Source organism: Solanum pennellii, chromosome 4 (assembly GCF_001406875.1).
Source record: "Solanum pennellii chromosome 4, SPENNV200".
Classification (NCBI taxonomy): domain Eukaryota; kingdom Viridiplantae; phylum Streptophyta; class Magnoliopsida; order Solanales; family Solanaceae; genus Solanum; species Solanum pennellii.
The window spans coordinates 76,523,377-76,576,990 of NC_028640.1; the positions used below are offsets into that span (position 1 = coordinate 76,523,377).

The 53,614-nt window shown below is 30.6% G+C and overlaps 5 protein-coding genes across 6 annotated transcripts; 3 read left to right on the plus strand and 2 right to left on the minus strand.

Annotated features, from left to right (window-relative positions):
- Positions 1–5,219: 5,219 nt before the first annotated feature.
- Positions 5,220–10,142, plus strand: LOC107018020 (mechanosensitive ion channel protein 8-like). The gene is made up of 5 exons (XM_015218356.2): positions 5,220–7,294; positions 7,901–8,024; positions 8,481–8,774; positions 8,862–9,064; positions 9,592–10,142. The coding sequence occupies exons 1-5, from the start codon at positions 5,571–5,573 to the stop codon at positions 9,875–9,877; spliced, it is 2,631 nt and encodes an 876-aa protein (XP_015073842.1). The 5' UTR covers positions 5,220–5,570; the 3' UTR covers positions 9,878–10,142.
- Positions 10,143–13,101: 2,959 nt separating this feature from the next.
- On the plus strand, positions 13,102–14,798 carry LOC107015528 (ganglioside-induced differentiation-associated protein 2-like). The gene is made up of 3 exons (XM_015215838.2): positions 13,102–13,392; positions 13,630–13,894; positions 14,293–14,798. The coding sequence occupies exons 1-3, from the start codon at positions 13,254–13,256 to the stop codon at positions 14,513–14,515; spliced, it is 627 nt and encodes a 208-aa protein (XP_015071324.1). The 5' UTR covers positions 13,102–13,253; the 3' UTR covers positions 14,516–14,798.
- An 808-nt stretch (positions 14,799–15,606) lies between these two features.
- Positions 15,607–18,115, minus strand: LOC107015864 (F-box protein SKIP23-like). The gene is made up of 2 exons (XM_015216283.2): positions 16,834–18,115; positions 15,607–15,872 (listed from the first exon to the last, which is right to left on the minus strand). Exon 1 carries the CDS (start codon positions 18,044–18,046, stop codon positions 16,838–16,840), a length of 1,209 nt encoding a protein of 402 aa, XP_015071769.1. The 5' UTR covers positions 18,047–18,115; the 3' UTR covers positions 15,607–15,872; positions 16,834–16,837.
- A 297-nt stretch (positions 18,116–18,412) lies between these two features.
- Positions 18,413–20,658, minus strand: LOC107018249 (tRNA pseudouridine synthase A). The gene is made up of 2 exons (XM_015218676.2): positions 19,505–20,658; positions 18,413–19,424 (listed from the first exon to the last, which is right to left on the minus strand). The coding sequence occupies exons 1-2, from the start codon at positions 20,656–20,658 to the stop codon at positions 18,761–18,763; spliced, it is 1,818 nt and encodes a 605-aa protein (XP_015074162.1). The 3' UTR covers positions 18,413–18,760.
- A 14,277-nt stretch (positions 20,659–34,935) lies between these two features.
- LOC107015618 (probable alpha-amylase 2) lies at positions 34,936–45,329 on the plus strand. Of its 2 annotated transcripts, XM_015215945.2 has the most exons (12): positions 34,936–35,210; positions 35,440–35,573; positions 35,858–35,895; positions 36,063–36,189; positions 36,293–36,519; positions 37,300–37,445; positions 37,577–37,689; positions 43,676–43,764; positions 44,032–44,154; positions 44,412–44,447; positions 44,624–44,722; positions 44,808–45,329. In XM_015215945.2, the coding sequence occupies exons 2-12, from the start codon at positions 35,540–35,542 to the stop codon at positions 44,997–44,999; spliced, it is 1,224 nt and encodes a 407-aa protein (XP_015071431.1). In that variant the 5' UTR covers positions 34,936–35,210; positions 35,440–35,539; the 3' UTR covers positions 45,000–45,329. The 2 variants fall into 2 exon arrangements, with proteins under 2 accessions (XP_015071431.1, XP_015071432.1); XM_015215946.2 differs by having other exon boundaries at positions 34,936–35,573.
- The last annotated feature ends 8,285 nt before the right edge of the window (positions 45,330–53,614 follow it).

Consider the following 53,614-nt stretch of genomic DNA (forward strand, 5'->3'; position numbering starts at 1 on the left):
ATATGTGAGAGTTCCCTTTATTATTGTCGCAAAAAGTTTCACAATATACTAAGCCATTAACATATGAGTTTTTCTATAATGAAGTCATGGGCTATAATACAGCCCAAATACCGCAATGGGCTAAACCTATTTGGGCCTGAAAGAAATATAGCCCAAATTTGTGTAAAGATCCATGATATCATTTTAGTAGTTACACGAAGGTCCAATTATATTAGGAAAAATAACTTAAATACACAACTATAAATTTTATATTCTCTAATTTTCCCTTCTTTTTTTAAATATTACATAATTCCCTTCTTTTTTAATTTTAGTGTAAGTTTTAGATACATTACATTCTCTCTCCTATAATACACAATTACCCATTTTAATGCCTATTTTTTCTCCATTAAAACACTCAACCTTTTAAATCAGTTTTTGGATTTTGAATTTTCTCCATTTAAACACTCAACCAAATCAGTTTTTTTATTTTGAATTATTAATTTTAAATAAAAGAACTAATTTTGAAATTTTGAATTTCAAAATTCAAAAAATTTCAAATTTCAAAAATCAGGACAACTCTTAACTTCTCCCGTTTTTCTTACTCCATCAAGTTTCACTTCCTTTTTTTCCATAATCATCTTCCTTCTTCTTAACCCACCAGAATTTATTGGTTTCTTCTTTTTATTCTTAATCCATCATCTTTTTCTTCTTAATCTGTAATCGTCTTAACCCAGCATCTTTTTATTATTAATCCATCATCAGTTCGTCTTTTCTTCTTTTTTTTGTTTTTGTTAATTGTTCTATTACATCATAGTCTATATGTATCATCAACTGTGCTTGATGATACATATAGAATCAGTGTGTACAGTGTTTTAGTCAATTCACTGATACATGTAGTAGATATGTATCACATGTTTTGCATATAGTATGAATTTCTGAAAACTGATATCATGTATCAGTAAGGTATTAGTTGTTTAGTTGATGTACTGATACATGTTTTGAAAATTGTTATAATGTATCATTCACTAAGTTTAATAAATGCGTCATCAACTGTACTTGATGATACATATAGAATCAGTGTGTATATTGCTGCTTTGAGATTAGAAAACGAAATTGAATCTCCAACAACGATTCCGTCGATTTTGTAACTTTCATACTGCAATTCGTTCACCCAAAATTTCGGAATGTCTCATCAAAATCGAAGTATTCATCTTGAAAAATCCACTTTAACAACAATAAAATTACTGTAGTTCGAAATTTAACAGATTGTTCAAAAAAATTGTTTTCAAATTAGATGATATAATCTTTGTTTTTCAAAATTTGAAATTAATATCCAATTAAGTGCTGATTTTATGTTGATTAATGATATGTTACCGTAAATTTAGCTGTTTTATTAACAACATTAACTGTACCATTTTTTCCCCTTTTTTTTTCAACAGTTTAAAATTACCATGTATCATTTACCATGTATCACTAGAGTCTAAAGTATCACGGCTCAACAAATTTAAGGGATTTTTTGTAAATACTAAATTTGTCGGGACAGAATGTAATTATTGAATTACACTATGAGATTTCTTAAATTTTTACATTATATTATTAAGCTTTACAAGCAATCATAATACATGATGGACAAATAAAGCCTCTATTCTTCGGTAATCGAAGCCCAAATGATCTATAGATAAGCCCATGCTTGACGATGAACATAATTCTTGAGAGAAGTGAACAAATATCCACTTTGGACTTAGGAATAACTTTAAAGTATGGAAAAATACATGAATTAATACAGTTTAAAAAATAATTACTGATTTTAGTGATACTTTTTATTTATTATCATTTATAGTAATATATGTAATATGTATTAAAAGTGAATTATTTATGCAATATATTTGAATTATAATTGTTTTTGAAATATATTATGTTTGTTTGGTAAAAAATGGTCATATTTGTATTACAAGTATATTAAAATGTGTGATAAATGTATTATCTATCATTAAAACTTGTATTATATGTGAATAATAAATTGTTCTTTGTAATATGTATTAAACTTGTATTATAAATGAATTCAAACATATTAATTTGAAGCTAAATTTTACTCTCAGAATATCTTTCAATGATTTTAACAAATCTAATGATTTATTAGATTACTCAAAAATTTTATTCATAGGAAGAGTCTTAAATTTTATTTATGCAAGAATTTAAAGTTCTATAACTAATGATTTTTTTCCAAAAAAAAAAAAAAAAGAATCAATCATAATTTCAATCTTCTTGTTGCAACATCTATTCACAAAATAAATAAAAAACCATTTTTTTCTGAAAAAGAATAAAAATAAAACAAAATTCTCTTAGTATTTAATTCAACATTCAAATCTAACACCTACCATTTACCACAAAGCAAGAACACCACCCAACCTACTAAACCAAAATCTAAAAGTAAAATAAAACAAAATTACATTTAATCGATACACCTTTTTAAAGATAAGTTACACATCAATAATCCAATGCATTATTAATTTCTAAAACGACAAGATGCAGTGCACATGGCCGAAATTATCATGGAGATTGACGTAGTATTATTGCCTTTCCAAAGTAATAAGATCAAAAGATTGATTTAAAATTTGAATTTTATGAAGATTATTTTCAATATTTTTAATTTTAGATCTATAATTATTTAGTTTTGTAAGATCGGGGATATTGAATCTTGGTAAACCCAATACTATATTGCTCCATTCTCCAATAATTTTATGCCATCTCTTTGAATTATTAAAATACTTATAAATATTTAGGTTGTTGACAAATGTTTGTATGTACACGTAGGTCTCACTTGTCTTTTTTTTTTATTATTTGATGCACAATAATTCAATACATACTTTGTTAGTTAGTAAATGTTGCTTGTACGAAATAGGTATTACCACGTTTTTTTTATATAATTAAATCTCATTATGGAGTAGTTAATTAAGCAATGACATGAGTCACGACAATAGGTTTAATCTGTTCCACTAATCACTAATCTCATTTACTACGTCTCTTAGCACCAACAAGTAAAGTATCCTTAAATTATTTAAAACGTACATTGTAATTTAGTTAGGTCTAGTATCATCTCAAAAAAGATTTATGATTAGTTTGAATATGTGATATGAGTAAATCATAATTCATAAATATAATATCAAAATATTCCGAGGAATTACATTAATAAATTCTACATCTTTATGTTTATTTTTAAAATACATAATTTTATGTGTAGATATGTTTAAGATATATAAATAACAGGGGAGTTATATATTTGAGCGTGTCAATGAATACTCCTTTGTTAAAACATTACACCATATAGCTAGGATAAGAAACATATATCATATATTTCATATTGATACTAAACTGTGAAAAATAAATTGATACTATATGATTTCTACATGATTTATATTCAACCTTCCTTAATCGAAATTCTGAATCCACCACCGAATATTAACACAACTCATCTATATAATGTTAGTTGTTATCATGACTTTCAAAAAGATAACATATTTTATATTATAACATGTTATAACTAGTTTAACTTCATTAAAAAGAAAATCTTTATATTATATAAATAATTTTATTAGATTATATTCTTCCATGAATACATTAAAAAGATAGAAAACATGCAGCAATGTTCAAATAGAAATTTACGAAAACCGATTAACTCAATATACTATTGTTAATTTGGTCTGGGGATTTCCTTTTTCCCATTTTCATCCTTGGATTTTTAAATCTTTCATAAAATAAGATGCTAATAATTATATGATATCATTTTTTGCGTTCTAAAAGAATGAGTTTTAGATTTAAATACTCGATATATTTTTAATTATTATAAATTTGATGACAGAATAATAATGTACTTATATCAAATTATTAATGAAAAATAATAAATATTCAATAAAATAATTATAATGCATATAAATTATGATATATTAAATCGAGAAAAAAAAGTAGGTAAAAAATTAACTTAAAAAAAAACCTTTTACCTTTGCTTACAAACTGTCGTTTAGCTGTTTTCCCCCCTAAGGTAAGAGTATATGATTTCGATGGTATAATAGAGGTTAGTATATCAATTTTCAAAAGATTAAGGAAAAAAAATAATATTAAAGTTTGTTCATTTACTATTTCAACTTGAGCAATTTTATTCTTAGTTAAATTTTTATTGAATATATTTTTATTGTTAGATAATAATTTTGTTTATGTGATTTATAACGAAATTTGAATTTGAGAGTATTATAAAATAATATTTCAAAAAAATTGAACCATTTTTCTTGATGAATTTGGATACTTGAAGTTTATTTTTTTCAAAACTGAAGCTCCGTTAATAACAAATAGAATACAAGCTAATTTAAATGGATGACCAAGTTATTCAATTGAAAATATAAACCTTTCAGAGTAACTCAAAGAAAAATAAATAATCCCTAAATGCTCCAAGTTACTAATGTATTTCGCTTTTCAAAAGTAAATTTAACTAATTTTTAATTTAATCAAATTAACTCAATATTTTATAATTAAATATAAAAAACTTGAACTATAATTTTTTCATATCAATGTAAATAAATATTTATATTTCAAAATATTAATTAAAATTCACGTAATTTTACTTTCTCTCGAAAATGTGAACATGATTGTGATACATGTCGATAGTTGAAATATATTTTTCGTTCGAATTAGTGCGACTAATGTTATAAAAAAGAATATTACATGTTCTTTTTATTTATAGTAGCAAAGGACCACACGGACGAGTCTCCGAGTAAAGGATTTTTGTCCATATAATTAACAACTCAACATTGAGCTGATAAATATTTTTATTTATCCTCAATTAGAAATATTAAATTCTAATTTTAAGTAAGAAATTACAAATTAGATTTTTTTTTACCATTTTCGGATTTTGTATACGCAAATACTATAAACTTTCTTATTAAAAAAATCATCAATTTTTACAAGGAGTATTTAAATTTAAGTAAAGGACCTCTTAATATAATAAAATTTAATTGAGTTCTTATCTCAGTATATGTGATATTTTTCGAATTTTTATATTTAAACATGTTATTTTTTCCTTAATTGTGTTATATATTTCTAAAATATTTTTAATTATTAATTATTATATTTGATAATATTTTTTTATATAATTATATATATATATATATAAATATTATTTGATAAAAACTTAAAAATTTCATATCCTAAGGGATGCAAATATTTTACGTTATGATATTTTTATGGCTCGAAATCAGATCACGGAACATAATAAAAAACTCAAATAGTATGCATCCTCACGCATCCCTATTGACGCAACTGTACGGTCTTGATTTACCGGTCTGATTCCTCCATTAATGGAACACAAGCTCAATTACCCTTTCCCCTTTCAGTTTCGTTCCAATTTTCAAAGTTGCTAACTTTTTCTCTCTTGTATCTACCAAAAAGCTCACTTTTTTATTCACACACTAAAAAAGAATTCAACTGTGTTAATCTCTCTCTGTCGCTCTGTTAATCTCACCGCCATTGCCGTATTAAAATATTCATTTGTTTCAGACTTTGTTTAGTGTTGACCCTTTTTCTTTTTTTCCTCTGTTTTAATGGAAAAGTTGAGGTCTTTCAAATCTCTGTCTCCAGTTCATCATCTTCATCGTGCTAACTCTCCTTCACATCCAATAGAAGAACGTCAAAATTTATTGAAAGAAACCTCAGTACCCAGTGTTTCTACTTTGGGTTCTCAAGCTATGGATGGAACTGAGGGTAAAGAAGTAGTTGTCAAACCGAATATCAGAGAAACCTCCAAAACCCATAAAGAAACAGAGCTCTCTTCTTCGTCATCTTCTTCGAAAACCCAGTTGAGTAACAATGCCAGTACCGATGAGAGTACACTGAATAAGATATATAGAGATTCCAGTTACGATTTCTCTAACGATGCAGCAATGAAACGCATGAGGGATAACAGCAAAGATTTCGATTTTGTAACGGAATCGCCATTTTCACAGCCGTCTCCGTTATCTAGGGTGGAAGAAAGCCCCAACCACGGCGTCCTTACACCGAGGGAAGTTCGGGTTTCTTTCAATGAGAAACTTGCCGGTAACGGATCGGTTCGCCGGCGGTCCAATTTGAGTACTGGACCGGGTTTACAAGATGAGGTTGTGCTCAGTACCAGCTCTTCGTTTAGGAGAAAATCGAATCTTTTAGCTGCTACTAGAACAAAATCGAGGTTAATGGACCCACCTGAGCAAGATCAAAGGTCACAGAAGATTACTATGAAATCTGGGATTTTGGGGAGAAGTACTGAATTTGAAGATGATGACCCTTTTTCAGATGAGGATTTACCAGAAGAGTATAAGAAAATGAAGTTTAATTTATTCTCTGTTCTTCAGATGGTGAGTTTGATTTTGATAATTGCAGCTTTTGTTTGTAGTCTTACTATTAGAAAATTTAAGGGGAGGAGTATATTTGGGCTTGCATTGTGGAAATGGGAGTTAATGGTTTTAGTGTTGATTTGTGGGAGATTGGTTTCCGGATGGGGGATTAGATTGGCTGTGTTCTTTATTGAGAGGAATTTCGTGTTGCGTAAAAGGGTGTTGTATTTTGTGTATGGATTGAGGAACTCAGTGCAGAATTGCATTTGGTTGAGTCTTGTTTTGATTGCTTGGCAATGTATTTTTGATAAGAAAGTTGAGAGTATTACGAATACGAAGGTATTAAGGTATGTGTCTCGGATTTGGGTGTGTCTTTTGTTGGGAACATTCATTTGGTTGCTGAAGACACTGTTGGTGAAGGTTTTGGCTACATCATTTCATGTTACTGCGTTCTTTGATCGGATTCAAGAAGCTTTGTTTACACAGTATGTGATTGAGACGTTGTCTGGACCGCCGTTGGTTGAGATTAAGATGGAGTTAGAGGAAGAGGAGAGGGTTATTGCTGAAGTGCAGAAGCTTCAGAGTGCTGGGGCTACATTGCCTCCTGATCTCAAGGCCAGTATATTTCCGAAGAGACCGATTGGGACTCCACGGAAGTCCACTGCTGCTGCTACTCCTAGGAGTCCTGTATTTTCGAGAGCTGCTTCAAGAAAGGAAAAAGAAGAACAGGGAGGCATAACTATAGATCATCTACATAGACTGAATCAGAAGAACATTTCAGCTTGGAATATGAAAAGGTTGATAAATATTGTTCGTAAAGGTGTGCTGTCAACTTTGGATGAGAAACTTGAACAGTCAAATGGCGATGATGAAGCTGCAGTCCAAATCACAAGTGAGAAACAGGCAAAAATTGCTGCCAAGAAGGTTTTTATTAATGTGGCGAAGCCTGACTCAAAGTAAGTATCCTGTTAAGGGGTGATTTGGTTGACGGTTAGAAAGTGATTGATTCACGTATTAATAACAGTACAACTAATATCATGTTTAGTAGCATTTTAGTTGCTATATATAAAATATAGCACACCAAGAATGGTGTTTAGTTACCAATTTACGTTCTCGCATAACTAATACATAAGTTATAAGAGAATCTCTATATTATTTTATGCAAGTTAGATGATGGAATAACAGATAACTATACATGAATAACTAGACCATGCATTACTAATACTTGCATAACTCTAGCTTCAACCAAACGACCCCTTAAGATGTATGAGTTAAGTTCCTTATTGTAACTTATTTAGCATTTTGTTTGCTGATTAAACAAGGTAAATCACATTGCTTTATTGATAATCTTCAAGTAGGAATTGCAGTTTATATGTTCGGTTAGATGTTTCCTTTTGTTGTGTGGTTTCATCAACTTGCTGCCCTTTTAAATGCTTTCTTTTATAAGAGATCATGCTTATTCCCAACAATTCCCTTTTACTTTTACCTTTAATGACCTTTCTGTGGTATCTAATTTCAGATCTAATTGATTTACTGATTTTGTTGTTTATTGTTGCCATCAGGTTCATCTATCTGGAGGATATAATGCGTTTTATGAGAGAAGATGAAGCTTTGAAAACAATGCAGCTCTTTGAAGGCGGAACTGAAGCCAAAGGAATTAGTAAACGCGCATTGAAAAATTGGGTGGTGAGTATATGGGCAATTTCTTCGATATTCTCTTTCCCCATATATGCATTCCGTTCTTTTTCTTTTTCCTACTTCTGGTGCATAATGTTTGTTGCAAATTATTTATGGAGTTTTCAGAAGCTTATTTTTCTCTTATCTCCAAATTTCAACAAAATGAATGCTACTCAAAAGTGTAACCAAAAGACGGTTTCTGAATTCATTTTCTGGCCTATAGGCTATATGCATAGGTTATTCACTTTAACTGTTCATTTTGGAGATGTTGTGTTTCCCAATAAATAGCCTCTAGCTGAGTAGCTCTATTTGTTAAAAACAAAAATGAACTAAGAGTTGTGAAATTTAGCAACCGGGCAGAAAGGGGAAAGCACTATTGCTCAAATTTAGATTTTGAATTGAAGATCTAGACTTAAAGATTTCTATTTCTTGGTGATTTCTAACTATGATCTTTATTCCTTACAGGTGAATGCATTTAGAGAACGGAGAGCTCTTGCTTTGTCTTTAAACGACACAAAGACTGCCGTTAACAAACTACATCACATGTTGAACGTCTTAGTAGGGGTTATCATACTGGTCGTCTGGCTTCTTATACTCAAAGTTGCCACTACACATTTCCTGGTCTTTATGAGCTCTCAGGTTCTTCTGGTTGTATTCATGTTTGGGAACACTGCCAAGACAACATTCGAGGCAATCATATTCTTATTTGTGATGCACCCATTTGATGTAGGTGATCGTGTTGAAATTGACGGAGTTCATGTAAGAAATTCTTCCACACTTAAATAGATCATTGGATAGCATTCTGATTTGTATATTAAAGGACCTTTTCTGGTGTTTGTATTTCAGATGATTGTAGAAGAGATGAATATATTGACTACGGTTCTCCTGAGATTTGATAACCTGAAGATCATATATCCCAACAGTGTCTTATCTACAAAGCCCATAAGTAACTACTATCGCAGTCCAGACATGGGTGATGCAATCGAATTCTGCATTCATATCTCAACTCCTATGGAAAAAATAGCATCAATGAAAGAGAAAATAACAAGGTATATGCAACTATTCATCTTCCGATAAAATTTTTTTTAGCTGTTTCCTTTTTGTATCTCGAGTTATAGTGGTTGACTTGCTCTTTTATGATTACTCAACATAAGAATACACTCATCTTAGTAGTCTGTCTACACACAAATCAGCAATCCTTGCTCTTTTTTGGAAATATCCTTTTTGCCTTGCCTCTCAGCTTAAACAAGAACCCAAATTACTACACTCCTTTCGATTTATTTGTCCTACTTACTTTTTAGTCCGTTTCTCAAAGAATGTTCTTTCTGTCACAAAAAAAAAAGAATGTTCTTTTCCTTTTTGCAACTCTGTAAATTCAACTTTACACATGACATACTTAAGACCAGAAGATTAAATGAACATTTTGGTATACTCTACGTATCTTTAATTTAAGATCACTAGATTCAAAGTCGTTCTTTTCTAAGCTAAAACTTCGTGCCAAGTCAAAACCATTGAAACGAAGTGAGTAGTATTCTTTCCGTTATAATAATTTATGGTATGGCTTCTGTACTATCAGGTATATTCAGAACAAAAGTGATCATTGGTATCCAGATCCCTCAGTTGTGATGAGGGATGTTGAAGACTTGAACAGGATAAAGTGGTCAGTATGGATTTCACACACAATGAATTTCCAAGACATGGGAGAGAGATGGGCAAGGAGAGCTCTTTTAATTGAGGAAATGGTTAAGATATTCAGAGAGCTAGATATCGAATATCGTATGCTCCCTCTTGATGTCAATGTTCGTAATATGCCACAGATATCATCGAGCAGAGTCCCTTCTAACTGGTCTCTCTGTGCTTAATCGATGATTGAAACGCCTACTCATCTGAAAATTCTCACCAGAGACCATTGAAGATAGGTGAGTTTGTTAATGAAGCATTGCAATCTTGAAAATTATCTATGGTAAAGCAGTTTTGATCAGTCAATATTTGGTGAGTTATGTACATAATGAGCTGGTCTCATTTTTAGCTGAAAATTTCTTAAGTTGAAATTTAAATTGCACCACAATTATGTAGTTATATATACTTTCTAGTACCTAATCTTAAATCTTATGATTGTCATGAAAAGTTCTATCTTTTTATATTTTTATAATTGTCACTCTTAGCAATTGAACTTATTAAAGACCAGCACAAAATAAGAGAAGTGCATAATGAATGACCCATTAAATGGATTGAGAATGTCAAGTAGCCCAGTATTTTGATGACAAATAAAGCCTGCTTACTTGTGATGAAACTACAATTGGGTCCATAAACCAAGGAATTTGGGCTAGCTGGAAAAAGTTCATGCATGGTTGACCCCCCACCCCCCACCCCCCAATGTTGATTAGCGTTTGATCGGATTTTCAAGTTCTCGACTCATACTTATAAAACTACAAAAAAAAAAAAATCAAGTAAAATGCATGCCCAAACACTTTGAGTACTCAAAGTTTCATATGAGAACTCAAATCAAAGTAATGTGTCACTTGTCACATAGCTCATAAACTTATTATTCTTTCTTCCATAGTTGGATTATTTTTTTATTTTCTTTGACCATGATGACACTCTTACCTTTGAAAACAAAATATATATGTGTTGGAATTATATTCGAGAATCATTTTTACTTTTGCTTTAAAAAATAAGGAAGGTAATCCATATCTTAAAATATTTTCGTATCAAGATAAGATGAGATACAAGGCTGGTGGACCAACATAGCTAATTAAACCAAAAACTTTGTGCCTCAGATTAATTCTAATATTCTATTTTATTCATTGTGCTTACCCTTTTCTTGTGCACATTTGGATAATATTGTTTCTTTAAATTCAAAACTAAAGTGAATTTTTTAGTTAATTATGTTAACATGTATTGTTTTCATTTGACTAAATTTAGTCAACTCTGGGTTATTGTCAAAATATAATACAAATAAGATATTAATGTGTGTTAGGTATTACTAAGGCTTCATGATTACATCATCTTCTCGATCAATTTAATATATTTTTGTAAGAAATTTATTATAAAGAAATATGTTATATTCGTACTTTATGGCCCACGTTTATCTTCAAACATCATGCATCCGACCCATTCCAACAATAATGCAAAATATATGTATTGGTAAAGTAAATATACATCATCGAAATATTGTCGTGAAACAATGAATAAATAATCTTTCTTCTTTAATTAAAAGTCTCACATTTGAATTCTGATAATGGAGTTTCCTTTAATGTGAAATGCTTTACTCATGAAATGAAATTTTAAGCAAAGTTCAAATTAGTTGGACTTCAAAATTAACAGTACTATCCAGAAAACTACGAAAAAACATAAGAAATGATACTATAGTGCTTTGGTTAAAGAAAGAACCTACGTAGACTTTAAAATAGACACACAATTTATAAGTATACATATTGTTCTATCGATAGAAAATTTTAAGCTATCATTATTGCCTGGGGGTCCATTAGTATCAATAAAATAAAAATAAATAATGCCCCTTCAAACGTCAGAGGATCAACTAGTTATGGCCGTTTCATTATCCTTGTCCCTACTCTTTTTATCAATATTATTCAATGATATATGAAAATAACTAAAGGTAATCGATAAGCATTATGTCTCTCTCAATCTATTATATAAAGGGCCACAACATTCAAACCCCGTGGGCCTTACTTTGCCTTTTCTCTTTTATTTTTAATTAGACGTCTTATATTTGCATAACTAAAAATATCCCGAAAACACTCAAAGAATATGACTTAATGGTCAATGAAATAATTGAAAATCATAAAATTTGAGATATCACTTCATAATTCTTTTCATCTGTTCTAAGTTTGATGGACAAAATCACCTTATACTTATTGCTGGTGCCTAGTAGGAGATGTGCTAAAGCTGATCAGGGATCATTAAATTAAAAAGAGAACATGCAGAAACACATACACACAATCTAAGAATAGGCATAACTACCTGTACGTTGTTGCTAATAATTAATTTGAGCGAAATGATTACGCAAAAGCACTAAAAGCAAGGTACATATAACTTATTATAAGATTCTTTTTGTCATTTAACTATATTTAGTTTAATTGTAATTTATACAACTCTTTTACGTTTTAACTTTAAAAGTAATTCAGTGCTTACAAAGCTGTGAAGGAATGGGCAAAGACACATAATTCAGAGGATCTTTTCAGCTTCTATCATTCCCATATTATTATGAAAAAATCCAAGTAATCTCTTGTTGGATCATCCAAAATCAAGAGTGAGACGTGGCAGATATAGTGAGCCATTGTCAGTTCACAGTTGCCTCAAAAACCCAGAAAAAGGAAGATGCCTTAGAATATACCATCCTCTCATCAATCGGTTTGGCTCTAGCCTTAAACAGACAAGACAACCCATGCACGCCGCACACAAATTATTAGACCAAACCACTCCCAACACAGCAACTCACCGTTCCATCGATTTGAAGATTTTAGGTGCATTAATATTAATTTAAATTAAATAATAAAATAAAAAAACAAATTAAACACTATAGCTGAAATGAAATATATATATATGAAAAACATCTAGTACAAACAAGAAGATCCACCGCGAGACCTGAATTCGAATTCAGCTATAGTGTTTATTTTGCTTTTTTATTAAGTTAATATATATATATATATATATATATATATGATTTTTTTCAAAGTTATCGAGTGCAAATGGACACCCACCTAAAGGGGGTGGGTCTGCCTATGTATATAGTTGTATTTATATCATATTAATTTAAAATATATACAAACTGTAAATTTAGATCTCAATATTTGAGATATTAAAGTCATTGTTGTATAATTCAAAATTCATAAAATCTTGTGTCTTCGGTTACAAACACATGGGCTTAACTCAAAATGACTCATTAAAACTATTGAGTCAAAACGAATTAAATAATGTAATCAGTCATAATGCAATCCAAATCTAAATTTGGAGATTGAGGGAAAAAGGATAAATTTGGACTAATAATTAAGAAAACTACTTTATTTTTTCAAATAAATAGGAAAAAAACATTTATCACTTCTACCTGCTCCTATATAAACTTGCATTTTGCAAGAAACCACCCAAACCAGAATGAAAGCAATTCTCAACTACCCCATAGGCCCCATAATCTATTTTTAAAATATAGGAACCTGTAGTACAAAAAACTGTTTTCTATCAACTTTTTTTGCCTAAGTGGTCTGAAAAAAGAACACCATGAATTCTCAAGCTTCTTTGATGACCATCTCCCTACCAGAACAAGAAAAACTCATTCACAAACTCCAACTCTTCAAGATTCAAGGTAAAGATAAACGTGGATGCGCCATCCTTCGCGTCATCGGCAAACTTTTCCCTGGTTAGTTAATTCTTTGCTTTTTCTATGTATATGTGTTTCTGTCCGGCTAAATCAACCCAAAAATACTCTATAACACGATGTGATACTGTCTATTTTGGGAAAACCTGCACGTTTTTCACCAAAAAATGGACATTTATCACACCATTAAGAGTATTGCTACTTTGTTCTCACATCTATCATATCTTTATTTGTTATTCTAATTCTGATTTTTTTTAACTGTACTGGTTGATTTATCAGCAAGGATTGTAAGTGTGGAGGCAGTGAACAAGTATCTACAAGAGAAGATATATCCAAGTTTAGAGCAGAGACAGTTCTCAATAGTGTACCTGCATACAGGGGTTAACAGAGCTGAGAATTTCCCCGGAATAGCTGCTCTCAGGTCGATCTGTGATACTATGCCGGAAAACGTGAAAAATCATCTGAATGCTGTGTATTTTCTTCATCCAAGCCTACAGTCTCGACTATTCCTTGCTCTTTTCGGCCGGCTCATCTTCAGCGGAGGGTAATTCACTTTCTTATAAAAAACATAGACTAATGTCAAGATTCTGGTGGAATAGATATGATCCTTCTGTTCTTGATCAGCGATCTCATTTAAGGTATTGAGAATGATAAAATTCCGACCCGCCCATTTTTCAGCACTAATCACGCCTAATAAAGATCCACATGTCTAATAAAGAGTTTCACCTACTGCCATAAAAATAGTATAATATATACACTGTCTTTGCAGACCTTCCAACTTAAAATACTGAATTGGTGAAATCCCTTTTTATTCTTAAAGGAATACCCCATACTAGATAATAGAAGGTTTTGAAACTAGCAGACTATACAAATCGGACCAATTAGTATTACTGCAATATTTTTTTGATTTAGCTGACTTTAAGAGCAATTACTTAATTGCAGGGTGTATTGGAAGATGAATTACGTGACCAGGCTAGAGTTCTTGTGGGAACACGTAAAGAGAAAGGAGATAGAAATACCCGAGTTTGTGTATGATCACGAAGAGGAGCTGGATGACTACCGTCCGATGATGGACTATGGAATGGAGGGAGATCATCCAAGGGTTTATGTTGATTCTACTGTTGAACCTGCAATTTCTATGTACTCAATGAGGTGTATTGCTTAGTTGAAAATGAGGAAGAACTGTTTTAAGGTGGGTCTTAGATGGGCTGAACTGATAATGTCTGCCGGCCTCTTAGGCTACTATCTTTTATCTTCAAGCATTACTAGTATTACTGTTAGAAAAGCTACAAAATGCTTAGTGATTATATGTGGCATTCCCAATTCTAGGTTTTGTTTAGACTGTAAAATGGAAAACCAAATGAGCTTTTTTTCTTTAACATTCCGGTTTGTAGCTGAACTGAACAACTCTTCCTATCATTTCCAATGGACAAAGCGTTGTTTCCTCATTTCTTCTCTAAAACCAGCAATATATTTTTAAGAAGCAGAAGTTAGGAACTGATCATGCACATACTGAACATTGGAGGCTTAGCTAAGAGGGCTCTCACAAAAAGGCATCCTTTTGGGATCATTTGGATTCCAGGAGACATGAGAACAAAATTGAAGCACAAGGCAGTCAGAGGCAGATGTAGCATGTTTGATATAAATTCAACCGAACCCAAAATTTTGGACACATAGAGTATATCAATATGTAAGAATAACTAAAATTTCAATAAAGATTAAATTCAGAACCAAATACCAAAAGGGCAATAGGTTCAATTGCAAGATCTTAAAAAGAATCCTCAACTGGAAACACACGACTTCTATAATGTCTTTGGTCATTCCATTTGGTTAAAGTCAATTGGCATCATACTGAAACCTGCTCGGCCGCTCCTAAATGAACACAGCCAAATTCTAGGCTATCTCCAATTCCATAAGTTCTCTCCGGTGACTGTCTTAAATTGTGGAGAAATATTCTTTTCGATGTAACTATGATGTAGTAACATTTTTAATCTACAACCCTTCCAAATACAATCATTCTAATTTTCCAAAATTCCAAACATTTCACAAGCTTAGTTAAATAAATAACAAATAGGCTATACGGACTTAGCTTTCTGGTTAGTTTACTCATCTTTATGATACTCTTTCTGGTTAGTTTACACATCTGTATGACATTACAAGAGTAGACCTCCAGGCCCTGAATCCTAGCTAATGTTCCGTTCCAGCTAATTAGGTTTTCACAATAAAAGTGAAGGTATTTACAGAAACACAAGCAGACGCAGCAAGATCATGCAATTACACAGGAACTTTGCAGGCATAAATATATGTTGATACAGGTTTATTTACAACACATGAATATTTGATAAATAGGAATGTTGCGGTCACCCAGATAGCATCAAGAAATGTAGGTACATGTTTACTTACAGCACACCACTAATTGATAATTTGTGTCTCATATCCAAATTAATTCATCCATCAAATTGAACTCTGGCCAGAAAAACATATTCACAAACCCCGTCAGTGGAGGAATCCACCAAGGTCCACTGCAACAAGAACAGCACGATTCAAAAGGTATTATACACTGTAAGCAGAGATCAAATTAGAGGACGGATGAACAGGTCTATTAAAAAGTTCCTTCTTTTACCTATTTTCCTAAATCAACTTTTCCCCATCCAAACTGTAAAAGAACAAAGAACTTAAGAAACATGTGCATCTATGCAAATTTCAAAATTACATGCTCATGTAGAGCTAGAGATTTCCATTAAGTTTGCCCGGTTATTGGTGGGAAAAAATTGGAAATCACATGAGTTGCCTAATCAAAGAAAAACAGACAGATGAAACATCAGATAACAGTTACCCAAGAAGTTGGATAACTCAATATCTAAGCCCCTTTGACATGTAAATTAACTTAATTCAGATAGAGGAGTATCAGGACCCACATTTACGACTGAATAAAATGGTAACTGCTCAGTTCTTTATGCATAATATAAACTTATATTTTTCTAATAGGACTATTGCAACTGGTATTACTTCATCTTAACAGAAGACTCTCTTTATCTAGCATATTCACAACATCAACACAAGCTAATATTCTAGGTCAAAGGAAGCAATTTATTTGCCATGAAATAGTCAAAATGTATTGTTCCATTGGGGAATAACTAACGCTTATCGATGTGTTGCCCCTAAAGTCTCTCCTAACTGCAATCTTATTATTGGCACTATAGGTCTTTCAGTTGTTTGGAGGCACAAAGAATCTCCATAAAAGTTTAGAAAAGTTAGCTGTGCAGAGTCTATTTACACTTATATTGAATTGTGCTTCATCTATAACTTCAAATATCTTATAATCGATCCAATCAAGCTTCTGGTGAAATTCAAGAAGTTGACTTTAATCTCTCTAGAGTTGTCAAGAGAGTAGTACAATGTATTACAGCAGTGACCAGACTAGAAATACAGTTCACAAAGTAAAACAACCTAACATACACCACAAAAGATAGGCAGACTTACATTTTCAACATGGATTTGGAGTGAACCAAATTGGAGGAGGCCAACGAAGCATAGAATGTGAACTGCGAGGACAGCAGGACAACGCTTCAATACTACCATCCGCTAAATTGTAATATCCTAAATCATGATTTCCATCGACACCATCATAGTTAGCCTCACAATAATCATCAGTAAAGTAAATCCTGTTTCCTTCACATCCAGGAAAATCAGAAGCCAACAATGCCAACGAAGAATTTTCTCCTAAAAACAACATTGTCTCACCCAAACTGTTAATCTCCTCCCACTCACACCTTGGTCTTTCTAAAACCAACCTAAAGACACAAAATTCAACTGTCTTATACACCACATCAAGCTTATGATACGCCGCGCCAATATCAAGCTCCAAAAATCTAGTCACCAATAAAAAATCATCATTTGTTTTGACCAAATACTGCATATCACCACCAATTTGCTTAGGAGTTTCAATAAATGAAACACTAGGTGAGTCACCACTAACATCACAAACTGCAATTTCTCCAGATTTATGAACAGCATAGAACAATCCTTCAAAATAGATAACATCCTCATCGTAAAACCGCGCATCATCAATAAATTTCCATGAATGTTCTCCATTTTTGCAGTAAGCAAGCTCACCTGTTCCATTAAGGATCACCATCGTAATAAAATTCGGATCACGTGAAGGACTACTAGAAATGACAGCCTTCCTAATAAACGAATCACGCATTTCTTTCAAATTACGAGCGTAAACCTCGCCATCAGGAGACCGGAGGGTAAACTCCCGACCGACGCTATAAAAATTGAAATTCATCACATTAGGAAATTGAGAAACCGGTGGAAGATCAAAAGTTACTTTTGTAAGTGGATTAATAACGAAAATTGACGGCGATTCGTCGACGATGATGAGCCAGCCATGGGAAGAGCCGCATCGTCGGCGGTTGTTTGAAGCCTCGGGAAGATTGAGAAAGTGAACCTTGTTGTCAACGAAGTTGAAAAAACCACGTCGGTTCGTCTGGTTTTTTGGGAGCATTAACCACGGAAGCTGACATGGTAGGTTTTTGGGAGTCGCCGGCGTTGAGGAACGCCAGCTGGGACAAACCGCACGGAAATGGAGGTAGTCACGGAGGTCAATTATCTTATTCACGATCGTGTCGAGAAGCTCCGGTGGAAGTTCCGACCAGTCATGGTCAACCGACATGGTTTTAGATAATACCATTGTAATATGCCCCTCAAAAAAGCGAGAGAGACTTCATATATTAAGCTTTAATGTATATATTATGTAGCGAATATATATGATGTACGCATAAAAATGTATATATTAGCTTAGGAATATAAATATTTTTGGTTGAATGTCAACTTAATTACACAATCATTACTAATATTTTATTATTATTTTATTACAAAACAAAACTAATTTGTAATCAAAGTGATGACCTTTTAAATTTTCATTCACATCTTACTTCGACCTTTTTGAAAGGCATACCAAAATAGATATGAAAGAGGTTAAAGATATTGAAGAAAGCAAAACAACTAATAAGGAAATATTAACCACCATATAGCAACAAAAAGAGGAGCATACAACTAAATAAAATTTGAACAACCATTGCTAATAGCTACTTCAAAAGTTCAGCTTGCCATGTAAAATTATCAGTGTCATGTAATTTGTCAAATTACAGTTTGTTCACTTCAGCAAAAACTAAAGCATATTGCTTCACTTCCACCATAACATTTGAAGCAGTATAACAAAATTAACGAAGTTTCAAGACTTAAATTTTGACATGTCCTAGAAATAGGATCAAGAACTTTCTCTATCTTTGCTCCATGGAGTTCCCTTGAAAGAATAGAACACCATAAATGATAGAACACATAGGTAAAAAGTTTACATGATATTGGTGCACAAGATGCAGAGAGTTGTTTGATAGAGCATAGCCTATGAGTTGATCAAATCAGCATCGTGCCCTGCCTCGCCATTCTTTGCATTGGTGCTCTCACCATTGTTCAGAGCAACTAAATCAGCCTCAACAACAGTTTTAACAACTTCTGAATCATCACCAGCAGAATTAACATTACCAGTGCTCTCACCATTGTTGACAGCAACTAAACCAGCCTCAACAACAGTTTTAACAACTTCAGGACCAGCACCAGCAGAATTAATATTATCGGTGTTCTCACCATTGTTGACAGCACCTAAACCAGCCTCAACAACAGTTTCAATAACTTCTGGGCCAGCAACAGCAGAATTAACATTATCAGTGCTCTCATCATTGTTGACAGCACCTAAACCAGCCTCAACAGCAGTTTCAACAACTTCCAGACCACCACCAGCAGGTTTAACAATATCCACAGCACGCAGATCAGGGTAATTACGATGGTTCAGGGAATGCAGCCATACAGCCATTGTCCCTTCCTTTTGTTCTGTCGATGCAATATGACTATAGATATACTTCACTTTGAATTCTTCTGCTTCCTCTAAATAAGCTTTCAGAGACACTTCTTCATGAGTGTCCTTCCACTTACTGTTATATGAGGTGAAAAAGCATTCGTCCAAATACAAACCAACCTCAGGGGCCATGGGAACATTGATGTTGACATCCCTGATATGATCAAATTGTATCATATTAAACCATGCTTACCTACTCAAAACTTAAAAACAGAAAAGAGTACTAACACATACCTTCGGAAGGCAGTCACAATTAACGATTCAGGAGCACAGTTTCTCATGATAGCTACAGCAAGACCAATCATTTTACGGATTTGATGAAGCATGAAGCTCTGACCAATAACCTCACATTTCACAAAATCAATGCCATCAACATTAACTACAGTATTTGCATTAAAGGAAATGATAAATCGCTTGGCAGCAGGATCATCAGCTTTTGTTCTAGTTGTGAAATTGTGAAAATTATGAGTTCCTTCAAAGTACTTCAAAATTCTGTTAAATCTCTCTTTTTCTTTCTCTCCATAGCAAAACACACTCTCTTCCACTTGTTCTTCCTTTTTAGCATTTTCGTCACTTCTCTCTACTTCATCAATCCTTTCTTCAACCTTCTCACTTAAAGAAGCTTCATTTTCAATTATCATATTTGTATCAGTAGTCGGATCATTTGCATTAACTACTGGTGCATCAACAATAATAACTGACTGAGTTATTGGATCAAAAACACGTCTACCCATTACTCCGGCGACTTTACGACCCCTTTCTGGACAATTTAAACACTTAACAAGCTCTTTTCCAGATCCTAAACTAGCTAACACGCTTTCTCTATCACGATGTGCATATGGATCAAGAGCAAAAACAGGAACCAAATACACATACCTACGTTTATCACAAAACTTCTTGGCACTGAACGCATTCGTTACACGTTTAAACCCAAAGATCCGGATTTGAGGAACGAGAATGGAGTTAAGCCGATCAATAAAACCAGGCGGATCGACGTAAAACCGACCCGAAACAACTTGACCGACAGCGCTAACGCCCTTATCAGTACGAGCAGAACGAGCCCACTCGTACTTTCTGGGTTGACATTTATCATGGTCAGGCACACCACCTGCTTGATAAAGTGCTTCTTCTAAATCTCCTTCGATTGTTTTTGCTCCAGGATTCTTCTGCATACCCTGATATCCTACTCCACAGTAAGCAAAGAATATTGCTACTTTCCGGCGCTTGTATCTAGGTTTCCTCTCCGGAGCAGAACCATCTCCGGCACCAGCACCAGCAGCGGCGCCGGCGGCGTATTCTTCGTCGTCAGAAGTAGTGGTGGTGGACATTTTCTGCTTTTTAGGTTGTGGTTCTTCAGTAATTGATGAAGGAACTGGTTCTTTCTCCATGTTTGATTTCAGTAATCAGAGGGAATTGGAAATTTGGGAATGAAAGAGATGGTGGCCATTACAGAGCAATTTGTTGATTGAGGATTTTATCAAACACTAATAAAACCCTAGAACCAACTGCCCGGCGCCACGATGGATCTGAAAATGGCATGCTGCTCTTGGTTGTACCATTTGAATGGACAATAGTACTTGCAGGGTTTTGGAAATTAAAAAAAAAAAGGTGATGCTAGACAATTTGGACATACAAAAAAAAAAAAGATATATAAATCTTTTTTTTAAAAAAAGGGGTGATGCTACACAATTTGGACATAAAAAAATGAAAAATGATATTTAAATCTTTTAAAAAGAAATTGATATTTTAAATAAACTTTCAAAAAAAAGTTAAAAATTGATCAAAATCACTTTGTCAAATTTAAAACTTGTTTTTTTATAAAGAAAAGTTACAATTTGATCGAAGTATCATGATTCAATTGGCACAGACGAAATTAGATTAGTTGAATGTAATTAAGCATGATGGTGGTTTGTAACTATATGAAAAAGTGATGTGATCAATAATTTAGAGTGTTGATTTGAAGAATATATATTAGCCAAAAAAATAAATCAGAGATATTTTTAAATTAATAAATGGATATGAAAGATTATTTGTGAAGCATTTCCTATATGTTGAAATATTTATATTCCTACAACTTATCTTTTGAGATTTTTCCACTCAAAAACAATACAATTTAAAATAAAGATGCATCAAAATAGATAAAAACTTCAAAAGAGAAGGGGAAAATATAAATAACTTCTCTCCGATCACGGGGTCAAGGCTGGGCGTCGAGCCAAAGAGCGTAAACAGAACTTTTATAGTTTGATTAATAAACTATTTTTTTATATAAAAAAAGGCCCAAAATATTTTTAATATATCATAAATAATATAAAATTATTATTCATTCACGTATTGGCTCCTTATCATTCATCTTTGAGTTTAAAATTGAACTTTAATTATTTAACGATTTTAAATTTAAATTATTTAAATATTTTTTAAAATACATGATACTCCACTATTTGTTATAATATAACTTATTAATATAATTTATAAATCAATCTACTACCCAACCATTACTAATTAAGCCACACCCAATAAATAATCTACTTCTATAGACATTTTCGTCTCAATTTTTTTTAGAAATACTCATTGGCTATAGCTTTTCTGTTGTTGCATTAGTAATAAATTAAATTATATTCAATAGTTGCGCACCAAAAAAATAAATGGTCAAATTTGAACCTAATATGTGGGTGAAAAATGCATTTGGGAGCCAATAAGTAGATGAAAAATAGTTTTGTAGCATTTCTAATATTTCCACGATATATATTTTAGGCCCTTTTTCCAAAAAAAAGAAAATTATTAGAGTACATTCATAGTTTAGTGTAGTTAAATGGGAATTAATTCTATTTGTCCTTATACAAATCTTTTACGTATTGAATTTAGATAGATACCTCAAAAAAAAAATCACTTCTATAGAACATAGAACATTACCTAAAACATGAATCAGGAAGAAAATAATTTAACTTGAATGAAAATTACTTGTAACATAGAAGATTATCTAAAGCTACTATTGGTAGGAGGGTCTTTATATAAGAGCCAAAAGGACGAAACTTGATCATTTGCGGGAGTTGAAGAGGGTTGAGGGTTTTATGACGTAAATCATAAAGAAATAAATATTTATCAGCTTTAAAGTAGAATAAAAATATACCGTCTTGGATGTAGAGAGGTTTCATGATCCGATGCAGATAGTCGGGGTTACGACCTGGACCATAAGGAGTTAGATTGATGTTATATGTCTTGTTCCATGCCCACTTTTTGTAGTGTTCCAAGATCCATATATCTAGTGCTAGTGCAGGCTGAGAGGCAAGCAAGTGACAGAAACACAAATTGTTTTCCATGACTAAGAGAGTCATCATGGATTTATGTTCATTGATGTTGCAAACACTTCCAGGATGAGGTTTAGCATAGACTTGTTCATTATCCATTTTAAAAATGAGAATACCATTGTTGTCACAACTAGGCTTGTTTTGTAAATCACAGTGTGTGATCCAATGCAATGCTCGATTAACCATTGCTGGAGATCCTTTCTTGTATAGAGGCAACAAGTTGACACTAGTACCGCGTATTTCCCTCCAAGTCTGTGTCTTGAATGTATATACTAAATATACAACTAAAGAGCCATTAATTACTCCCGCAGAAAGAAGTTTGAATTGATGATCCACTGGACAATAATAAAGAGCACATAATAAATTGTGATCTGTGCGTTGTACAATAACTTCCTCTTGTGTTGTGGGGTTCAAAACATAACAAATTTTACCACAACGTGCATCATTAACAAACAGAATAACTCCTTCACATGAGAATCTAATATGAGGAGGATGAACTCCTTGGTACTTTTTATTATTCACCACAAGCTGAGAATGGAGATACAGATTTTCCATGTTGACGGGTTTAGTCAGATAATTAGTAACCACATAGAGTTTTTTGTTGGTACGAGTACTATCACGGAGAAGAAGCATGGGTCCTCTCGCATTAGCTTTACTCAGATGTAACGTCTTAAAATCGCGTGATGAGATCAAAGCTCCCAAATAATCCCTTTTACTTTGACATCGAACAACGACTTCTATAGGAAGTCTATTCAAGATATCAATCACAATACAATCAGGCAAACGTACCGATTCATCATCACCTTTGCATAACATGGAAATAAACAATTGTCTCAAGCATTCAAAAGCCATACCTACAACAAAAACATATTATACTCGTTATTATTAATAATATACGACATGACTATTTCATCACGATGAACAACTTACAAATTGATCCAAAGGGGTTCCAAGAACAACTTACAAATTGATCCAAAGGGGTTTCAAGGACTATAAAATCTTTGAGAAAAAAGTTCAAAATGGTCCCTTATTTCTTTCGATCGAGCACTTTTAATCTAATAGGTAAGTGGAATAACCAAAACAACCCATATTTAATTATTCTCTATTCTTTTTCTTTTTTAGGTAGGGTTTTCTTTTTATTTTAGCTTTTTTATTAAAAAAAACCACTACATAATTATATATATTTTACTATCATTTTATACTTTAAAAATATTAAAATATCTTACCACTAATTAAGGGTTTCCTACCGTATACGAGCAACATACATATAGATACATATATTTTACTACCATATACACTTAAAAACAAATCAGAATCGATTCAATCACAATTCATATTTTAATATAATGTTATATTTTATAGTGTGTGTATATGCATTTCCTTGTGCCGCACAATTTGAAGGAAAAACACATACTTCACTACCATATTTATGATTAGTATCTATACTTTCAAAATATTACATCTTTGAAGAATCTATTTATAGAATTATGTACGAAAAAACTAATTTATATAATCACCAATTTCACGTAACTATAATCATCAATGAATTGAATTAATCACTAATAATTTATATAATAATAAATAGAAATCAATTTATACATTTACGTAAGGAAAGAAAGTCATATATATATAAAAACTAAACTAGTTGGTAAATCTAGAGAGACCATTATTCACTTCAGACAAAAAGCGTTTACCCTATATGAAGGAATTACTAAAAGTTAATTACGATGAGAATAATATCAATAAATACTCAAGTCTCATTGTTTGGTTCATTTCCCCTTTTATATATATATATTGTGAACACTAATTTTTTACCAAAATATAAAGATTTAACACCAATTTTAAAAAAAGGTTATATTTAAAATAAATGAAAAATAAATTGTGTAAATTACTTTAATAATAAAAAATTATGAATTTATGGTATTTGTTTTAAATCTTCAACTTTTAATTAGTTTAAAATTAATGGAAAAAAAAGGAGTCCTAAATATTCAAATTACCTTCCCCTTATCCTAATTATTCCCAACTTCCTAACTTATTTTACTAAAAAATCTCATCCCATTTTTTTTATTTATTTTTTATTTTTTTTCTCTCTCTTCTCTTTTGGACGTGTCTTTTAAATTTTACACATTTTTTTTATTATTTTTATTTTTGTTAATTTTCTATTATTATTATTTATTTATTTTATATCCTTATCTCAACCCCAATTCCCTCAACAATATTTCAAATATAATCCTAATCTCACTCTATTACGTTCCTTTTAATTAGCACCAGACTCTCAGCCAAAAATTATTATAAAAAAACTTGAGAAGAAAAAATACACACAGATATAGAGAGATACAGAGAAATACAGAGAGAAAATATATGAACAAAAGTGAGTCATTCTTTTGAGAATTAGGTCAGAGTTAGAGTTTTTTTTCGTTCTCGCATTATTTAAATGTAATGTTGTATGAAAATTTGAATCTAATAATATGAAGTTTTTCGAATCGTATGTTATTATTATGCAATATCAATATGTGATGCATGTTAAGATTTTTTTTTATTTTTTTTCTCAAAAAACGAAAAAAAAAAAAAGAAAATGTTTCCACCTAAAAAATAATATGAATAAAATATGTATCATACATTTTTTTTTGTGTATTATTATTATTATTATTATTGTCTAAACTTTTAGATGCAATTTATATTAAAATTGAATTTGTGAAGTAATGTTTTCTGGAGCCTAGTTTTTCACTAAAAAAAAACAAATAAATAAATTTATAAACTTGTTAGATTAGGATATATAAATAATTAGTAAAATTTTTTTATCTAAGTAGAATTGTAATTTCATCTAGAGATTCATGATAAAATAATGATAATTACTATTAATAATTATAATAATTTTTTTTTGAGAAATTGTATAAAGAGAACAAAAGAATAAAAAATAAAAAAATAAAAAACAAGAAAGCCTAAAACATAAAAAAAAACANTAAAAACAAGAAAGCCTAAAACATTAAAAAAAAAACGAATAAAAAAAATAAAAAAATAACAGAATTTGAAAAAAAAAACAGAAACAGAAAATAAAAATAAAAAAAGAAGAAGAGGAAAGGAGAATGAAAATAAAAAAATAAAAATATAAAACTAATAAAATAAAAAGTAGAAACTAAAAAAAAATACGTAAAATAAAAAAAAAGAAGTAACAAAAAAGAAAAACCACAAGAATAAAAAAGAAGAAGAAGAAGACAGCATTAAAAAATAAAATAAAAGAAATAACAGAAATTTTTTATATATATAAAAAAGAAACAGAAAATAATAGAAAAAAAAAGAACGTGAAAAAATGAAGAAAAAAAAAAAGAAAAAGAAGAGAAGCAAAAAAATAATAATAATAAAATATATCGAACAAGAAATTAAAAAAAAAGAATGAAAAAAAAAAGAACGTAAAAGAAAAAGAGTAACAAAAATTATTTTTAAAAAAAAATAAAAAAGGAGAAGAAGACAAATTTTATAAATAAAATAAAAAATATATAACAGAAAGTTAATAAAAAAAAAAAAAATAGAAATAAAATAATAACAAAAAAGTTAACAAAAACGTAAGTTTTTTTTTATAAAAATAAAGTAAAAAAAAAAAGAAGATAAAAAGTGAGTTCAAGAAAATGTCAAAAAAATTATTACTTTATTATAAAAAAAAAAATACCAAAGATAATTAAAAGAGGGGAAAATTATATGGAATGGCAAACATTCCTAAATAATTATATAATAGGGTATAGTTTAATTTATTTACTTTCTATAATTATAGTTTTTTTTTTTGCTATAATTAATGGGGTCCACCACCTATTATATAACCAATAATATAAAAATCTTTTTTTTTTTAATTTTGTATATAATTTTACACAAAACAATATTATCTGTCCTATTCATATTCTACCTTTTTCTCCTACAATTAATACTTCTATCCGATTTGAATTTCAAATTGTCCAAAATTCAATTACTCCCTCCCGAAGTTGAATTCAATTTTCGTAGGTACTCCTAAATTTTAGTCTTTTTCCTTTATTTTTCCTTATTCAACAATTGTATATGTATTGTGTTTCTTATGTTTTTTTCATATTTTTTTGATGAAATAATCGATTGTTTGTTCTTATTAGATCTCAAATTAGTCACAGAATGAATGAATCATCTTCATCTATGAGGATTATCAGAGGTATTCTATTGCATGTCAATTTTGTTGACAATTTACAATCGTTTTCAATGGGTTTAACTCAAGATTTTGGGGTTAATGTAGGGTCTATGGTAAAATCAAAACAAGTTCAACATGAACAAACAATGGAAGAATTGAGATCAAAGAAAAAATATGACCCTACGACAGTTCAAGAAGTTATTAACAATGCTAAAGCTAGAGGCATTAAAATTGTACAAAGAGGAAAGCAGTAAACATTGATTCAGAAGAAAATGCATGTGAAGTTGACGGATCTGAAAAACATCATAATTATGAGGTAGTGGCTTAAAACAAAAATTTAGATACAATTTTTTTGTTACTTAGATGTCAATATACAAAAATTTATTGTTTAAGTAAATTTTGTATTCACGTAATTGTATATAGTATATTGCATGTTTAGTACACACATGTTTTAGTATATATTTGTATATGTGTCTGTGGATTTGATTACTTTATACATACTTTAAGTTATGTATAATGAATAATATACCAAGTCTTAATAGTGGTAGTAGCAGATTGTATATTAAAGGCTCATTATTATTTTTGTTTTTGTATATATATACAAAAAGTAATTGGACTTAGTTGTACAGATGGGAAAATTTCACATATGATTATAATTTGTATATTTTATTAGTTATATACAAATTATTGAAGTTAGTATATATTAAGTTTATATGCACATACAAAAATTGATCTGTTCATGACTGTTTTCAAAATTGTCTGTTTTTGTATACATATATACTAAATTTTAATAGTGGAAGTAGCGGATTGTATATTAAAGGCTCATTATTATTTTTGTTTTTGTATACATATATACACAAAGTAATTGGATTTAGTTATACAAATGGAAAATTTTCATATATGATTGTAATTTGTATATTTTAGTAGTATATACAAATTATTGAAGTTAGTATATATTAAGTTTATATATTATTGGAGTATATACAAAGTCATTTAGACTGTTGTATATATTGTCATGTTTAACTACTATATTCATGTACACATATTAACCAGAATGCATAACCAAAATAGCCAATAAAACCATTATTTGTACAATTATAAAAAAAAAAATCAAATCATTCAAAGAGATCATATATACAATTAATACAACACTATTATACAATCAAATTACTGAATTAATTTTACACTGATATACTTTTTAATATACAAATACTATATCAAAAAAAGTATATAATTGTATCAAAAGCAAAACAATTACTTTATGGCTATATACAATTATCATCAACGATTACTTGTATTCGCTTACACTAATCTTCTTTATAATATACAAATACTACATCAACAAAAAGTATATACTTGTATAGTACGAAATTTCTGCTTAAAATAATCATATTTTGAAACCAGTTTAAAAAAAAATAAAAAATTACGACACCACAATAACGAACGCACATAAATCAAAATTTGTAAATCCAATAGAACATTGTATAATTATTGCAATAATAAACATGAATTTTCATCAAATGAACAGTTACCTGAATTCGATTACAAAGAAAAAATAAAAAAATTGATGAACTGTTGTTTCATAAACAGCAAAAACAAGTTTATCTTTTGTTTCAATTGCTGTATAATTCTTATTTTCTTGAAAAAAATATGAATTTGAACGTTTACCTTAAAAAAAGGACGTTTACCTTAAATTATGCCATTATCTATATTTATTGTTAGCATATTTAACGCTTCAGTTACAAACTATTTTTTAAAATAAAATTATATATATAAAAAACAAAAGAAACCGTATATACAAAATTAAAGATACCTAAAATAACTAAACTATACCCATAGAATGTAATTAGGTAAACTATATCCATATAATGTTATTTAATTAAATAAGTTTGCCATATATGAAATTTTCCCTTAAAAGAACGTGCAGCATTAAAAAAAAATTAAATTTTTTTTTGTAAAATTAATAGTAAATCTCTTAATATTTTACCTCTTGTTTAAAAATGTACTTAAAAAAATAATCCTAAAATTACTCAAACACTAAAATCTCTTTCCTATATAAATTCTACTTTCAAAATATTAGACATTTATATACATTCAATTAATATAAACACACACACAAATACACACAAATGTTAATAAAAATAAATTAAAATAAACGGATTTTTCAAGTTTAAAATTAATGGACGTACGCATAAAAAAAAAAAGATCATTTCAAATAAATTAGTCAGTTTCAATTAAGTTAAACAATAATTTGGGTAAATAAAAATTTATTATTAAGTTTAAATAATATAATATCCAAAATTAAGTCAAGTCATATCAAAGTTAATAAAGCGACCGTGCTAGAACCACGGGATTTCAGGGGTGCCTAACACCTTCCCCTCGGTCAACAGAATTCCTTACCCGAATTTCTAGTTTGCAGACCAATAAAAGATAGAGTCAAATTTCATTTTGATTAGGGATTTAAATAAGGTGACTTGGAACACCAAAACTCAATTCCAAGTGGCGACTCTAAATAGTAATAATCCATTTTCAAAATGTCACTTTAATTGGAAAAACTCTTTTTTCTTTCAAAAATAATTCAAAACAAATAAAAATCAAAAAATAAATAATTGAAAAAAAAAGGCGTGACATATATAATTAGACTATGATGAAAGAAAGGAAATAAAAAATAGCAACATATGAGTATATAATTAATAAAAAACAAATTACAGCATATGAACTAACGACATTGATTTCCTTTCGATTCCACTAACTAAGTAATGTTTATATCGACAGTAAAATATATCTGGTTTAATCAATATGTATATGACTGTATCTAAGTGATTAGATAATATGCTAGTGAGATTTATATAAGTTTCCATACTGAACACCTCATAACTAAGTTAAAAATAACATTTTTCATATTTTGCTATTAAACAAAGATATTATGGTGTAAATCATTCAAAATGTGTGAGATAGGGTGGTGTTACTTGATAGGGTATGTATATTATTAATTATGTGTTTAGATATAGTATTCTAATAATTTTCAAGATTAAACATGTAAGTAGGAAATTGTTTAAGTATAAATTATTAATCATGTTTAGATATAGTATTATGATAATTTTAAGATTAAATTCATAAATAGAAAATTGTTGAATATATACTATTATTCAATCGTTACAATACAATATCGATAAAGATGAAAATGAAAATGGATCCCATAAGCGTTTAAAATGAAATTTTCATTACTATAATAGTTAATGGGTTTGCAATTCTCTCTCTCCCGCCACATCCCACCCCACCCCACCCCTCTACGACACTACAATATAAAATAGAAATATTTTATGATGGTAAAGGCCCTGCCCACAAAGGAAAAATTAGCTAACTAGTCAAAATTTCAGATATAATTGTTAAAAACAACAATACTTTAAATAATTATTAAAAATGTCATTATAGCAATATTTTAAAAAATATAATGTATCCTAGTTTAGCTCCTAATTTATTTCATATTAATCACATATTTTCTCTCATATATTGTTCATATAGCAAATTATACATTTATAATTATCCTCTTAAAATACATTATATTGTCCCTCCTTATTAATCCCATTTTCTCTCTATTCATTAATTGTATTCCCCTTTCTGTTCTTTCAAATTTTTATATTATTATTAAAATAGAAAAATATCAAATAAAATATTTGCATCATATTCTCATTTAATTGAATAACTTTCTTTTAATTTGTATTTATTGGATTAATACTAAAAAAAATACTTTTGATTTGTATTTTATTTGACCGTTTACGTATTTTTGTGTCCAAATTTATTCAATTTCAAAATTTTTATTTAATAAATTCCTTTTGAATCTGATTTTTTAAGTAGATCTCGTTGCTTTTTAGGGTAGGTTTTGTATTTTGGTGTTTACATTTTTTCAATCTTAGTTAATGTATAATTTATATAATTTCATACTTAATTTTTGTTCATATTAGTATTGTCAGTTATATTTTTTATCTGTCAATTGCATTTTCAGAATATTGTATTTATTTAAATCAAATTATAGACGGCTAAAATGCTATATATTCTTATTTAAATTTTATTCATATTAGTATATATGTTTATTTTTTATATTTTCATTATATTTTTCAGCAATATCATATTTATTTAAGCATATTGTATCCATGTGCATTCAAATTAATTATTTTGTATGCTTTGTTTAAATTCAGTTTTCAAATGTATTTGTATTCAAAATAAATGTATTTTGTATGTTGTATATGAAATATTTGTACTTGTGTAATTTTATTTTTAGCTTTTGATTAACAAAAAATATATTCTAAACTGATTTTATATTTTAAAAGTTGTATTTTGAAATTGTATCCAAAAAGTTGTTTCATAACAGTTTGACTAAATTCATTATTCACTTTTATTTGTAACTTTTGATTTATTAAAAAGCTGTATTCTAACTTGATTCGTATTCCATAAATTGTACTAATCTTTAATGGGCTTTTGAAAATAACTAAAGATGTTGTGCAACCTTTGTATAGAATTTTGGATCAGTAACAGTAAAGAAATATGTAAGAAAGGTGAAAAAAATGAAAGAAAAATGGTTGAGATTAAATGATCCATTTTAATAAAAAACAAATTATAGCACATGACATTTATTTCCTTTCCATTCCACTACTTAAGTAATTATTATTATATCCACACTTTTTCTCCTGCTTTTGCCTCCAACAATTAATGCTCGTATATCTTTTTTGTATTCTAACCTAAAAATAAATGTCAGTAGTCTACTCTCCATCCATCTTATTTAGACTACTACTGCAGAAAAAACAAACAAAAGCAATAGTACTGGTACATTAGCATATTTATACACACATTACTGTCATATTTATTATTATTACTTACATTTTTAAAAAATTATGTACATTACCATTAATTATGAATTTCCTAATATAAATTAAGAAATATAATTTTTTTGGTGCTATTTATAAGCATAATATCCTGACGAAACTATAATCAGATTGGTATATATAAAAGCTAAATTAGATGGTAAATCTAGAAAGACCATTAATTCACTTCAGACAAAAAGCGTTAACCCTATATGAAGGAATTACTAAAAGTTAATTACGATGAGAATAATATTAATAATACTGTTCATTCGTTTAGTATTTTAACACTAATTTATGTTTCCCTTTTCATAGTAGTTTGCTTTTTCTTTCTTATTTTCCATGATTTGATAAGTTAACATTGGAACCATATATATATAACCATCAAATTATACGTCTCATTATGGTTTGGTTCTTTTACCCTTTTATATAGTAAATTTATGTACAATTAGGCTATGGCGAATAAAGGAAATAAAGAATTGCAACAAATTCTATAATTAATAAAAAAAGAAATAATAGCATTTATTTCCTGTCCTTTCCACTACTTAAATGATGTTTTATATTGACAGTACAATATGACATTTTTTATCCGTATTCTTTTGCCTCCAACAATTAATGCTTTTTTGTATTAACCTGAAAATAAATGTACTCTCCAATTAATGCTTGTATATCTTTTTTGTATTGTACCTGAAAATAAATTTCAGTCCACTCTCTTATTTAGACAGACCAGAAAAAAACAAACAAAAGCTATACTGATTCCTATTGGTTTAACAGTAGAATAAAAACCAAAAGCGTACTGGTTGCTATTGAAAAAATATAAACAAATAAAGAAACGTGTCAGCAAAAAAATGAAAATAAAAAAAAGCCATGAAAAATTTTCACTCCAAAACTATTATGCACAGTCTTATAATAGTTTTCGAATACGTCGTGCAAAAGTAAATATACGAATTAATGAATGAATAATTAGCTTATTGGACTGATATTTATTGTCATGAAAAAATATTAAGTTTTGAAATTATTTTCAAATTATGAACGTAAAAATATACTTTATTTTCTGGAAATGAGATATAAATTTATGGTTTAAATTAGTTTCTTTTATAACCTTCTTTTAATCAGAATAGTGAATAAGTACGTAGAACCCACGTTTGACTAACACAGAATAGTCAGCATTGCTAAATAATATTATTACTATATTTTAAAATAAATAGAAACAATATTGAAGTAGGTATGATATGAAAATCCTTTAAGAAAAAATACGAGTAAGAATTTATTTCTTTAAAGTGTAGTTATTGACACTGCTTTCCTTTTAATTCATTAGCGATGCTAATAATTTCTTTCTTTCAGTAGGTTGTACAAAAAAGTTGGAGTGTGAATTTTACAGACTTAAAAAGTTAAAAAGTGATATCTTTTTTCTTACTGTGCTGTAACAAGTGCAGACTACTGCATATAATAAAACAAAAGCAATAAAGGTACTGGTACTACTTTGTTATAATAATAATAATTAAAAAAGCAATTAGATGGTACTGCTTTGTTTTCATTATTTTTTTTTATAAATACTCTCCTTTTTTACATTTATTTGTCATAATTTAATTTGACACATTTATTAATAAGAAGTAATTATATATATTTTAACAAACTATTCTCTATTGAATGATGACTGGAAATATGATTTAGAAAATAATAAATATTATGGTCAGCGATTTGCCCTTTTAATGTTAATGCAGATGTAGATGTACAGTATAAAGTCTGCTGCCTCCTTTGAAAATATGGCTGTTTTTGTGCTAAATGCAGATGGAACATATGCAAAGTCTGTGATCTTGAATATCTAAGATGACTAAATCGACGAAATTCTTAAAATTATAACCAAATCGTTGAATCATTTTTCCCTTTTCCAAATATACATAAAATAAGTTGCACATACTTAAAAGATATATATGAAAGAGTAATGTGTGAATATTATCATTTTTATTCTTTTCAAATTCTTCTCCCATAAAGTATAAATATTCTTTATGTTGGGTTCAACAGTAGGATAACTTTTCCTTTTACAAAATAATAATTGTAAACTTTGAAAAAATCTATTTAGTTTTAAGTTTTAAAACAAAATAAAATATTTCAGCCACTATAAATATCATTATCAACAGTTGTTAGTATGGATTCAAACACTCAAATGGACTCTTGCAATATGTTGGTAAATATTCCCCAACCTCCCCAAAATGTTCAAGTGATTCCTTCACCTCCACCTCCTCAACCTCCCCAAAATGTTCAAGTGATTCCTCCACCTCCACCAAAAGCTTTGGCTTGCTCGGTCGAATCGATGATCAATTTGGAAAATGGTCAAAGGAGGCTTTATACAGATATTATGAAGATGGAAGCTCAAGCTGAAGAAATTACAGCGTCTTTCATCGGGTATAACATATACTGTTACGTTTTCTGGCTCTGGTCTTTTGTTCGGCAACCCGCTAATGCCGTGTGCTGTAGTTATGACATTTGTTTCCCTAATATTGTTTATGTTTGTTTTGGTATAACATTCTTCTTCATTGTTATGGTTATAAAGACAGAAAAGCTCAAACCAATATTGAATGATTTCAATGTGAGGAGATTGAACATTATTCAACGAGCAAGAGAATCATTCAACATTGGTTTGAGTCTTTCTGTCTTTATAACCATAACAATGAAGAAGAGTGTTATGACCAAAACAAACATAAACAATATTAGGGAAACAAATGTCATAACTACAGCACACGGCATTAGCGGGTTGTCGAACAAAAGACCAGAGCCAAAAAATGTAACAGTATATGTTATTCCTCCGATGAAAGACGCTGGAAAGCCTACTTCGATCGTTCTCCAGATAATCGATAAAAGTGGAACCTCTTCTTCATTAAGGGAGCTATGGTTATAAAGAATCAATGTTGAATATTTAAAAATTATTCAAGGAGCAACAGAATCTCTCGAGGTTGAAAACAACACAAACCTTGAAAATCATAATCTGTTGATAGAAGTCTGGATTTGCCCAAGTTCAAGTTTTTGAGAGCGTGATTTGATTGAAATCAGCCGTTTCAATTCGTTTTTTTTTTAATTTTTTCTTTCTATTGTTATGAAACATTTTAAGTTAGGTACAAAAGTTTTAAGAAATTAACTGTTTACACCATCATAATTAGTTAGCCTCCTATTTGAGTTATAATTTTTGATTTAAAATTAAAAATCATAAGCTAAATGGTTTATATATTTAACTTATTTTTTTTTTAGCTTAAAGAAAAGTATTTATCTTTTTTTTAATTCAAACACTTAAAAAATAAAATAAAAATTAAAAGCACTATATTTAATGGGTTTTTTAGGAACCAGTTCCCTCATGAAGTACTTAAATTTAATGGGTTTTGAATCAGTAACAGTAAAGTTGGTCGTTTAATTAATGGCAATTTGTATGAACTGTCACCACGCCAATGGACAGTCGCCGCCGTTACCGCCACCGCACCATTCTCGGCGCGTCGTAAATCTCCTCCACCCCATTGCGTCAATTCCAAGCTTCCAATGAACAATTGCCACGTGTCACTGCCAATTCACCGTCAAACATGAATATCAGTGACGAACGATTTCGGAGTGGAACGAATCAGGGAAATGGATTACTTTCTGTAAATTCCTGGAATCTCAACTCCATTTCGTAAATATAAAATTAAAAAATATTGTTCTTTTTGAATTTCTTGTTTATGTCGTGATCGATTTTTTTTTACTAGCAGAATCCCTACTTTTCTTCAATTGCAATTCTCCTTTTTCCGTTTCACGGTTGAGAATTCATGATTCCGTATTAGAGGAATCGATCCGATTAAACTAATTTCACTTTTCGTCTGTATTAAATACCAGAGTTGCTAGGTTGAGGAACGTAATTTCAAGCTGCGATCGGCTTTTTTTTCCTGAACAAGCAAAGTAAGGTTGTGAGTTCGAGTTAGCAAGGAACGTTGCGATGGGGTTTGATGAAAGTCAGCAGTCTGATCCATGTAAGGTTCTCTTTTCCTTTGTATATGCTTCATAATTGAGAAGGAAGACTGAGATTTGAACTTAATAAAGACGAAGATTTGGACAAAATATTTTGGTATTTTATTTAAAACTTTACCAATTCTAAGAGTATATGATTGGGATGTGCATGCTCTATTTTCTGTTAAGACTAGTGTAGTTACTTACATTAGGAGCTCTAGCAATCACTGTATTTCGTAAGACAGATTTTTGAAGGGGGACTATACTGATAAATGCTAACTAAACTATAATTTTCATGTGCTTGTAGTGGTTGTGATACGCAATGGAAAGGAGATCATATTGCAGGTGATATATTCTTTCAAAGTAGTTTCATATAACAATTTGTTGAAGGATGAATTTTGATGCGTTAGGTTTTGAACATAAAGAAATGGAAAATACAATTGAGAAGTAAACATTGATCTGTGTCAATTCTGTTCATAAGTAGAAAAGTCTTTTAACTATTGTACATGCAGGCATTCAACTGGGAATCTCATAAACATGATTGGTGGAGAAATTTAGATATGAAAGTTCCTGATATTGCAAAGTCTGGTATCACAACTGCTTGGCTGCCTCCGGTGTGTCAGTCATTGGCTCCTGAAGGTTGGAAGTTAAAGTGTTTTAGTCATTTGAGTTTTGTCGCTGCACTCTTTCAGCTTCTCTTTTGATAGTTATTATCTTTTGTGTTGTTTTTTTCTCATCATAGGTTACCTTCCACAGAACCTTTATTCTCTCAATTCTTCATATGGTTCTGAGGATCTCTTAAAAGCTTTACTTGATAAGTTGAAGCAGTACAAAGTTAGAGGGATGGCAGACATAGTCATTAACCATCGTGTTGGGACTACCCAAGGGCATGGTGGAATCTACAATCGCTATGATGGAATTCCTATGTCTTGGGATGAACATGCTATTACATCTTGCACTGGTGGAAGGGTAAGGATGCTGTAACTGAAATCTTGCTTTGAGGATATGCAACTTAAGACTTTTATTTATCCTTTCATCTGCATCTACTTGATCATAGAATTAATGAGTACCATTTTCTCTAGTATATGATGTTCATTTTTCGTGTACTCTATTATTTTTGAGAGTGGCATAGATGATAGATTCCTCTCCTGGAAATGAACCACTTACTTCTATTCGCCAACCGAAGATCAAGAAGCTCTGATGCTAGCATTAGTTAAAGAATGAATTGTATCTAAACATTAAGCTTGGTTTAGTGCATTAACCTTACTAAAACTTATGATTCCTTCAGGAAGTTTCAAATAGTCGGAAGTAAATTTCTAGATAAACCTTACTTTTTATCTTCCTATTTAAGAAGACTCATTTTGATAATTTTCATTATTAAAATTTAAAAGAGTTGTCCCCTTTCGCAGTTTTTGCTGCCTATTTTTACATATCGAATATCAAAGACTACAACTTTGAGTTAATATCTTGAATTCACGTGGCTTCAGTTTCGGGCGACCTTCACCATTAGTTCTTTTAACTTCTGGAATTCAGTGTTTATTATTTTGAGTGGTTTATACTCTTCAGTCTAATAATTGGTCTTCTGTCGTTTAGCTCATTTCTGTAGCGAATGAACTTTCAGATAATCAATTGAATGTGATGTTTGATGATAGATTTTACGGATAAGTGATTTTTTCTTCTTGCATATTTTCAATTTCCAAGTAAAACACCTTCAGAGTATACTCTCATACTTTTAAGGATATCTTCCAGGGTAACAAAAGCACTGGAGACAACTTTAATGGAGTTCCAAATATAGATCATACACAATCCTTTGTCCGGAAAGATCTCATTGACTGGATGCGGTGGCTAAGATCCTCTGTTGGCTTCCAAGATTTTCGTTTTGATTTTGCCAAAGGGTAAATGTGCACTTGCTTTCTTTAGTTCTCTATGTACCCTTTCCCCTCAAGGCAGGATTTCCATTTTCTTTTCTTTTGTTTGATGTCTTTCCATTTGCAAAGAGCTGAGATTTCCTTTCTCTCAACTTTAGTTATGCTTCAAAGTATGTAAAGGAATATATCGAGGGAGCTAAGCCAATATTTGCAGTTGGAGAATACTGGGACACTTGCAATTACAAGGGCAGCAATTTGGATTACAACCAAGGTATCATGTGACTTAGATGTATTCACCTTTCTAACAAATGGTACCATCAATGTTGAATTTCATTAAGCAAGGAGAGATGAGCAAGTTTTAGGAATGACCTTTTCGAGACGAGAGAACTTATTGATGTAAAAATCGGTCTTATGTTGTATCATAATTAAAGGTGATAAAATCAGCAATACAAGCTGATTTGAACCAGCAGTCTAAGCTGGAAAGTAGTCTCATACCTCCATTAATGGAGGTTGAGCTTCTGGCAGTATATTTTGATGTGTATATATACACATCAATGAGTAGTTTATCAAATCAGAAAATGCAAAACATGTGAGCACTAACTAACTATAACCAACTACAACTAACTACTTGAAAGTTGAATAATGGCCAACTAACTAACTAACAAATTGATTGATAACTAACTCACACTAATTAAGCTAGTTTTATCACCCCCTCTCAAGTTGGAAGTGAGCTATTCACAGACAACTTGCTCAACAGATTAGAATGTTTAACACCAGTCAATGCCTTAGTGAAAACATCAGCCAGCTGAGAGTTTGTTGAGACATGTTGGAGTGTAATCAGTCCTTCTTGGAGCTTTGTCCTGACAAAATGACAATCAACTTCTATGTGTTTAGTTCGTTCATGAAATACTGGATTCTTAGCAATGTGTACTGCTGCTTGGCTGTCACAAAATACTTGTATAGGCAAAGGTGTTGTTACTGAGAGTTCACCAAGCAATCTTTCTAGCCACACCACTTCTCCTACTACCTGTCTTATAGCTCTATACTCTGCTTCTGCTGAGGATAATGATACTGTGGGTTGCTTCTTGGACTTCCAACTGATAGGACTATCTCCCATGAGAACCAAATAACCACTCACTGACTTCCTTGAATCAATGCAAGAAGCCCACTCTGAATCACAGTAGGCACTAATGGTGATATCAGGTCTATTACTAACAAAAACTCCCAGTGTAGGATCATGCTGTAGGTATCTGAGTACATGGTAAGCTGCCTTTAAATGAGGTTCTCTAGGAGATTGCATGCATTGACTGAGATGCTGGACACTATATGCTATATCCATTCTTGTATTAGCAAGAAAATTCAGTTTGCCTATTAATTTTCTGTAGTAAGTAGGATCCTGTAGTAACCTCCCTTCTGTGAGCCTTAGCTTCTCAGTAGGATCCAATGGTGAAGTGGTAGATTTGTAGTTTATAGACTCAAATTCCTTCAAGAGATCAAGAGTAAACTTCCTCTGTGAAATAAGAACACCATCCTGCCTGTACAGTATCTCTAATCCAAGAAAATAATGCAACCTTCCTAAGTCTTTTATTCTGAACTTCTCATGCAAGAAGAGTTTCAAAGATTCAATCTCCTTCTTATCAGTGCCAGTCATGATAATGTCATCAACATATACAGCTACAAATACTAAGGAGTGACCATTTTTCTTGTAAAATAGTGAGTAATCACTGTCTGAATGAACATAACCCTTTGAGCAAAGACTATCAGCTAGTTTCTCATACCACTGTCTACTGGCTTGTTTTAGACCATATAGAGACTTCTTCAATTTGCATACCATATCACTACTGTCCACTACCAGTCCTGGAGGTAAAGCCATGTACACTTCTTCATTCAAATCACCATGTAGGAAGGCATTATTTACATCCAATTGGTACAAATCCCAGCTCTTCTTAACTGCTAATGAGATTAGTGTTCTGACTGTAGTCATCTTTACCACAGGTGAGAAGGTTTCATTGTAGTCTATCCCTGCTTGTTGAGTATATCCTTTTACCACTAGTCTAGCTTTGAACCTTTCTATGCTCCCATCTGCCTTATGTTTGATCTTATACACCCATCTACATCCAATAACATTCTTTTCTTTTGGCACCTTAACTAGCTCCCAAGTATTGTTAGTGTGCAGTGCATCAAACTCTTGTTTCATTGCTGCTTGCCAGGCTGGATTCAAGCTTGCCTCTTCATAAGATGTAGGCTCAATGTCATGTGAAACACTATGGATCAACTGCTGACTTTCAGAACACAATGTAGAGAAACATATGTGATCAGGATGATTTGTGAAAGATGTGAATGAATGTTGAGAATCAGAAATATTATTTGTATGTGAAGAAGAGTGTAGCTTAGGTAATAAGTAGTTGTAGTCTTTTAAGTAGCTTGGAGGATGACAAGATCTAGTTGTCCTTCTTGGTGTGAGAACAGATGCATTTGGTTCAGTAGGTGCTGTGACAGGTATGTTTAGTTCAGTAGAAGTGTTGTTGATTCAGTCATAGGTATATTTTCAGGTATGGAAACTTGTTCACAAGTGACTTCATCCAGTGTGTGTTGACTCAACATATCATCATCAATAAAAGTATTTGTTTTACTAGACATGCAAGGCAACTTATCAGAGTGATGAACAAGACACTGCAGTATAGAATCAAAACTAGAACCAGCAGGAGTAATGACAAAAGGAAGAATATTTTCATAGAAAGAAACATCTCTAGACACATGAATTCTCTTGGTAACCAAGTTTAAGACCTTGTACCCTTTTGTGTTAAAGGGATATCCAACAAAAATGTGAGGTACAGTTCTAGGCTCAAACTTATCTTTATGAGTTTTTAAAGTAGTTGGAAAACAAAGACATCCAAAGTTTCTAAGATGTGAATAAAAAGGCTTCTTCTGATATAACAACTCATATGGAGACTTCCCTTGAAGTAGTTTGGTAGGTAATCTATTAATCAGATAAGTGGCAGTTAATACACACTCTCCCCAATACCTCACAGGAATTTTTGATTGAAATAACAGTGCCCTTGCTGTCTCAAGAAGATACTTGTGTTTCCTCTCTACCACCCCATTTTGTTGTGGTGTGTAAGGACAAGATTTCTGGTGTACTATGCCTTTTTCTTGGAAGAAACATGTTGCCTCAGTACTAGAAAATTCTAAGCCATTATCAGACCTGATAGTTTTCAATCTAGTGTGAAACTGATTTTCTATTAAGGATATGAAAGCTTTTATAGTACAAAGAGCATTGCTTTTACACCTAATAAGTTGTGTCCAAGTAGCTCTACTGTAATCATCTACCATAGTCAAGAAATAGTGATGTCCATCATGTGTTGGTACATTATAGGGTCCCCACAAATCAACATGTAGCAACTCAAATATTGAACTGGTTGTACTAACACTTTCTGGAAATGGCATTCTAGTTTGTCTAGCCATTGGACAAATTGTACAAGTGAAAGGTTGTTTGTTAGAGAATTTTAGAGGAATGGTAGATATGTCCTTCATTTTCACAAATGGTACATGTCCTAATCTAGCATGCCATAAGAATTCATTGTCTTGATTGAAAGAAAAGTGAGCAGCTGAGTTAGAAATTTTATCAGTGGAACAGACCTTTTTATTGAGTATATGAGAGTATTTTGCATTAGGAAGTGATGGTGCTTTACAGTTCATAAGAGAAACAGATTGAAGCTTTTGTTGGGAGCCAGTATCATCATTTACAGATGGAATGTGACACTTTGAACAAAGAGATACAAACCACTCCTTGCTTTACCAAGTGCCAGAGGGCTCTTCAGAGAAGGGCCCTGCAGTAAACAAGAACTATTGTTAAAATTGACCATCCCTTTGAGTTGATTAGCTAAACAGTAAACTGATATTAGATTGAACTTGAAGCTAGGTATATACAATACTTTATACAGAGTTAATGTTGAATTCAAACACACATCACCAATTTCAGTCACTTTAACCTTGTATCCATTTGGTAAGGTGATTAAGAAGGGATAAGGTAGAGGCTTAAGGTTTATGAGATTGTGTTTTGTGTAGGTCATATGGTGAGATGCTCCTGAATCAATGATCCAAGAATCAGCAGTTAACCTTTCACATTTACATGACATATCACTTATCTTACTTATGGAAGAATGACAAGCAAGTATACCTGCTAGGCTTGCAGTTCCACTTGACACATTGTTTGAATATTCAGACTCATTTCCAAGCAAGTTGAGCAATTGTTCATATTGGCTCTTTGACAGATTCACTGGCATTTGCTTTCCCTGCTCAAAACTCTCTTCACACTTGTAACTATCACCCTCAGAGGTATGTACATTTGCTGCAGATCCTCTTCCTCTTCCTCTTGGATTTCTTGTATTGGTTGGATAACCATGAAGTTTGTAGCATCTATCTTTGACATGTCCAGTTCGTTTGCAATACTCACAAAATGTATTTGATCTACTACCAGCATTAGAGTTTCCCCTATAGGTATTATTGTTGTTGAAATTCCCAGCATTGCTATTGTTAGAACTGTCAGTGTTATTGTAACTTCCATTTCCCCTACCTGTGTTTCCTCTATAAGAACTAGAGTTTATTGAATTGTTTTGAGACAACATAGATGCATTAAGTGAAGTAGACTCCAAAGCCATGTGATTCAAAGGCTTCATTTCTCTTTGCCTCTCTTCCTGTGACAGTATAGCAAATGCCTGTGCCATTGTAGGCAAAGTAGACATCATCAAGATGTTCCCTCGTACGGCAGTGTACATCTCATTTAAACCCATCAAAAAGTGTATAAGTCTTCTGTCCTGTTCAGCCTTGTACAGTTTTACCTTTCCTCCACAAGTACACACACAACTACATTGTGAATTCACATCAATTGCACTCATTTCCTCCCACAATTTCTTCATCTTTGTATAATAGCCAGTGATGTTCAGAGTGCCTTGCATCAAATCATTTATTTCCTTCTGCAACTGGTATAGTTTGCATCCATTAGTCTGATCATATCTATCCTCCAATTCCTCCCACAATTCCTTAGCATTGTTAACATATTGTAGGCTGTCTCGTAGCTCTGGGGAGAGGGAGTTTAGAACCCAAGATGTCACCATATCATCACATCTCTCCCATTGCATGAATGATGGATCTGTAAAACTTGGCTTCACAATCTTACCATTGATGAATCCAGTCTTATTCTTAACGGACAATGCTCTAAGAGCTGCTCTTCTCCATGATCTGTAACTAGTTCCATCAAACACCATAGGAACCAAAGTAGAAACAGCATTTTCAGAAGGATGTAGATAGAAAGGACTACTAAAATCTGGTCGTTTTAAGGAGTTACTGGTATTCACATCAGTAGAAGCATCACCCATGGAGAATGAATTGATATTCAACAAAAATGAAAAATCTATGAATTATCAACAAGCAATTAACCAGACCAGATAAAAAAAAAACAGAGAACAAATGGAGGCAAAAGAGAACAGAAGAGAAGAACAGATCAGATCAAAAATCAACCAAAAAATGATCAGTGAATCGATCGATCAATTAGATCAAAAGGATTTAGTATGAGTAACCTTGCTCTGATACCATGATAAAATCAGCAATACAAGCTGATTTGAACCAGCAGTCTAAGCTGGAAAGTAGTCTCATACCTCCATTAATGGAGGTTGAGCTTCTGGCAGTATGAAGAAAGGAAAAGAGGACTTTTCTTTTTTATTGAAGAATTGTGTAGTAAAGCAGTACATTTTGATGTGTATATATACACATCAATGAGTAGTTTATCAAATCAGAAAATGCAAAACATGTGAGCACTAACTAACTATAACCAACTACAACTAACTACTTGAAAGTTGAATAATGGCCAACTAACTAACTAACAAATTGATTGATAACTAACTCACACTAATTAAGCTAGTTTTATCAGGTCTTTAATTCTTAACCATCTAAGTTCCATTACAAAAAAAGAAGAGAGAAATTGAAGGACAAATAAAATATCTGCAGACCATATGAAGTGCCTCAAAAGAGTCAACTTCTGAGGTAACAGGAAGCTACCTATCATCATCCAAGTTTTATAATCTTATTAAATCATCAGTGTTGAGCTACATAATGTGATCCAATCAGTTGACAATTTCCTTGTATCCAGTAACACAATGTGGAGGCAGGGCAGAGCATGCCCATACCTTGGTTTCCCCCTTCTGTAGATATCTCTGTTCTGTTTATATATTAAAGGTAGCGTTATTTGTTATATGCAGATAGTCACAGGCAAAGAATCATCAATTGGATTGATGGCGCGGGACAACTTTCAACTGCATTCGATTTTACAACAAAAGCAATCCTTCAGGTATCCATTTAAATATGAGACCTGAGTCATAGGCTTATTGACTATTAAACTTAAGATCCTAATAAAAATGATGGGTCCTTTTCATCTGATATTAGTATCAAAGACTACACGTTTTCAGGTCAAATTTAGTAATGGTAGCAAATCCAAATGAATTTTGATGACATGTTTAAATTTCTTGTTCAAGTTATTTATTCGGGGATTTGTCTGTGATTCAGTGAGGATATACCAGAAAATAGTGCTAACCTTATTATCTATATGCAATGGCAGGAAGCAGTTAAAGGAGAATTCTGGCGTTTGCGCGACTCTAAGGGGAAACCACCAGGAGTTTTAGGATGGTGGCCTTCAAGGGCTGTCACTTTTATTGATAATCACGACACTGGATCAACTCAGGTTCTTGATGTTGTCTGATTTGCATCTAGTTGATTTTAGTCTCTGCTTTGGTTTCGCTGCTTCATTTCCTATGCTACATAACTATTCTACTGTTTGATTTTGTTAATGCAGTCGCATAGGTTAATGCAATTCATTCATTTAATCTGTTTTTGAATTTAGCTTCTTGGATCATTTACACTCTTTTATATTTTTCTTATCATGGAAACTAAAATATTTTCCCTTGATTACTCAACTAACATAATGATCTCACCTTGTAGGCGCACTGGCCTTTCCCTTCACGTCATGTTATGGAGGTAGTTTCAACATCTATCCTTCACATTTAGATGCTCGACTTGCGAGCTTATTTTTACTTCTATATTGTATTCCTCTAGTTCTTCTAGTTTACAGATTTCTCCTACTATACAAATGTTCAGATCTTATTTTTCATGATCATCTTTTGTGGAATCTGGTCTTATACTTATCACTCCAGGGCTATGCATACATTCTAACGCACCCAGGGATACCATCAGTTTTCTATGACCATTTCTACGAATGGGATAATTCCATGCATGACCAAATTGAAAAGCTGGTATGTCAATATCTATTAACTATAGACACAAATTGAGTGAACAGTCAGAGTTGGACGATCCTAATGTTTGAAATGTATGCTTCAGATTGCTATTCGGAGGAATCAAGGCATACACAGTCGTTCATCTATAAGGATTATTGAGGCACAGTCAAACTTATACGCTGCAACCATTAATGAAAAGGTTAGCATGAAGATCGGGGACGGATCATGGTGCCCTGCTGGGAAAGAGTGGACTCTCGCGACCAGTGGCCATCGCTATGCAGTCTGGCAAAAGTAATATTATAGCTACTCACTTAATATATATATATATATATATATATATATGTATATATATATGTGTGTGTGTGTGTGTTTTTCAAAACCCGTGCACCTACTTCTAATACTGGATCCTCCTCTATTGGTTTGGTTGGAGTGATGACTTTTTTTTATTTCTGTTCATTAGACATTGCAGAATGTTAATAAAAGTGTTCTTGAATGCAATGTAATAAGGAGGTTTAGGTTTATTTATTCAGTTATCCTTTTGTATGAGGGAAGAAGCCATTTTCATGTCACAAAGATCAAAGGGTTGTCTTTTGTTTCTTATATAAAATGTGACAATATTCTGTTATTTATTCATCTTCTTCCCAATTTCGTGATCAGTATACCTTCGTGTTTTTAGTAAGCTAAAATTTTGTCATGTCTTATCTAAGCACCTTTCTCGTTTCTTCTTCGACATGGCTTTACCACTTCTAAGTCCTATTACATCTAACCCCTCGTACCTTTTTAGTGGTGCATTCATGCATCTTTTCTTTATATGTTCGAACCATTTCACAATCTTACTTCTTTCATATTTTACCACGGAGACTACTCATATCTTATCAGTATAACTTTGTTCTTAATCATATTTCTTTTAATATGCCCTCACATTTATCGAAACGTGAACATTCTTGACTAGTCAAAACTCTATCTTATCCAACAATATATATCAAAGGTACCTAGAAATAACCTAATGACTGTTAAATTGAAATGAAGGGATCACATGGAGTTGTGTCGAAAACAGAGAGATTCCTCACATCACCATCATAACAAATCGTCATACATCTCATGATTTATGTCTTGAAAACTCAATGCCCCTATCAACATCTCCAAAATAAATAAAAATGAAATAAAAATTTCTATTATCATACAATAAATAACCCAAAATTATCATTATATTTTCATATTTCTCCCTCATGTATTTATCACGTGATGCACACTGTTTAAAAAAAAATTCACCCATCATTTAATTAAAGTTGGTCTTTTTTTTTTAGTCCATAATCATCTCCCCTAGCTTCTATTCCCAATGTCTTTTTACCAATTTACGTTATCCATAGGAAAACTCAACTTTATTAGTACTAATATTCACCTTAATCATAATTTACCTAGGGTTAAAAGTCAAAAATGTAGAAGGTAGGGTTGAAATTTACTTTTGGTTGAAGGAATATTTCAAAGTTTCAACTCAATAGTGTATATATTCCAAAAACCATAAAGTACATCGACTACCGAGCGATGTTATGAGTCTAACGATATATATGGATTAAATTTTTTATTCTTAGTCAGCTATTTATTTGAATTATGAAATGAAGTTTATTTTCATAAAAGGTGTCTACAAATTTGTTCATTAGTCAACCCAATAATTTTTAATTAACACACAATTAATAATAATAATAATAATAATCACATGCCTAAGCAATATTTTTTTAAAAAAAAATACAATTACATGCAGAGTTACATGATCATGTTGTGTCTTGAATTTGAAGAAGATGCTCCTAATTAAATTAATCCATGATATTGTTCAATAACTATATAGAATAATTAATCATAATTCATTATTTCTACTGCATGCATGGTTTCTTTAAATTAAGGCACCACTTTTTAGCAAACCCCTAATCATTATGTGCACTAAATTGGTAAGATGATCTAAATCACTTCGTTGAAACATTATGATTATTTTATAGCAAACAAAAAAAAGAAGGAAATTGAGTTGGTAGCTCTAATATAATACTCTTTTGTCTTTTCTTGTCAATGACAAACTATAATGGATTTACATAAAATTAATAAACTATTATCTAAATTTTAAATGTATTTGATAAAAAATTTACTTATTATTATATTAACTTGAGAATTGTTTTAAGAGAATTTAAACTTTTTAAATTCTGAATCCGTCTTTATTTCTTGTTTCGTCATTCAACAATCTCATATATATATATCTAGAAAACGACTTTGAAAACGTAGATTAGTTAAAAGAGATGTATTTTGGTGAAATTAGAAAAAAAAAAGGGGGGGGTCATTAATATTACCAATAATAAAACTATTCTCACTAATGCAGATTATTATTTTTTGTTAATGCAATAGTATGATAGTTATTAAGTCTAAAATATAATTACATTAATTCACAATGACGGTATAAAAGTACTACTTTAATTTTAACTTTGAGTCAGAATTATTTATTAATCAAAAGAAATTAGCACCTGGACCCTGCAATTAACCCCAGTAAACAGTAGAGTGGGTACTTCATAATCATGAAAAGCATAAGATTATATCATAAGAAAAATTATATGATTTATTTTCATAATTTCCTACATTACTAAATTAGGCCTACATTAAAAAGTTGTTGTAGTTGACAAAACGTAACACATGTTATATCTCAATAGATCATTTTTGTTTTCATATCGGTATTTGGTATTCATATTATAACTCGATTAAATTTAAATTTACGTAAAAAAATTCACATTAGGAATAAACGTTTTCTAACAAAAACAATTCTATATCAAAAAGACTTAAACCCCAAACTTATTAATTAAGAATAAAGAAATACTTACTACCTTGACGATCAAATTTCATATTAACATAAATCTACACGATACGCACATTTTTGAATTCAATGAGAATAACATGGCTTGAAAGGTCAATTCATAAGGCCTAATAATACGTGTCATGTGAATATTATAAGTGGCTCCAATTAATACAAGAAAAAAGGTAATATTGCATGCTGAATTATTGTGGAGGCACTTCATAATATCATAGTGTGGAAAATTAATGGAGAACAACCATAAATAATTATTATACTAAAAAGAAAATTCATTTCTAAAAAAGTTATATAATTTAAAGTTTTTATATGTCACCAAAATTGCCTCCCAGAAAAACTAGTGCTGATTGTTTCCAAAAGGTCAATCTTCCTTTTATCTTTTCATTGTAGTAAGCATGATGCTAGGATATCATCAATATTTTTACTATTATTACCAACAAATTAAATAAATATCTATTTTTGCATATTAGATAAAAATTTAATTTATAATATAAACATTTTGTTTTAATTGCTGAATTCTGTTTTTCCCGGTAGCTTGAATTAACCTAGCTCCAACTCTGTTTAATTTGTGAGTAATTCTATCCTTCCGCTAGTTGTGTGATCAATTAATTTTATTATTTCGATAGATGTATGAGCATCTCATTAAAAAATTTAAGTTAAATACGTGAAAGTTCCTTTTAATTTGAATGGTGATGAGATTTGATTTCAAGATCTATATTTATTCTGATAATATACTAGAACTTGACTTGAGAGACACGTTTTTATTGATTAATAATATTCTAAATAAACCTTACTAAAATATAATATATTTTTAAATTAATTAACGTCTATCTAATAAAAGTTATAAAAAGCAAGAGAGTAGAAAAATAAATAATTTTTAGAACTAATTTTTCATGTTATGATGTATCATAGGTTCTCCATAACAAATTTCCCTTGTAACAATAAAAAAAAAATCAAACACAAATAACACCGTGATTAAAAAAGTTTTATCGTACATTCTTTTGATTATTTTAAAAAAAAAATATTTTTGGGTTAAAACATAAAATGTGTATATTACAATGTATGAGTATCCCAATGATTCAATCATGGCTCTATCTGACAAATGCCAACTGGTTGTGTAGACCTCCAACAACACTTAAATGGCTTAATAGTATTACAGAAACTAAAAAAGAAACAACATGTAGCTGTTGTTCTTTTTTTTTTTTTGGTTTTTCGTTGATTTTAGATATTTATATAGAAAATTTGATTAAATTGAATTTATACGCTAATTTAAGAAGGAAAAACGTCTTTTTATCGATTTTTTTTGATAATTAAAATTTAAATTTGAAATATCTGACATCTTTAATATTATATGGTGTTGGAGGTGGGGTTTGGTCTATAGACTTCTGTTTTGCAATAAATAGTGCACCCAAAGAAAATGAAAGTTTGGTAGGTTGTTCTTTTCCAGCAATAAATAGTGTAAATGGGGATGGTATGTACCTTGTGGCCAAAGAGTTAAAAGGACCAAGTAATTATTTTTATTAATTTCATTTTAAAAGTTTTAAAATAATTTATCATTGTATAATTCACTTATTTTATTCTTCTTATGAAATACTACTTATTTCTAATTTATTTCTATCATATAATAATCAAAGCTTATCATATAATAAAATTATTATTGTATTTATTATCTCTTAAAAATATTTTAAGTCAAATGAATATAATGAATATTAATTAAAATAAAATTTAATATACAAAGACTAAAGATATAATATCGCATTTGCACTCAGAAAATGACTCAGTAATCAATAAAATAATTTTAAAAAATTAATTTCACAGTGAAATTCGAAAATTGAAAAAAAAAAATTACAATGAAGAGAAAGTTGGCATAATGACTGCGACATATCACTCGACAAAAGGGTGGAAAGTATTATTACTCTTTCGCTAATTTTTTATTTTTTAGAATATAGTGAAACTATTAAAAAAAAAATGTGGTCTTCGAAAATGGTGTTGACAAGAGATAACACTGTAATAAGGTGTGAAGCAATATAATTGAAGTCATTGACCATTTATTGTCAAAACTTTATCATTTCATTTTTGAAGCTTCCTCCTGATATCATAGTTTTCGATTATTTTTATTTGTTCAGTATTTTATCGATAACTGTTTATTTTTCAAATTATTTCCTGCATAAAAATATACATCGCTTAACATAAGTAGTGAAACTATTATTAAATTTTTATATAATTATTTTTTTTAAAAAAAAGGGAGCTTTAAAAAATAAATGAAAATGAAGGAAGAAAATATTTATTCCAGCAGCAGCGTATATATATATACCTAGGATGCCACCTCTAGTGGTCGACTTCCCACCCCACAAACATAATCTCTTAAATAAATAAATAAATAATATTAAAGGCTACAACCATAAATTTTCTTTCATTTATAGCTGTTAGTATTTGATATCTATTTTAGAATTTGAATAATTCAAATTCACGAAGGGAGATCAATGTTCAAAAATAGAATGCTGACTAAGAAGGATTACATTTTTAGGGTTTGAATTTAATATATTTGTAATTAAGAATAACAAAATACTATAAATTCTATTTCAATTTTGATATGGTTTATATTACGAATTAAACAATCCTATTAAAAGTTAAACCGATAGAAATATTTGTTATGTGGTGATTAATAATAAAAGTTACTAAACAATAACTAATAATTAAGCTCTTTCTTATACTTCAAAAACATAAGTCTAGGTTTTTTTTTAGAACGATCTATTATTTTGTAACACTTAGAGCCTGTTTGGCTCAGCTTAAAAGCTGGTCAAACTGACTTAAAAGCTGGTTTTTGACTTATTTAACTGTTTGGCAATACTCGAAATAGCTTATTTTAAGTTAAAAAAAACTTATTTTAAGCCAAAAGTTAAAAGCTGGGGTAGAGGTGCTTTTTTTTTTAGCTTATAAGCTGTTTTAAGTTGACCATATTTTTATGTTTTTTACCTTAATATTTTTATAGAATCTCCAAATTACACATATAACCCTAACATATCTTTCTTCTATTTTTCCCTTTTCACGTTTGGCATAACAACTTCAGCACTTTTATCCAAACGCATAACTGCTTATTTTAAAAATAAGTTTCAACACTTTCAAAAGTACTTTTTTAAAGCTGCTTTTATTAAGCCCATCCAAACGGGCCCTTACAACGAACTCCTTTTTAGTCTTACAATAAAAATGGAAGGAATTAAAATCTCTTTAACCTATTACAAAATGGATAGAAGAAAAATGCTTTCTCAATTTGAAGTTCTTTTTTTTTTTTGAAATATTTGTTTGTGATATTTGAATTTGACACTGATAGTAAATTACAGATTCTTTCGATAATTGAGTTTCAAGTTTGTGAATTAAATTTTTAATATTTAAGATTTAAAACTTTATTCATAAATTTATCTCATTAAAAAGAAAAATTCATATTCAATCGTTTGTAATATATAAAAATTTTAATATTAAGGAATAGTTATTTATTCTATGGTTGATTTATTGGATCAATGAATTTTTATAATGTTATATGTATTTGGAAGTATGTCGTAACATAGTATCACAAGCATAAATTTATATAAACATAAACATATATAATTTATAATGAGATCAACATATCATATTTCGGTATCATATTTATAAATTATAATATAATAAAGGTTATACAGGGAGTTGGATTTTTTATTAACTTTCGTAGATTGTGAGATTTTTATATGTTTGAACAAAATTGTAACTTAAATTAATGTCAATTTTGTTATATCTAAATAACATTCAATTTTAAATATTAATGTATTCAAATAAAATATTAATTTTAAATTTAAATATTTATATAATTAAATAAAATTTCAATATCAAATCGACGAATTAGGTAACTTTGAAAGGAGGGGCAAAATTCAGAATAAAGAGAAGAATGAAACTTCCAATCTGATTTGTGATCTCTCCCTTCCCTTTTCTCAAAAAAAAAAACATTTTTCTCTCTCTATTAATTATTTTTTCAGCCACCATCTTAAATAGTGCTCAACCCCCTCTTTTGAAACTATATTATTATTATTATTATTATGAGTACAAAAATTAAGTAGTGAGTATTGCAGATTATTGAGAGATTACGATCTTGATTTTCATGAAGATTTCTCAAAGGGTTCCTTACACAGTTCTTTGGCATTCTGTCCACCTCCTTTGTCTTCATATTCCTCTATTTTTTTAGAAAAATAATTTTTATTAAATTTTTTGTAAAAAAAAATGGAGGTGGGCATACTGTCAACAGATTTGTGTTGGTTTCTCTTTGTGAAATCTTCTTGATGTTAATTGAACCACATATTTTGTGTTGATACTGATGAGTGATGATAATGATGATGAGTAGTTCTTTTTTGGAAATTCCAAAAAGGTAATAAAAAGACAAATCTTTATATTGTTTGGATTTATTAGTTTTCTTCAATTTGATTTTTTTCTTGTTTCAATCCTCAAAGGGACATATACTTGATCCATATTCACTTTGTATCTTCAAAGTTCTTTTCTTGCAATGAAATTGATAAAACAAACAACATATTCTTGATCCATCAAATGCTACTTGGAGCTCAAAAACCCTATCTTTTTTCATCTTTTAAGTTATTCATTTTGTTGTGCTTACTATACATTTATATATAGCTAGAACATTTTGTTATTTATATTTGTTCCTTTGTGGAATAAGATCAATTCAACACTTGTTTAAACTATACTTGAGTTGTGATCGGTGTATCGGAAGCCATATCTCCATCTCCCAAGGTATATACAAGATCTGTTATGTACAGATTCCTCAGACCTCACTTGTGGGATTATTCATTCCTTAGATCGTAAGATTATTCATGATATGTATCTTGTTGTAAAGGGATCCATAAAAATGGAGGATGTCTCCCATTTTGAAAATTAGTTACTTTTACTAATTCCATACTATTTGTATCAAGCATTGTTTTGAAAGTTTTGTAATATGTATGTTAACCAAAGGATGGCTCTTTAATTTGTTAGTTAATCTATTGCTAACTTGCTAATATCATGTTTTAGAGTTGTATGTTTATATGTTATGGAGGTAATAACATGATACTAGCAAGACATCTAAATCAAAGAGCATTGGATCTCTAGCTAACTAGTTAATTGTACAAGCCACGATGATAGTGTTATTTGTACCTAAATAATTGAGATCTTGGACGGTAATTGAAATCGAAAACTATATCTAAGTTCTTTTCTCAAGTAGAAATTTGTCTAGCATGTAAATAGTAGTAGTAGCTAGGTTTTGACTTTGGGTTCAATAAAAAAAGTGCAACGCTGTCGTGTGCTAGAAGTCATATTTTTAAGTGAAGATATGTACTAGAAGATCACTTTCATTATATTTTGTGCCTAGTTAACTAGCCCTCTAGAATTTTTCGAAATATAGACCGGAATTATGTCCGGGGTTGGGTAGTCGGTGATGGTGAGGGTGGAGGAGCTAAAAATTGTAACTCTGGTTCAAACTCGATATATATTATACGTATAATAAGCTATACAAAATTTATAAAACTTTGAATACAACTGCAATGAGCATGCACAGTGGATTAATGAAGAGGGAGAGGCTCATGATTGATGTCTGACATTTTCCCAATAAATTATGGCAACTTAAAGTTCCTTTTTCTATGCTCCGCGGACCTAATGAATTAATTATAGGAAAGGACCTACTTTTTGTTACATGGTAATAAAACTTCTTATAAGAAAAAAAAAATAAATTCACCACAAGTCATATCGGAGGGATAAATCACATTAGGCAAGTCTCTATAATAAGTATTGAGCTCGAGAAAATATGTGGGGATTTTAAATTTGAGATCTTTCATTTAAAAGATCGTCTGCTCAATCAAATCAATCACCACCTTTGTGGGTTTTGTATTTACTGTTGTTTACTTGATACTTATAGTTAACTGTGTCTCTTTTCCAAGTTCATAGACTTTGTCAGTTAATATTGCCCTCAAGGTCACCCACTACTAAGTCCATTAACTACCAGTAGTACTGCAATGAATAATTTCTGTTCTCACTGTAGTAATGTTACCTTCTTC

Bases quoted from the DNA above. Each gene is read 5' to 3' on its own strand.
- LOC107015528 (XM_015215838.2), top strand. From the start codon at position 13,254: ATGAATTCTCAAGCTTCTTTGATGACCATCTCCCTACCAGAACAAGAA. The intron at 13,393-13,629 runs GTTAGTTAATTC...TTGATTTATCAG, and splicing joins CATCGGCAAACTTTTCCCTG to CAAGGATTGTAAGTGTGGAG. The intron at 13,895-14,292 runs GTAATTCACTTT...ACTTAATTGCAG, and splicing joins CGGCTCATCTTCAGCGGAGG to GGTGTATTGGAAGATGAATT.
- LOC107015618 (XM_015215946.2), top strand. From the start codon at position 35,540: ATGGGGTTTGATGAAAGTCAGCAGTCTGATCCAT. The intron at 44,448-44,623 runs GTAGTTTCAACA...TTATCACTCCAG, and splicing joins CTTCACGTCATGTTATGGAG to GGCTATGCATACATTCTAAC. The intron at 44,723-44,807 runs GTATGTCAATAT...TGTATGCTTCAG, and splicing joins ATGACCAAATTGAAAAGCTG to ATTGCTATTCGGAGGAATCA.
- LOC107018020 (XM_015218356.2), top strand. From the start codon at position 5,571: ATGGAAAAGTTGAGGTCTTTCAAATCTCTGTCTCCAGTTCATCATCTT. The intron at 8,025-8,480 runs GTGAGTATATGG...TATTCCTTACAG, and splicing joins GCGCATTGAAAAATTGGGTG to GTGAATGCATTTAGAGAACG. The intron at 9,065-9,591 runs GTATATGCAACT...CTGTACTATCAG, and splicing joins ATGAAAGAGAAAATAACAAG to GTATATTCAGAACAAAAGTG.
- LOC107015864 (XM_015216283.2), bottom strand. From the start codon at position 18,046: ATGGTATTATCTAAAACCATGTCGGTTGACCATGACTGGTCGGAACTT.
- LOC107018249 (XM_015218676.2), bottom strand. From the start codon at position 20,658: ATGGAGAAAGAACCAGTTCCTTCATCAATTACTGAAGAACCACAACCT. The intron at 19,425-19,504 runs GTATGTGTTAGT...TGATCATATCAG, and splicing joins ATTGTGACTGCCTTCCGAAG to GGATGTCAACATCAATGTTC.